We start from the raw sequence: 72,089 nt of genomic DNA, 5'->3' as shown, positions 1-72,089 counted from the left end.
GAGGGATCAAAGCTGTCCTTATCACCTTGTTAATCTGTCCCCGTATCTCAGCTCTGCTTACTCACCCAAGGCTCCATTTTCAAGAAAAGCTCATGTCCCAGTGCAACCCAAGCAGCTCCAGCTTACATTGCCTCAGGTTCAAGTTGGAAGGACAGCCTACTTTGAGGTCTCTCCTCCCAGCAGAATCTCATTGCATCTCACTGAGCCTGTCAGGGCCACATGCCCACTCCTGAACCGAGCTCTGTAGCCAGGAAAGTGATGTGCTGATTGCCTTAGGCCTAGGCCACAGGCTTCACCCCTGAGCCTGTGGGTGGAGCATCACTCAAAGAACCCAGAATAAGGTGAGGCCACCAGCTCATCAAAGGACATGGCGAGGGTGCTGAAGACACAAAGAACACAGCCTACCAAGCAGCTTAACAGAGGCTGGGTGGGAGCCAGGCCAGATCTCAAAAAGAAACCCTCAGGACCAAGAAAAGAGTGATACAGCAAATAAACAGATCAACACTAGAAAGTAAATAGATCAACATCGGCAAATAAAACACTGACTTTTCCCAATAATCTTGTAACTGAGTTTGTTATTGAGCCTTGAAATATTTTAAACTGAATTATAAGTTAAGAGGGGAAATTTGTTGAGATGAAAATTCATACCTTATGTAGCTTAAGCTTCAAAACCCAGAACCCAGGACTCTGTAAAAAGGTTGTTTATCCTAGAGAAATGCTTTCTTATTAAATAATGTACAGGTGTGCCTCGCTTTACACTGTGCCTGTATTCCTAAAACACTGTGCGTAAATTGAATTTGCGATTCTTTTTTCAAATCTGGGGCACTGAAAGGGGCATTGCAAAATGCATTTCCGATATGTGGAAAATCTCCCTATTTTCTCTATATGTTTGAGTTGTAGCTTACTGGTTTTTTGTAAAGTGGATCCTCTTGGTATCCTTACACACACACACACACACACACACACAGAGAGAGAGAGAGAGAGAGATCCATGACCCACTGGATATGGACAAGCAGTACCTGCAGAAGAAGCTTAAAAAGTTTTTTTCCTCAATGGTCTTTTTCCATATGAGTCTGTCCTTGAGGGAATAAATCTTTAAATTCGCTTCCCCAGATTCTATTCCTCCCCAGACAACAAATTTCATAAACAAATGGCCCTTCGGCAACTTGACAGCAGAAAGACTCCAGGAGCCAATACTCCCCGAGCCAACAAACAAAATTCTGTTTCAATAATGTCTGTTTCCATCAGATCAAAGTTCAGACTTCTGAACATCTCAATGGTACCAATTAGCACAGCAGTCTGGCTAAGTTAAACAGATTTCACCAGCAGAATCTAATCCAGAGAGGTGGTGTCACAAGGACAGATGCCAAACTAGGCGTATATTGTGGACTGTGCTGATTTGTTGATTTGGAAATTCTGTTTAAACTGTTGATAAAAGCTGATATTCAATCAGTGCAAACTAAAGTTGTGCTGATTAGGAATTTTCTCTCAAATAGCCTGGGAACTCAGAGGTTTCCTTCGGCCAAGGGAATGCATGACAATTTTTTTAAAAACAGACTTTTCCAGCAACAAAGCTCTAGAATATATGAATATGATAATGATATAAAATTCTAAAAGCAAAATGGCAAAAAGACATATTTTTGGCTCCTGTATCATAAGTCTTTTTTCAAGAGAAAAAGGAGAGAGAGCAGATTGTAAAGGACTTACAAGTGCTTGTCAGACCTTATTTCATCATCGCCTGCAACCTCCTTCAGGAAGGAAGCAGAGAGGGTTTTTCCTAGAAGGAGCAGGTAACTATCTATTTAATGTGGTTTCCAGGGGCACTGGAGCCTCAAACCCAGGGAGCACCTCCCCAAACTGCTGTCCTAATGCCAAGGCTCCTTCCATGGGGGTCACTCTGCTAAAGGCAGCTGTTCTTGGGAAATGCTGGCTTAAAGCTACTAACATGTAAAGCAGTGATGTCAGAACCTCTCGTGAGAGGCAAAATTGATGATATCAGGCATTCATTATGGGAACTATCTCATTTAATCCTCCAAGCAACTTTATAGAAATGCGTGTTTTATTACTATCTTTTTACAGATGAAGAAATGGACAAACACACAAAGATAAAAAGCTCCCTTGGGCTACACAGTTTCAGTTTAAGGCTACATAGGGTTTGAAGAGGCAACAGGGTTGGGAAGCCACAGAGAGCAATGAGCACAGGTAAGTTTTACCTGCTTCACCATTGCCCCTGGGGCTAAGCCCCAGACAAGTCACAAGCACAGCTCTCCCTGTTTTCCCAGTAAGAGAAAGGGGACCCAACAGGGATGGGGTAGGGCGGGGGTGGAGAGCTCCCAGCAAGTAACCTGCAAGGCGGGCACTGGTGGAGTAAGCAAATTGGCTGACAACTTCCCATGCCAAGTCCCAAGGTGAAAAAGAAAGCAACCCCCTGATTCTCGCCTCTTACCTCATGTCATCTGTGGACGGCTCCCATCCTGTGGACCTTTTTCACTTAAGGCCCAAAGGTTGAGAGAAGCAACAAACAGGAAAGGGATTCCCCATGGGCCTTGCACAGAATCAGACGTTGGCAATCAGAATCAAGTCCAGAACTAAGAATTACAGTACCTGATACTCTCCCCGGGCCTCCTCTCACGCCTATACACCTTAAAAACTGCCCATATGTAACATATTTAGGAACACGAACCATTCTCAGTGTCCTCACTGCCAGGAATTTTCTCTCAGCATCTACACTTTGCTTTGTAACCCTAAGCCAGTTCCACCATGGAAAGCTGCTGGGCACCCTGGATGGGACAGACCAGGAAATTGCTGATTTCACCCTGAGCTCCCTCAGGCTGCTGACCCACCTGTGAAGATCTGATACATTGGACCAGAAAGCACTACAACATCCCAGAAATCCAAATGCTCTCCATTAAGGTAGTTCAAGTTCGTGCTGTTAAGTTAATTTGTCCAATTACAAGGAAAACATTTGACTCTGATAGCTCTCTTTGCAATGTCCCATACTTCGAGGGATTAAAATTCCCTCAAATATACCAGAGAGTGTGTGCAGTTTGGCTTCCACTCAATGGGTTTCAGAATTCATTGGCTCAGTCATTTAGCAAACCTTTATTGAGCAACTACTATGTGCCTGGCCCAGGGACCACTGCTGGGCCCTTAGCACTCCCCACAGGAGACAGACAAATCATGACAATAGCAAGTGGCCATTTTTCAAAACGAACAGGCATACCTGGCACCACGGGAGCAGAGTGTGGGGTTCAAGGCAGTACACTCTGCTCCACATCGGGGCTGAATTTCTGATGACCCAGAGTCTACTCAGGTTTTATCAGCACTCTGGGGTCCATTTTATACTCAGACTCAAAGTGCATCAGGATGCTTCCCGATAACATGAGCCCATGCCACCCATCACACATCATCACATCTAGGGTAGTCCCCTCAGTGATGGAGGCAGTTGCTTCGGGGACCCTGAGCATGTGCAGTCTGGCTGGGTGGGAAGAGCCATCCCCTCTGCAGTCCTCCCCATGCTGAGACCCAGAGACCTTGAAGGTCATGAAGGGGCCAGAGGAGAGTGAATGCAAGCCAGCTTGCCGGATGCACTAGTCATTCAAGCAGTCACACTTTAATGCAATAAATATTTCTGCTGTGCCTAGTGTGTGTCAGACATTGCTCTGGAGTTCGGGGCTGAAATAGGACAAATATTATTTCCCCACAGAGCTTACATCCCAACGCAGCAAGTCAGACAACAAATAAGAATAGCAAATGCTATTACTGTGTGCCTGCTCTGCCTGCTTCACATATTTCACCTTCACCACCAGTCTGTGAGGTAGGTGCTATTACTAACCCTCTTTACTGACAAGGAAACTGGGGCACAGAGAAGCTAGGTAATTTCCTCAAGGGAGCTAGCTAGGAAGTGAAGGAGCCATGGATTTAACTTCTGTAAGTAATACAGAGCTCAGTTTTCAAACAACTACACTGCCACAAAATAAATCAGTTGCTTATACATTGTACTACACGATGATATATTCCGGAGAAAAAACATAAGGCAGAGAAGCAGGATAAGGAGGCTGGGGTGCGGTGGGGAGAGTGGGGTGTGTATTTTTAATTACAGTGGCTGGGAAAATCCTCAGTATGAAGGATGCACTTGAGCAAAGACTTGAAAGAAGTGAGGGATGTCTTGGGGAAACATCTTGGGGAAGATGTCATGGGGAAGAGCATTCTAGAGTGCTTAGAGAAGAGCACTGCAGGTGTCTTGGGGAAGGGCATTCTAGAGTAGACAGCAAGTGCAAAGGCCCCGAGGGCAGCATGCCTGGAGTGTTGAAGGAGTGAAAGTGGAGGGAGAGGGAAGGTAGAATGAGGTGGGATCAGACAGGTAATGGGGCTGGGGGCGACGGGGCACACCATGCAGGACCCTGGAGGAACCTGAGGAGGATGAAGTGGGCTATCCTTTGAATAAGATGGGAAACTGTGGTTGCTATTATGCTTTTAGTCAAACATTTCCATTCTTCCCCTCTGGCCATACGATAGGATTGCCTGTTTTTGTCCCTTTGAAGCTATATATGGCCATATGACTTGCTCAGCCGACAAAATGAGAGTGGAGGAGATGTGTTCACTTCAGGCAGAAGCTTTAAGAACCATTGTGTGAAATGCGCTGTCAGTGTTGCTGGTTTCAGTGACTTCAGGAGTCTCCTTCAGGCTCAGTTCTTGAGGGACTGTCATGAACAGAGCCCTTCTGCTCTACTTCATGGGACATGTGGTTTGAATGAGAAATAAACTTTGTTTGGTGAAGTCACTGAGATGTTGATGTTGCTTGTCACCTGAGCATAATCTTCTAGCTCAAACTGACTGATGCAGAGACCAAGGGAAGGTTTTGGGAAGAGAAGTTTTAGCAGGGTCAATCTGGCTGGAACTGGTGTTCAGAATAGACTGAAAGGAGACAAAGTTGGATGCAGAGAGAGCAGTTAAGAGAGTATTGCTATAATCCAGGTGAGAGATGAAGATGATGGTCTATTGGATCATAGTAACATGGGAGGCAATGAGAGGTAATCATGTTCTAGACATTCTAGTGGAACCACTAGGATTTGCAAATGAATCAGATATTAGGTGGAAAAAGAAAAATCAAAGATAACCTCAAGATTTTCAGTGTGGACAACGAGAAGGATAAAAATGCTCTTGAGCGTCCAAACCACCTGCTACACACACACACACACACACGCACAGACACACAACCTTAAAAAGCAAACCCCAAACCCTGTTCCTTATTTGGCAAGCAAAGGAGTTATTCCTCTTGAATAAGCATTGCCCTTTACAGGCAGTTTATGTCAAAATGAACAGACTTATGATGGAGGTTGCCTTATTGTGGATCAATTTATTTTAGCAAATTTCAATTCAAAGAAACTCTTGAAATCATATAGTCCAAGCCACTCATTTTATCTGAAGAAACTGGGGTCCAGGGAGATAAATGATCTTTCCCAGCTTCAAGTAGAAAATGAGTCGAGTTGACATGAAAATGGGTCGAGTTGATATCCAAAGATTCCTGACTGCTAGTGCAGTGCTTTACCTCCCGCCTCATGTCCAGCCTGGACAGGGGATGCTCCTAGGTGTGCATAGGCCTTGGAGGGGATGCAGGGAGGAGAGGAGAGACATTTAAAAGGAGTGTTACCTCCTTCACTGTTTTGTATAGACCCATCCTGAGCAGGCCTTAGCAAATATCTTCCCTTAAGGTTGCAATTACTTCCATCACACTAACCTTGACTTCACTGGTCCTGATCCAAATACCAAACCTGAGAAGAAAAAGTATTAAAAGAAACTAAAAAAATACATCCTGCTCTTGTGTGTGTGTGTGTGTGTGTGTGTATGTGTGTGTGTGTTTGACACCTACAAAGCATGGAACACATTCAGGTCCCTTCTTCACCTTGTCTTGTTTGGTGTCTTCTTGCCCTGCCAGCTTTGTGCCATTCTTCTTGCAAAGCATTCTTTGAGCTGCTCCGCATGGGTTGGGCACAGCTAAAAACAGACAGTGCCAACACATCTCTTCGTATCCTAGCACAATGTATCTTAGCACACTAACTAGAATCATTTGTATTATGCACTTCTATGACATACTTTAAATTTGCAAGATGCCTGACTATAATTTTTATTATGTTTTTATTATTAGTTTTACCTTTTAAAACAGCTATTTGAAACCATTAACATTGGAACCCTTCTCTGGCTTTTTGCAAACCTTGGATAATGCCCATTTTTAGTGACTATTGTTGTAGACCTGCTCTGAGGTCTAGGGAAGCCAAACCACCTTTTTATAGTTAGTGATTGGAGATTTCCCAGGGGTGGCAGAGTGGCGAGAGGCAACAAGGAGTTTAGACCTGAATCTCTTCTTCTAAGAAGAAGGCAAAGAATAACCTGAAGAGGAAAATGCTACAAAAGAGGTCACAGTGTTAGAGGCCAAATAGCAATCCTCAGAGCCGTCAGCAGCTGGAGGGACAGCTTATAATGTTTACCAGGCCCTAGTATTGGAAAAATGTGTAGAATAAACTGAAATTGTGTTAACTTTTCTTTCTGAAGTTTAAACGAATATCTGCATTACATAAAAGTGCCAAAAAGTATATCAGAGCCTATAAAAATGTTAACTAAGACAGGGTGTTTCCAATGAATTTGTTTTCATTGGAAAAGAAATGTCCCCATAAAAAGGCATGCTCTGTGCCTCATTTCTCTATTGAGAGATCTGCAAATACTGCACTTGATGTGCAGGGTAAACCTCGCTTTCTTCCAATGCAAACCAATTTTGTCTTTCCCTCCATATGTGCAAGGAGTGTGGTGGAAAGATCACTAAAGCTGCAGTTGGAACAGTGTGACATTGTGTGCTGTTCCTGGACACGCGACCTGTTTCATATATTAACTGCATTCTAAATTCCATTAATGACAATGCCATATGCGCTTTCTTTAGTTTTACCTCCATATATACCTTTATTCCACCTTAACAGATCCCAGCTGTTATTAAAGAATGTGGTTTAAGTCCCATCACAACAAATATTTCTCTACAACGAATGATCCCAAACAATAGCCCATTTCTTGGAATAATTTTACTCAATTCAATTTAATGACTATATTTGAAGACAAATTCTTCCAAGTACTATACTGAATTCAGCTCTGCTGATCAGAGACAAAAAAGAAAGGCTGAATACTCTATGCCGAAGGGCTCAGTATTTGAAATGACAAAATTCCAACGTAACAAAGGAACTGTGGTTATCCCTTGAACTAATACAGGATTCCAAGTGGGAATGGTGGTTTTATCCTATAGATGCTTTAGATTTTATTATTTTCCTTCTTCCATTTCTGCAGCTTTTTGTCAGGGGCCTATAGTTTCTAGGTTCCATTTCCAGGATAGGAGTTCTTCACCTCCAGTTGCTCCTCTGCCATAACATAGACTTACTTATTTCCAAGGGAGACTGAGGAGGCCTCCTTGTCACTTTAATCAAGTCAATCAGGTCTGACAGTGTGATATTAGCATCGATACCATACAACTGAGTTGGGATTTATCTGCACCAAAGTACACATCAGATGCAGAGTTCAAATCAAGCCTTTGCCCCACCCTGTGGCATTGGTGGCAAAGCAGCCATTTATTTCATCTCTGTCCAGTGGAACTACATCACACATAAGAGCTTTTCTCCTCGGGCCTCTTGTGCAAGCATTTTTTCCCTCACCACAAAATGTTTTTCTTTTTTAAAAAATGAACTTGTTGCTCCAACCAGCTTGGTTTCTGGCTCTGGGTCCAGAACTTGAGGGTAAATGGTGAGGTTGAAATGTGTTTCTAGATTCTGCAGCTCCTAAGTGGTTACCCTTTCCAAACCAGGGTGGGCCCTCTGCAAAACTGTCAAGTTGGCGAAGTCTGCTTCTCCCCCTCATTGCCCCTAGCTTGGTCTGAGCAGAAGGAAATGTGTCTGGGGAATCAAAGGACCCCCTGACTGAGCACTCACCATATGCCAAGAAACATTCCAAAGTCCCTTACCTGCACTGTCACGGTTAAAGCTCTCCATCCGCATCCTTAGCAGGGTTCTTCCACCTCTGAGGAATCCGGTGCTCAGAGAGGTTAAGTAACTTGCCCAAGGTCATAAAGGTAGGAAGCAGCTGAGGCAGGCTGGACTCACATGTAAGATAAAGAAACCTCAACGGCCACAGGCCCAACTCTGTCCCTTTAAAGCCTTCTATCAAACTCCAGCTACATTCTTTAGGCTATGTGGTACAAGGACATGCTATTTTTTAAAAAGACAATGAAGAAAAATTTTTGGCAAAATATATAATTCCGCTTCATAGTCAATATATATATACATATAATTCAAGTTATTCACAGTCGTCCTGTGACAGCAGAAAACCCCAGGTCTCACTTGCTCCCTGGGACTTGAGTTCATTGCTGGAGATGTTGCCATTGTAGGCAGTACAGGGCATACGCTTGCTTGGTGGGGCCAGAGAAGCCTGTCTGTCAGGAAAATGCCTTCCCCTAATGCACTTCCTTCTTAATTAAAATAACATTTTGAAAGTAAAATTATACAGTGTGTAGAATAAACAGTACAACAATAGCTGTGATTAATCTGTCAGAGATTGTATAATGTGATGCTAATAGGAAGAAATAAACTCCTGCTAAAGATCAAAGTCATCTCTGCACATGGGGAAATTTTAAAATTAGAATGCAGATAAATGAATCTCCAAACTGAAAAAAAAAGAGCTCTGCACTCTGCAGGCTCAAAAAATGAAGGAGAAAAGACAGCCTAAGGACTTCCCACAGCCCAGAGGAGCTGGGAGCCTGAAGAAGGAGTTCTGGTCTGAATCCTCGCCTTCTGTTTTTCCCAAGCATCTGGCAGCCTCTCTTTCTTTAACCTTGTGACAATCACTCAAGCGTCCCTTAGTCTGCCCAAATACCGCTATAATCCCATCAGGCTCAGCCCATGAAAAGGCACGTGTGCCTGTGTATGTGTGCTGGGGGGCTGTATGGGTAGAGCATGTGTGCTGGAGCTGTGGTGGAAAAGGAGAGACACCCAAGTCTGTGCTGTGTACTCCCTACACAGCACTCCCTACACCCTCTCATGTGCCTTACACGCAGGTGTCATTTTCATTTACAAGCATTGGACTCAATGAGCAAAGGGGCTGGAATTAGGAACTCAAATCTTGTGGTTCTAAAGCCTAGGCTTTTTTTGTTTTGTTTTGTTTTTCTTCTCTTGGGGAAAGGTGTGTCCTAAGAAAGTATGATTATCCACAGAAAGGCAAATGAATCTAAGAGTGTGCATGTAAGCATATTGTTAGGCAGCAATTAAGAATGGAATACCTACTGCATGCAGTCATGGTGTTACGTGCTGGGGATGCCACGGCCCCTGCCACCCCAGAGAGTAGCTTGTAAAGGAGGTGGGGAGGAGAAGGGGGTCAAACGAGCAGATAGGCCTTTATAATACAGTGTGTAGACTGCAGAGTGTTGTGGAGACCCAGTCAGAGGGGATGATGGGGTCACAGAGGAGGACACCTAACCCAGACTTGGGCAGTAAGAAAGTCACATTTGCACTGAGGTCTCAGAAATGAGGTGGAGTTGGCTTAGTGAAGGAAACACAGAGCAGAGAAAGCGTCCCAGGAAGAGGAAGGAGCATGTTGCAAAGGCCCAGAAATGAGATAGAGCATTATTCATGGAAGTCAATACAGTCTGTCTGTGAGCAATCTTAAAACCTAAGCAAAATGATTTCAGGGCCTGCCCATTGACCTTGTATTCTCCCAATTATCTTCTTCACTCAATTTACAAACTATCTCCTCCATCTTTTGAGTTACCTCTGCTGCCCACTGAAATGCAAATACTCCTGTAAGAACCAGTGGACTCCAGTGGTTTCATCTCAAGGCCAGCGAGTATTCTAGGCCATTTACTGAGGGTAGGATTGAGACCTGAGGATGACCTAAGGTCCCCTAGAGCAAGGCAATTTTTGCCAGACTCAGAATTTGGCAGAAGTTGAAGTCCTGCTCGAAGCAAGCCTCTTGTCAAATAAGGGGTGATGCATGTTTCCCATTGGCTCTGTAGCAGCTCAGCCTGTAATTCCACACAACGGAGGCACATCTCCGTACCTGAAGGGGATGCGGGAACCCCCCACTTGTCCAAAACTGCTGCTTACATAACAGTAGTACAGCTTTGGACTGAGCATGGCTGAAGGGGCACAGCTAAAGGTCATGGTGGAGTTAAATCAGCCAGCACATCTGAGTGACAAAGAGAGTCTTCTTAACTTCTACCATGCTGACAAAAATTGATTTGGTTCTTTAAGAATTTTCCCAATTATTAGTCTGTAAGGTATAGTACTGAGGGCATGAGCTTTGCAGACTGTCTTAGACCATTTGTATTGCTATAAAGGAATATCCAAGGCTGGGCAATTTATAAATAAAAGACATTTATTCAGCTTAGGATTTTGAAAGCTGCACAGGTTGCACGGCACTAGGATTTGCTTCTGGTGAGGACCTCAGGAAGCTTCCACTCGTGGAAGGTGAAGGGGGACTGGCATCACATGGGGATAGGAAAAATGCAAGAGAGAGGGGAGGGTGGTACCAGACTCTTTCAAATAATCAGAGCTCATGGAAACTAATAGTGAGGCTTCACTCATTACCATGAGGACAGCACAGGGCCAGCCATGAAGAATCTGTCCCCTTGACTCAAACACCTCCCATCAAGCCCCATCTCCAACATTGGGGATCAAATTTCAACATGAGATTTTGAGGGGACAAATATCCAATCTGTGACATAGATACAGACTAGGTTAGCTATTTGCTAGTTTTGTTCAAGATGATTATTCAAACCCTCTGAGCTTAATTTATTCATCCATATGAAATGCATTTGTTGAAAACCTATTATATTTCAGGTATTATGATGGAGTTTAAGGTTCCTGAAAATTTTATAGTTTAGTGGGGATAGCAGATTGTTATTTATTGTACAAATGTGATAAGGAATGCATAGGTATTCTCTTTCACATTTCCCAGTTGTGTGATCCCCCCTGATTCCGCCAGGGGCATATGATTTTCACAGGGTACCCTTGGGACTGTTGCAGCTGGAATGCAAAGGGAAAATGTCCATATACATCTTCAGCAAGACATTTCATAGCGAGACAGTGGTTTTGAAAGTCAGTCATTCTTGTGAAAGAAAAAAAGGGGAAGGGATTCTGAATTTCTTAAACTCTCACAGATTATAAAGAGCCAGGCTTGGAGAGCTTGATCATAGAGTTTTATGGGAAAGGCAAGGTGGTCATCCGCTAGGGTACCCAGTTGCTCTCACACTTTGGGCTGCACCTCAAGGTGGAGAGTGAGTATTATAGAAATAAACAGGAAGGAGGGAACCAGGTAACACTGGAGCGAGTGATCTGTTTCCCTGGGTTCTAGCCTCTGGGAGATGCCCCATAGTTGGTATGGTGCCAACATGGTGGACAGTGAGAGTGTGGCTTGATGGGGAGGTAAGTTCTCAGTGGAGACTCTGAGATGATGCTACTGGTTGCCTTCAGCCTGTGTGCAGTGTGCAGAGACAGCTAGCCTCGACATCCTTCCTGATCTCCAAATTCCATATGTTGCACATATGTCCTTGAGTATTCCATGGGCCCAGCAAAATCCTAAATTGAAGACCCCTGCTTCCAAGGCCACTACATAGGCCCCACCTCTGGATGCTCCATCTCCATAGCCAGCACCATCATTTACCTGCTCAGGCAAATCAGGAATCCAAAGGGCACCCAGGAGACCCTTTTCTCACCCTACCCCTGCATCCAGCCATTCCCCACTTCCTGATGAATTTACATGCTAAGTTTTGTTTGAATGTCTCCTCTGCATGCTTAGCTCCCCATGCATGGATCAGGCTGCTGCCATCATCGTTCACCCTGACTATAACTACCGGCCCTAGGTGGTCTCTCTGCATTTGGTTTCACCCTTCATTATCCATGCCTTCCTCGACCTTCCCAGTGACTGATCCAGCAGTATCTCCTACCACGTCATGCCCCACCAGTTCTGAATCAGCTGCAGTTTCCCGTACGCAACATACCATCTCACACTTGCACACCTTGGTTAAAAGTGTTCCTTCTGTCTCAAATGATGTCCTTCCCAGCATTCTTCTCCTGGCTCCTACGCATGCTTCAAAGCTTATCTCGGGCAATATCTCATTTTAAATGATTTATTGAGCATGTGTTTTGTGCAATATGGAGGGCTGCAGAAGCACCTAGAAAGGGCACTCAGTCTTGACTTGGAGGATCAGGGAAATCACCTGACTAGAAATGTCATTGAAGATTCTCAGAGCTGAGTTTCAAAGGAAGAAGAAATGGACAGGTGAAGGAGTAGGGGGAAGGCTAAAAGTTTTTGAAGCACTGGAAACACCATATAGGACCTGTGGGGCTGGCGCTGCTTGTGAAATGAACTGAAGTAAATTCACCACGGCACAGGCTAGAGCAAAGAAAAGAAAGTAGCAAGAAAGGAAGATGAAGGGGCTGGAGGAGCCAGATGACATAGAGCCTCGTAAGTCTCTTCAAAGAATATGGAATTTATGCAAAATGCAATGGGATGACAACAAAGGCAAAGCTCTAAGTTGGTTGAATTTCCCATCTCTCCAGCTTCTAGATCCTCCCTTACAGATTTCTTATCAGTTTATGTGTCTGATGCCCCATTGGATAGTAGGTTCCTATATAGCAATAATCATTTCTTCTTGATCTTTGTTTCCTTTTACCTAACACAGATTCTACCCCAGGATAGGATTTTAATAAATGCAGTGAGCTCAGTGTCACCACTGAGGGGACAGAGATCTACCCAGGATGTGGCAGAGCCCATCTATCTCAGACTCCTGCATAGGAGCATCACAAATGAAAGTGTGGGGTTCTTGCCTGCCTCAGCACCACAAAACCTTAATTGTCAACATGATACCATGTGACAGGAAGGAGCAGCTGTGATGCTATGCAGGCAAACTTGATCACTGGGGAATCCTGCCCCAGAGGTATCTCTTGGGTGGCCCCAATAGGAATGTACCAACTCCAGGGCCAGGGAGGGTTGTATAGTGAGGACCCAGATGGAGGCACACTTGAATTGGCTGTAGGCTCATGAGGGACACTGAGGGTTTGCCTCAGTGGGAGAGGAGTGAGAGAGCCTCAGGGGACTCTGAAGAAAGCACCAGTGAAAGCCACAGGGTCACCAGGGGTTCTTGTGGAGACCAGTTCCTGTGGAGACTGGAGTCAGACCAGTCTGAAAAGGTGGAGGCCCACAGCTGTTTGAATCGGGACAGCAGAGGAGAGGATCCAGTCCCCAGAGGGCTCACCTGACTCTCCTTGCACCTAAGGAGATCATTGACTTGGTTGGCACTGACTGTGTCTGCATCTGTCTCACTCACCTGCCCTGCAACTCACCAAAATCACAACTGACTTTTATGGGCCTGGCATATAATATACATTAAATAATGCACATTTATTAAATAGGTGAAGCAAATTAATATAATTTAAATTCCATGTATCTACTGGGGACTACTAGAGTGGGGAAGAAGGAAGTGGGGCAAGGGTTGAAAAACTAACTGTTGGGACTATGCTCACTATCTAGGTGATGAGATCAATCATATCCCAAGTCTCAGCATCAGGCAATATACCCCTGTAACAAACCTGTACATGTGCCCCCTGAATCTAAAGTAAAAGTTGAAATTATAAAAAAATTTAAAAATAAAAAATTCTATGTGTTTATAGGCTGTTTTGTTCATTTGCTGAATCCCCAGCACCTAGAATGGGACTGGCACGTAGCAGGTGCTTGAAAATTGTTTAACATATTCACTCCATATAATGAAAAGTAATTATTATTATTACGGCTCAAGGAGGGTCAATCTTTCTCCTAAGGACACACCACTTAAGAGGACAGATGGGCTAAATCTTGCCAGTTCCAAACTGGTGACTTTCCTGGGCTGCAGGAAAAGAGCTGAACTGTCCTGGGCCCACGTGGATTTCCTGACCTTTCAAGAATGGGATCTGTGGGGCAGCTGCCTGGCTGAGTTAAGAGCAAGGGCTTTGGATGGAGGGGCTGAGAGTCAGAGGAGAGGCAGAAACACAGTCCTTGCCAGGGCCTGTGCAGATTCGCTGAAACAAGAACCTAGGTAGTGCTTCGCACATAACACTCAAAGTGTTGGTGATTAAAGGAGAGGCCAGAGTTGAAACCATGCTTGGAATTATAAAATTAGTAGAAAAAACACCTGGAAGAACAAGAGTGGAGGAGAATGTAAAGCCCCAGGACTGAGTTGTGGGAGGCCCATGAGTGCAGAGGGCAGATGAAATCAGAGAGGTGGCTAGTAAGCCAGGATAGTATGGTCACAGGAGTTCTGAAAGGAAAGTTGTAGACAAAGGAGGTCATGAATAGAGTGGACTAGGACTGTCAAAGTCAGCTGAGCTTGGCTGAAAGGAGGAGGAGGCATGGCATTTGACAGCAAGGGATTGGGTTCAATTCTCTACTCAGCCGTTTGGCTAGTTATGAGACCTGGGAAGTGACTTACCTCTCAGAGTTTCATCTTATCTACAAATCAATAGGACCAATTAATAAGGCTAGGAAAAATGCCTTGCCCAGTACTTGAAATAAGGCAAGCACTAGATAAATGCTGCTGAGATTGTGTTGGTGTTGGTGGTGTTCTTGCAACTAACGACCTTTAAAAAAAATTATCAGTTCAGTAGGGAGAAAGGAAAGGTAGGGGAGGAAGATGGGAACTTGGTTGCAGAAAGTTTCGGGGAGGGGGTGCCAAGGAAATGATGGGTATACATTACTTTGCTGAAGAATTTGGTAGTGAATGGAAGCTAAGAAATCCAGAGTTTGGGCTAGCAGTTTCTTTAAGAGAGAAAAGGCAAGTGAATGTTCACAAGCAAAAGCGAGGGAACTAGTAGAGATGGAGGAACTGGAGATCTCAGCGAGAAACAGCAAAAGCCAGGAGCAGGCCACAGGAGTAGGCAGGGATAGCCCAGAGGAGAAGGGGGCACCCCTGGCCCTCTCTGCACTCTTGCCTACTTTAGCTCCTTTACCAGCTTTTCCCTGTAGTCTGAATTGGTCAGTTTTTCTCCCAGCCTCTTTCAGGGAGTGTAGTAAAAAGAAGGCTTGCTTAGAAGTCAAAAAGCCGGACACTGGCCACGTGTATTTGGCTGAGCCTTTGTCCTTCCTGAGCCCTTGTTTCTTCATCCATAAATAAGGTGGCTGGATTGATCATTTCTGTGATTCTGTGAACATGTCATCTCACTAAGCATTATGAAACATTTCCTCTTCTGAAGTTCTTCTTCACTCTGATTAGAAGGAAGAGGGAAAAAAAGTCTTTAAACGGAAGCTATCACTTCCTCCAGCAATTGGGACAATATTTCTGTGTTTCACATGAAGAACTAGCAGATCCAGTGATTCCATCCTTGCTGGCAGATCTCTGCTGAGCCTGCTGGTGTTTTAAATAGCACATGCACTTTGTCCTGGCCTCCTGGAATGAAGCAAGGGAGAAGCCAGGGGTTTGTGCTAGCTGACTGTTGCTGTTGATGAGGCACTCAATGGCTGCAGCCTTCTAGATCTTCAGAAATAACAACAATTACTGTACACGCCACAATCTCTCCTCCAAGTCAGCAAATGCATCAGCTGCTGGTTATTTTGATACCCTGGATAAAAGGCTCTTTCGAGAAAATCTAGAACAGAAAAACATTCTTATCCTCTGCTTGTCTGCACCATTCCTCTGGCCGCTGCCCTCTCAGCTGTTTTTCATTCCTATGAATGTAGCTGGTCCAGGCCCAGAAGTCCTTCTCTCAATGACCCAAGAGAAGGACATTTCTGTTTGAACCTTCTTGAAAGTGGAAGAGGCAGGGGAAAAGGCACCTGGCTGTGGTCTCTGTGCCAAAGGCAGGCTGATCTGGAACCTGCTGGAAACCAATCCAGTGTTGGTGGGTTGTCTGACAGTCACAAATGACTCTGACCGTTGTTGGATTCAACAAGTATTAACTGAGCACCTACTATTGGCCAGGTCCTATGGTAGGACCTAGGGAAACTGTGATAAACATGGCCAGGGACTAATAATCAAGCCCCCACTAGAACATAAGCTCTCTGAGAGCCGGTACCACTGCCAGCACACAGTGCCTGGCATATGGTAGGCTCTCAATCAATAATCTTTGGAGTATTTTTGTGTTTGTTGTTTACATGTTCTTATTTACTCAAGATCCTTGAAGTCCAGGGACAGAAATAGAGGTAGTTAGGGGCAGAAAGGAGCTCTTATTAAATCAACATGTGCAATAAGAATATGACCAACAATTTAGGGGGTGAGGATGGAGCATATAAGCAAACTTATAATCTGCTTACATCACTTAAAGTTTCCCCCTTACATACCACATGGAAAAGAACCACAAGTGTCCCAAATCCTTTTGTCCTTCTGAATGATGCCACAAGAACACATACAAACGCTCTGCATTCAACAACCAAATTCTCTGTTATTCTAAAAGTTTAATTTCATACCCAAATTCTCAGGCAGCTATTATGTAAGGCTTGGGGCTAGTGCTTTCCAAACAAGTTTATACATGACATGATTGATGGATGAATTCATCCTGTTATCTGGAAATTCTTTTGTTTAATTGACGATGATAAATTTCCTAATGGATCACCCCGACTATGATACTACTTTTGTAGAAAGGGCCATTCACGGTGTTCCCTGGCCTCTTGCCCTCACTTCCAAAGTGTGTTCATACACCAGCCTGTATCTGAACAAGTCAGAAGTGGACAAGCCTAAGGCTGGGAAACAACAAGGTCACACCAAAGCTAAGGCTGACTTCCAATTCCAGGGCTTTTTGCCTATTTCATCCTTCTCAGAGCACGTGTAAATGGAATGAACTTTCTTATGGGAGCAAACGTGAAAATAGAAAGAAGTAAGACCTCAAGACTAATCTGAATCAAGGGAGTTGGAAATGCCTAGTCAGGGCTTCATCTTGCTCAAGTGCCATCCATTAAGGATAAAGGACCACCCCCAGACTTAGGACAGGAATCATCTGCTTCACTAAATCCCAGTTCCCTGGAGGGTGCCCTTCTGCTAAGTTGCACTGGCTGGTGTTACCAGCAATAGGGAGATTCTGTGCCCCACCTTCCCTCCCTGTTACTCTCCTCACACCCACTTCTCCTCTGTGGCATCCATACAGGGTAGGGGTCCAACCCACCTTTGCTATAGGAAGAAGCGAAGGCACAGACAAGCTCAACGCAGGAGGGAGTGGGGCTGTAAATTTCCAAAGAGCTATGAATCCCCTGGAATGCTACAAGTAATGATGCACATTTGGTGACAAATTTGACTTCAGGGGTATTTCTCCCTTGCTCATTTTATGCTGGGGTGGGAACAGCCCTGGCAGAGGGGCATGGGAAAGTCAGGCAAGCTCTCCTGTCAGGCTGAATCGAGGGAACTCAAGAAATTTTGAAGTGTCAGGAAGAATTTGTGTGGGGCCTGGAGTGTGGAGAGGGGGGCATGGGGGCCTAGGCAGAAGGTTTGCTGGCCATATCAGTCTGGGGTCACAGACCCCTTGCAAAACTGATGAAAGCTGCGGACCTTCAGCTCAGAAAAGAATATTAGCATTGCACACAGTCGCGCAAATCAGCCTACAGTTTCAGAGGGGCCAAGGACTCCGGGAAGTTCCTGCAACCCAGGGCCTTAAGTTAAGGTCCCGGGTCTAGCTCCTGACTCCTGAAGTCCTCTGCCCCTTGTCCCCATGCTGGACTCGCCGGGCCTGGGGGCCTTCTAGCTGGTTCTGCAGCCGCCTTCCCTTGTCAGAGGAGCTTGGGCACCTGCCCCTCGCGGAGCTCCCCCTGGGTGCTCACCTATCCTGGGATAAGGAAAGGCGCCCCGAAGAAAAGGAGCAGCCGATGCCTGGGGCACCGAGGGCGACGCCGGGCAGACCAGGGAGGCACTGGCGAAGGGCAACGCGCGGGGGCAGGGCGGAGAGGTGAGGGAAGCTGCGAGCAACTCCGCCCAGCCCCAGCCAGTCGGCCCAACGACCCCTGCCGGTGCCCCAGAAACTCCCCCTCCCGGCTTTGCGCGCGCGGCCCCTCAGACCCCAGTGGGTTTCCCTTTGACCTCTGAAGGTTTAAAGTCCTTCTCTGGCTGGGTCTGGCCAGCCCTCCAGGAGCGATCCGTCTGTAGTCCCCAGGACCCCCTCCAGCCGGGCACCACCGCCCAGCCACAGCAGGTGCGGGGCTGGTGGTGGGGAGGGGAGGGATGGGGGCCAGGATTTGGAGCGTGTGACTCAGGAGTACGGGAGGAGGGGCTAAGAATTCAAGAAGCCTGTGTGAGAGCAGCTCGGCGCTCCGGCACAGCAGAGAGCGCTGGGAGCCGGAGGGGAGCGCAGCGGTGAGTCAGGCTGCCCCGAGCCGATCCCGAGAGGGGCGCAGCGCGGGCGCGGGCAGGGGTGGCTGGGCTTCGCGGGAGAGTTTGCAAGGATACCGGTCTGGCGAGCTCTCTGGTTACCCCCGAGGCTCCCGCAGGCCGAAGAGCAGCCCTGAGAAATGTCCCGAGTGGGTGTGGGGGCGCGGGACCCTCGCGGGAGGACGAGTCGGACCGATGGAACAGCGTTAGTTCTGGTCGTGGAGTCCCTAGTCCCAGGATGGCCTGCAGTCCAGGGAGCAGCCCTGGCGCCTGCAGAAGCCCACGGCCATGCCAGGGTCTAGCTCGAGGGCTAGAAGTGGATAACGCGCAAGTGAGGGAGAGCGAATGGGCGCGGAGAGGGATGCGCCGGCAGCTGGCGCGCCGGGGCGGGAGGAGTGGCGGCCAGCACCGCGGGAGGAGTGCAGAGCGCGCTGGCTGAGGTGAGCGCCGAGTAGGGAAAGTGCTGCGCGGCCCCCAGGTAGGGGGAGGAGCGGAACGGGGCGCGCTAGACCTGGGGCAGTTCCCTCAGCGCGTCTCGGAAGGGCTGGGAGTCGTGACTGAGGGCCCCGGGGGTTAACGCAGGAAGTCTGCGAGCCAACGCCGGGGTCCGTCCGGCGTACCGGGGCCCTCCACGGAGCCGCGTTGGACAACCTCAGGTAGAGGTCGCCAAGGTTCAGCCCTGCCACTTGGGTCACACGCTTCATCTCCAGCTGTCTGCTGCCAGGTGTGGGAGAAGCGGGCGTGGAAGGTTAGGGCGGGGAGCGCCTTGAGTTCAGGCGAGGAGGATCTAGGGGAGGGAGAGAGGACTCAGGGGTCAGGGAGCTGCAACTTTGAGCCAGCAGAAACAAGCAGCTTAGCTCCCTCTAATTACAAACCTCCTTCTAAAACAAAAACAAAAACAAAAACAAAACAAAAAAAACTTCGAGATTCTTAAGGAAGGTGTTTCGTGCTTGAACTTTGTCTTCTCTTGTGATTTGAGAGATTTAAAAAGAGCCTGCTTGCTAGGCTGGTTTTTCCAAGTTGTTCCAGGTTGGAAGTTGTAACATTTCGAAGGATAATTTATGAGTGTTTCATGCATTAAAGTGTATTACAGCAAAGCCTTTTGGGTGCTGTGGGTATTAAGGAAAACTTAGTGCACGTTCCCAGCTGGAAACCAAAATAGTGCTCTCCTGGGTGCCTCTGCCCCATCTGTCATCCAAGGCCAATGGAAATCCTGTAGAAAAGTCACTTGATTAATTGTTCTGGCTCCATCCTCTGGGCACACCCACTGCCAGTGCCAGTCCCCTCCTCCCCAATCCATGCACAGCCAGCTGCACTCTGCAAATGCAGAAATGACAGTGGAGACCCCATCAGTAACTTCTCTCCAGGGTCCTCAAACTCTTGAAGCCGTCAGTTAAGTCTGCTGGAAGGGAATCTTTCCTCTTCTCGAGGCAGTGCAGAAGGGCAGCAGCCATTGGCCCCTGCCAGCCCTTCTTATCCTGTGTTTACAGTTTCCTCCTGAATGTCTGAAACTTTCTGCCTCTGCAGAGTCACAGAAGAAAGGCTGTATCAAACCTGATGGGTATCTTTTGTTGAATAAGTTATACGTCAACCTGAGCAACCCAAATGTCAATTCATGATGGGCAGTGTTTCCAGAGGGTCAGAGGAGACAGGCGGGTCTGGGGGCTGAGACTGGCCTAGCTGGAATTGACTCACACAGAAAGTGAACATTCCTCTTGTTGAAGGGAGATAGGGTTAATGCCACATGTTGCCAAACTCCTAGCCCACTCTTTCCCCAACATCTTTGTGCAGGTGAAGGGAAAAAGGAAGCACCAAAAATGGGAAGCCAAGATCACTGGGGCATGAGAACACTAATTTGACAGAAGTATAGGAGCACCTCAGAGGATTTTAGAACCAGCTGCTGGCACCACTGCATTTCCAACAGCAGCCCAGGCCCACCAGAGAAATGAACTGGGCCCACTCAGGGCAGTCATCCCGGTATTGGTGACTCTTTCCCTACTTTTAACCTGTACCAAGGAATGAGGTTCTTGCCTTCTCCTATTGCCCACCTCACAACTCTCCTGCCCCAAGGGCCAGTGGGAGCAAGGAATGAGGCTTCACACTCTCATTCTCTTTCAGGGAGAAATCTGTGCCTTGGACAAGAAGGGGGCCCTGGTTGCCGACATCAGCAGGGAGAGTAGGGTAGGGCAGGGCAGGGCTGGAGCCCGAGGGAAGTTTCTCATCATTACCGAGATTAAACTGATGAAAAAAATCACACAACTTTACTTTTTAAAGAGTGCTGAGCACTCCTGCTGCTAATTGATGGAGTGCTTTACTGCAGTACCCTGCATCAGAGCAGCAGGGAAACTACACAGAGATTCAGCCACTGCTTTTCTCTACTGGGCATGGAGTAGGGCCAAGGCCCAGATCCCCAAGCAGATGTCAGTGCCAGACCTGGGAGCAGAGGCCCAGCCATTTACCTTTTCCAAGTAAGAACTTTCACTGACTTCAGAGTCTAGAGCAAGCCTTAGAGACCTTTGCTGGCAGCAAATTCTCTGCTCTCAGGAAGCAGTGGAAGGTTTGCTGACGGCTTGCATAAAATCTCTGGATATCTGTGTGCAAACAACCCATGCTCCCAGAAAACACCTTTCTGTGACACAGAAAGAGTTCCTGTGTGTTTCTTTCACTAGCTGATCTCACAAACCATCAGCTCTCAGGCTTAGCCAGTTCTGAGAAATCACTTCTGTGGTGGACCATTTTGAGAAAACAGTGTACACTGGCATTGGGTAAATAAATGAGGATGAAAGACCCTTCCCCAATCCATTCCCATGAGACATCGCTTGATAACAGTGGGAAAATAGTTAAGATCCTAACTCCAAATAGCAGTAAGGCCAGGATGATCCTGAGGCTGATATGTGAATGGAGAAACTGAGGCTTTGGGGTCCTCGGTCTTTTATTAGGCTGTGCAGAAGCATAGAAACGTCACTATTTGAGCGGAGGAGAATAAACCTTCAGCCACAAAGTTTAGTGAAGACCAGAAGAATGAAAACATGCAATGGAGAAGACTTTCTGGTGGTTCGTGATGTTTTCATTGCTCCTCTCTGGGCTACTTTACATGCTTTTGAGGCCTCAGACTAGGACACAGCAGGAATCAGATTAAAATGTTAGGATGATCCCTTGATATTCTTCTCCTATATTTTGGGTAAACTTCCTGTTATAGTTTCCTCACTTGTGAGAAAGGAAGGGAAGTAGCTTTGTGACCTTGAGCAAGTCGCTAAACTTCTCAGGCCTCACTTTCCCAACTCATTAGGCAAGTATATTGGATTTATATTGTTTCTGAATGGAGCTGTCAGCATTTTGGGACAATTCTTGGTTAAGTGTGACCAATCTGCACAGTGCAGATAGTTTAGTATTCCTGCCTCACCTCCTAAATGTCAGAAGTCATAGTGACAACCTCAAATGCCCCTCATAAAGGGCTAAGTGTATTCAAAGATAATGCTGCTCCCAGTTGAGAAGTCTTTTGGAAATTACCAATAAGGGCCCTATTGTTGGGGTTTCTGTGGTTAATCATCAAACTGGGGCTCCAGAAGTCAATTCCTGGGCTTCATCCTCCAAGAGCCAGCAAATCAGACTCTAGGCCACCATCGGCAGGGACCTCAGTGCCGTAGTCCCACCAGGTGTCATCCTTTGCCTTTTGTGAGTGAAGTGGACTACAAATGACCCATGGGAAAAGAAAATCAGAAAGAGTAAGGTGAAGGGACAGGTGCTATTAGAGCATGGCAGCTTCCTACTCTGTCATATGTTATTAAAAACACAGGCAGACTGCATGCCTGTGGAGTCTGCAGCACTGGGAGGAAATCCTTCCCTCCTTTGCTAAGTGGATCACACTCTGGCATCAGGAGGTTCCTTCCCTGAAGCAGATGCCCCCAACACTGACCGCACTTAATACAACATGAGTGCACATTGACATCGAATTAATACAACTGTGCCCAAGCTGTGAAAATAAATGAGAATTGATAACGTGACATTTCCTTGAAAAAAAGTAGGCTAGCAACACTACACTCGAGGGATGGTGCTTGTGGCACTGGGTTTATTCTCAAGTAAAATAGCTCATTATTCTCACCTCTGCCTCAAGGTCTCATTGGGGGACAGAAAATAGAACTATTTGTTTATTTATAGTACATAGGGTTAAAATGAATAATGTCTTCAGAGGGTAGGAGGGTATTATAGGAACACATGCTTTCTACTCATGCCCAATTCATTACAAGTAGGAGTGAAAAGGAACTGCAGAGCTTGGCGCTGATTTCAAATGAGGGAAAAAAAAGAAAGAAAAGAAAAGAAAGAGAGAGAGAAGAGAGAAAGAAAGAAAAAGAGAGAGAAAGAAAGAAAGAAAAGAAAGGAAGGAAGGAAGAAAGAGAGAGAGGGGGGAGGGAGGAAGGAAGGAAGGAAGGAAGGAAGGAAGGAAGGAAGGAAGGAAGGAAGAAAGAAAGAAAGAAAAAGAGAAAGAAAGAAAGAAAGTCTTAAGGAGCTCCCTCCCCAAATGAGGTTGATCTGATGATGAAATCTGTCAGGTGGAACTAGCAACAATGCTTTTGAATTGCCTAAGACTGTAGCCAGCGCATTCACGTGCGGGAAGTCTTTTCTTTTTTTTTTTTTTTTTTTTAGTAGTACTATTAGTCAGAGTCAGACAGTCAGGATTTCCCTGAAAATCCACCACTAGGCTAAGCAGATTGAGATGTTTTGGCACTTTTGGCACCGCCTGTGGTGGCTTCTGCAGGTGGAGAGCCCTGCGAATGAAAGAAGCTGGCTATGAAGTCAGTGGGAATGAACCACCCAAGTTTCACACAGAAGCCATTCCACATTGGGCAATTTCAATCCACTACTACAGGAACAGTTTCCCAATAACCACGAAGTATTTGTTGTCAGTACAGATGGGCTGATTTTCCCATTTCCTTTGGCTGCTCCTTCAGTAGTCAGAGTTGGTGGTATAGGTCACCTCCCCTCTGTGTGCAGTTGCTAAGTGAGCCCAGGGAGGATGGTCTCAAGAGCTCAGCCCTTGCCCAGGTTAGGGGGTGGGGGAGACTGTCCTGACTTCAGTTCTTCATCATTACAGATGGATTACAACCCTCATTAGTAATAGAGTGACTTGCATGTCTCACTTGCTCAGTCTAGTGAAATGCCAACCCATTTTTGGATCTGAGCAGACCTGCCTGAGAGGTCAACGATTGAGGTACTGCCTCATCACTATGGATATGTATTAAACCCCCATTGTGTATAAGTGATGCCAAGTGGGACAGGCTCCCTTTGGATTATGGAGAACACTTTCAGAAAAAGAAGTCACACTGTTTCTAGCTGCCTGAGAGGTGCTGGACTAGATAAGCAGGGGGAAGGACGGAGTACTCCAGGAAAGTGGAGACATAGGAGGGCCTCTCCTGTCCCTAAGTTTTCTCATCTGTAAAACAAAGATATTAGTAGTAGCTATGCTGTCATCTGGCTGTTGTGCACATTAAGTGGGAAGGCATAGGCAGAACAGCAGCACAGGCCTGTCATGAGGTGGGCACCAACGAACATGAGCTTCCTCCCCTCACGTTCTCCCTTGGAAGGGCTGATCTGAGGGGAGCCCCCACTTCATAGTTGTTTTTTTTAATTTCAGGTAGGATAACATCTTTTCTGTATGTTTTTAATGTATCTGTGCATATATAGCTTTTCTGTATTGGGAGGAGAAATCTTTTTGGTTGCATTGAAGACTTCTCTAGGAATTTACTCACTGATATTTTGACCTTCTGTAGTTAACATTCTCATTTTGATAGAATTTTAACCAAACATTTCATCTTGCGAATTATCTTCGCCTCGTAATGTCTGGGTAAGAGAAGACTCACGGAGGTTCTCCTGTAATTTTCTTTCAGAGGCAAACTTCTCCTCAGACTCTTATTTCAGAAATGTTATGCAATGCTCTCTAAATAAGGCATTTCTTGAGAATGACCATGTTTGCTGGCAGCTTTAAGAATGTTTTGCTTCCTTACTCCACGTAACAACTCCTCTGTGTCTTTAGGATTTTAAATGTCTTAGGAATTCTTCAAGTTTACAAGAAAAGAAAGAGAAAGTGAATTTTGCTATGGCAGTGGGGCATTTCTGCTCTCCCAGACCAAGAGCCAAGGGTTAAGCAGCTGTTGCTGAATTACATAGAACCTGTGGTTAAAGGGGAAGATAGTCCTCGCCCCACAGGGAAGGGGGCCCACCACGTATGAGGCTACTGGATAGATTTTCTTCTCTCAATTAGCATCCTTATTAATATGCTACCTGGGACACTGGGCACTGTGGGGACTCAGAATAAATATAAATCATGATCCTGCCCCAAGGAGCTTGCTCAGGAGTCATAACTAAAAGGCTTAGTGGCTCATGAGAGAATATAAATGAGCTGAGGCCAGAGATTGCTGGGGCTGTGAAAAACTAGAGAGGCTATGCCTCATTGTTAAGGGACAGGCCAACCATTGCTGTAAAGGATTATAGGTCCAATACAGATCTCTTCAAGAACTTTTCAAGAAAAGCCAAAACTTTGAGACTGAAAAGCCAAAACTCTGAAATTTCTTCACTTTCCACACATGGGTACAGACCAAACAAAATTTGTCTGCAGGCTTTTTAATCTTCTTATGTGAATTAACACATGGAGCAATTGCAAGCAGTATCAAAACTGGAACTAGTGGAAGTACTAATTCTGTGAATATATGACCTCCAAGAGAGACAGGTCTGGATGTCAAGAAGGCTTTCAGGGAGGCTCCTCGGAGGGCAGTGAGGGGCTGTCCCATAGGCAGGTAGGATTTTACAGGAGTCCTGGCACACAGATAGAACTGGATTTAGGTCCAAGTTCACTTCTCGTTAGCTCTGTGAGCACATCACTTAACCCCTGTAAGCCTCAGTTTCTTCATCTGTAAAAGGGAATCATGATGCCAACTGATTTTTGAGGGCAATTGTGAAGGGGAAAGGAGAGAGTGCTGGAAAGTTCTTACCTCAGAGTCTGGAATATAGCCAATGCCCAGTAAGCTGAGGCCCCCTTCCCGATGTGGACCCCCTCATTGACATTGCAGACAATTGCTTTTCAAGGATTTTGAATTGCTTTTTCTGCCCCAGGAAAAGCACAGGAGGTCTGGGTTATTTTTCTCCTCTGCTGCCCTCTTCTTGCTTCTCCCCGAGGCCTGTGGCTGCTTGCCCAGTTGCCCTTTGTCAGAATCCCACCCTTTACAAGCCTGACCTGGGCCACAGCAGAAAAACACAACCCTACTCAGTAAGGAGAAGTACTCCAGGAGGCTGTATAGACACGCACGGCAAATATTTAAGGAATTCTTAGGAATAAAAAAAATTCGTAAATCTGGATTTTTGCATGAGGCCATCGCAGGAACATGTTTTCTCAATTAGCGTGCACATTGCTTGGAGTGAAGTCACCGAGTCCACAGCCCATCAGGGCTGACTCGAGCTGAGCCACCTGATCAGACTTCACTTTCCATGACCTAAATGTGATTCAACCAACCCTGCCACTGCCCCTAGCTGCTGAAACAAAATCATCCCTGAAATCCCAAACCAGGGTGGAGATGTACATGCTCCTCTGAAAAGCAATCTAATTTCAGATCCTGGTTGTATTCACCCCAAATTGAGAAAGACAGCACTACTCTGGAGGGTGTATTGATAGAGTCACCACAACACCTTGCATGTTTCTTTTCTTTTACCATTTATTGTTAGATGGCGACTGTGTGTAGCCTTTCAGAACAGATGACTTCTTTAGGTTCTGAAAACAGAGAAAATAGTTTCTTTTGCTAAAGCATACATCAATTGCCTAAAATATTAGCAGTCAGTGCCTGAGATGAGTGATTATATATTCTGGATGGTTTCCTGGACTGACTCTTTTCCAAGCAAATGGCTTTGTCAGATATTTGTAATTTCTGAAATATTTTATTAATGATGTCCTCTTGCCAGAGGGATGGTCCAGAGTACACAATTAGCTGCATGCCTCAGAAGCGAGATGCTGCCCAGCATCCACTAAGATCAAGCAGGAGTTCAAGGACACTTCTAATCAACTGCCATAGAGCAGAGAACAGAAAATGTTTTTACAAGTTGAAGGCCGGGTGTGTGGCCCATGCCTGTAATCCCAGCACTTAGGGGGCTGAGGCGGGAGGATCACTTGAGGACAGGAGTTTAAGGCCATCCTGAGCAACAAAGTGAGACCCCATCTGTACAAAAATAAAAATAAAAAAATTAGCCAGGCGTGGTGACATACACCTGTAAGTCCTATCTACTAAGCAGATTAAGATGGGAGAATCACTTGAGCCCAGAAGGTTGAGGCTGCAGTGAGCCATGATCATGCCACTGCACTCTAGCCTGGGCAACATAAGTGAGACCCTGCGTCCAAAAAAAAAAAAAAAAAAGAAAGAAAGAAAGAAAAAAGAAAACAAAATACAGGTTGTGAAATCAACTTAGTGTGCAACTCTCATTAGGGAAAAAAATGAAAGAGCATAGAGTAACATTTTCAAAAATTAATATGCATTGGATATAGCAAGGGAAAATTTTTATGAAACTTTTGTTTTAGTTGTACTGTATGTATGTACATATACATATATATGCAAACTGGCTCATGATGGAAAATGCATTTTTTTTACTATAAGTCATAGTCAAAAAAAGTGTGAAAGCCACTGGCATAGACAACAGCATGATTTCGAACAGCGGATGGCTCTGAAGCCAGGCAAGCTTGGGGTTAAGTCCCAACTCTGTGATTTGCAGTTGTGTGATCTTGGGTAACTTTTGTTCTCTAAGCAACAATGTCCTCATCTGTAAGGTGAGCCTAGTTTCTCTCTTGTATAGCTGTTGTGTAGATTAAGTGACAAAGTGTATGAAGTACATCTGTGAAGTACATACATAGATGTATGAAGTACATACTATGAAGTTCTGTGCCTGCCACCAAGGACACCCTCAGTAAGTGAGAGCTGCTGTCATCATCTGCCTTCCCCTTGCCCATTCCTCCTCCTTCTCTTCTTCTTCCTCCTCCTCTTCTTTTCCCTTCCCCCTTCCTCTTTCTACTTCCTTCTCCTCTTCTTTTCCTCTTCTACCTCTTCCTCTTCCCTCTTTCTTATCTTCATTGTAACTACTCAACCTCATCAGAACTATTGACAATGTTTTTATCCCTAAGGTTTGCTTTTTCTCTGGCAAACACAGCAAAGAAGCAACAATAATCGTATCCTGTCTTTGGCCCCACCTTCTGCACTGTCTTTCTCCCATTTCATGCTGGCAAAGCCATCTTTCTGTGATTCTCTTCCCCAAGCATGACCATAACAGTAATTGTCCAAGGGGCACAAGACGTCCTCCTCCCTGTCACTGGGCACTGACATTGGGTAGCATGGCCTTTCATGGCCTGGCCACTGGGGTAAACGCTTTGGTCCTAGTGTGGGTTCAGTGACTTTGGCAGGAGCTTCTGATCCCACAAAATCATATCCTTCCCCTTCAGTATATTTTTATAAGAACAACAGGGCTAGGATACCATTAAAATGTTGATATTGTCAAAATTCTAAAGAAGTTTCTGCCCAGAGCAGAGAGTCTAACATTTTCTCCTGAGCGAGGCTCCAGGCTGCCACAGTGCGGAGGGTTTCAATTTCTCCCCTGGTATAAACAGTTTAAAGGCTCTTAATGTGAATGCTGGAGCTGACACCTTCAGGTAAACCCTGATCCTAACGCCAGCCCTCAACCCAATGGGCAATCTATCACTGACCTCAGACCTTTGGTTCCCAGTGGAGGGCACATGAAAGAGTGACCCACACCAAGATTCTACCTTAGGGCCACAAAGGTGACATGTCCCAATTTTCTTGAGAGCCTGGCTAATGTAGCCTCTGAGGACAGATCAGTGATGACAAACTGCCTACCTCTTAGTTCTCATGGAAGCTTAGCCTGCCCCCATTCTGTATTCACCCTTGTTCCCCCAGGGCTCATTCCAACTCTCTCCTAGTAAAATGCCCTCCCACTGGGCCCCATTTTCACCGCTAGTACTCAGAGAGGATTATTAGTGACATCTCCTCTCAAATGCTGAATTCCTGTCCAGACCAAAGATTTAATGTTGCTTTTTAGGCAGCTAACATATCTCTATTTGAGGTTGCAAGGTAGTGGGACAGAAGGCGAGAAAAGAGACCTGCTTCTAGGGATAATGTTCATCTTTTTAAGTGTATCCTCTTCTCTCCACTGCTTATTCCACTATTGCCTGTAAAATTAATGTCGCCAAGCCAGTTGTCCATTTCAAATAATATTTATAGCAGAAGAGAGACATTTGTCACATCATGCCCTGCCCCCACCTCCCAAGCAGGTGAATGATATTGAGCCAAGCACCAGGGAGCTGGAGTGGACTGCAAACAAGCCAGCAGAGAGATGTTTAAATTCATTGCTGTTGCACCTGTTTTTAAAGGAAAAAGCAAATGCTGACTTACTTTTTTTGTGCTGAAAAGGTGGCGGGGAGAGTGTATTTCCACCCTTTCTGAAAATTGCAATGACAAATGGAATCAATTGCCCCTGAAATGACACACCACTAAGAATGTTTCTTACGCATGAAACGAATTACCTTTCTTTTCACCTGGGTTCAAGAGTGTTGTGTTTGTGTTTTCACAGGGAAAGTGTGAACACTAGAAATGTTTTCATTTTCTGTTTTGAAGAGGTCAGACTCCAAAGCTTGACTTCAGATTTCATGCCCATGTGTCAGCATCTCTGTGTCTTGGAAATGAAAGAAAATATTTGGGGGGTGGGGTTTTCAAGTGCTGTTTTTGAACTTTTCCAAAAAAGAGCAGGAGATGTCAGAAAGCAGAAGGTAAGATGGGAAAACCTGGACCAGGAGTGTGAAACTCCAGGTGCTCGTGCTGGTTCTGGCCTTAGTTGCATGAGGGATCTTGACAGTCACTTGCCCTGGTATTGAGCAGTTCTGGCTCCTCCTGGTCCATTCCAAACGCAGTAGCAGATGTAGATGCACTCACATAAACTTGAGCAGAGATGAGGTATTCCTGCCATGGTCGGAATGGAGGTCTGTGCCAGGCATTGAGTGGAACCTTGTGAGGCAGAGGCCAAGAACACCACAGAAAAAGCATGAATGTGGAAACAGGCTTTCCAAGGTTCCAGTCCCATGAGTCGTGCTTAAAGTGCATGTGATGGAAAGCGAGTTGCTATAGTGCTCTGATTTTCAGTTTCTTCAGCTATAAAGTGGTATCAGTAGCACTTATTTCTTAAAGATTAACCAAGGTGGCTTTTGCTCAATCATTTGGTTGTCTAAAACTTGGATATAGTACCTTATAGTAGTTCAGTACCATTGCTGCCACCATTGAACACAAATGAATGCCTGAGGAGCTCCCCAACTGCTCAGTCTAAGGCAGATGTAACAACAGTGCCAGGACCCCTCAGGAATACACATGTCCCTGTCTCTTCTCCTAATGTCCCTTCTCCCTCATTAGTCCTCCTCCCTGGCCTCGTTTGCTGGCTTCTCCTTATTCTCTGAACCTCTAAATATGGTGTGCCCTAGAGCTCAGCTTTCCTTTCTAGATCACCCTCTTCCTGGATGATCTCATCCTCCCCAGGCATGAGCTACGATCTACAACTTCCGGATGTTCATTTCCAGCCTGGATCTCTCCCCTGGGCCCCAGACTCTTATATTCTACTGGCATGTCTACTTGGATGTCTAAAGGACATCTCAAATTTAGAATTTTTTTAACCCCCAAACTACTTTTCTCCTAGTCTTCTCTACTTTAGATAATGACATAATTATTCCCACAGAGTAATCTAGCAACCATACTTGATTCTGCCTTCCCTCTCACCTTTTATATCCGATTCACCAGCAAGTTTGTTGGCTTCACCCTCAAAATGTAGTCAGAATCCAATCACTTCTTACAGTCCACTGCTCCCTCTTTTATCTGGGCCAGGGTCACCTCTCACCTAGACCTCTTCCTGCATCTCCTGCCTCTGCTGTTGTTTTTCTTTTAGGCCAACAGCAGCCAGAGTGCCCTTTAAAAATGTAAATTGCAATGGTTTTTCCCAGCTCTGAGCCTCCCATGGATTTCCATTATATGTAGAATGAAATTATCTTGCCATGGCTTTTGTTCAGTGGTTCTTAAATGAAGGTGATTTTTCTCCTAGGGGACATTTGGCAATATCTGTGACCACCTCATTTCTGTGGTCATAAAGGGGGTGGTGGAGGCTTCAGGGGTGTTACTGGCAGCCAGTGGGTAGAGGCCAGGGGTGCAGCAAAACAACATGCACAGGACAAGCACCTGCAACAAAAAAATCATCTGACCCAAAATGTTGATAGTTCTGGGGTGGAAGAAATCTGCCTTATACGACCTGGACCCTGACCGTCTCCAGCATCTTAATCGCTCCTCCCGTTGTGGTTGTGTGGTGACCACACTGACCTTTTTGCAATGTCTTCAACATGCCAACCTTGTTACTGTCCTGGGGCCTTTGCACTCACTGTTTGCTCTATTTGGGACACTCCTACCCACAGATCTTCACATGGTTAGCTTCTGATCGACATTTTTAGGTCTGCTATCACCTCTTGATCATCCTAATCTAAATATCTATCCTACCCCCACCAAGTCCTGCCACTCTATTCCCCCATCCTGCCTTACTTATTTTTTAATACTTAATTTTATTATTTGTTTTCTTATTTTATTATCTGTCTCCTCCACAAGAACATATGAATGAGGGCAGGAACTTTGCTGTGTTTATTGACGGACCCATTCATCATGTAGTAGGAGCTCTATAAGTCTTTGTCAAATGAGTAATTCAACAAATAATTGACAAGGATAGCACAGACATGGCCTATGACAGAATGTTAGGAGAAGAGATCAGCGGGATCTAGCATTTCAGGGAATGCTTTCTGGCGTAGACCAGCCATGGGCTGCCCTGTGAGTTTCCGGAGTACCCCACCCCTCCAGACGAGCTAGCCCTAAAATGGAGAAGGGCTTCCTCTCAAGCATATATGCACCCACTGTAGCCTTCTTTTTTTTTTTTTTTGAGACGGAGTCTCGCTCTGTCGCCCAGGCTGGAGTGCAGTGACGCGATCTCGGCTCACTGCAAGCTCCGCCTCCCGGGTTCACGCCATTCTCCTGCCTCAGCCTCCCGAGTAGCTGGGACTACAGGCGCCCGCTACCACGCCCGGCTAATTTTTTGTATTTTTAGTAGAGACGGGGTTTCACCGTGTTAGCCAGGATGGTCTCGATCTCCTGACCTCGTGATCCGCCCGCCTCGGCCTCCCAAAGTGCTGGGATTACAGGCGTGAGCCACCGCGCCCGGCCCACTGTAGCCTTCTTGTAGAGACAGCTGTGGATTTTAATCTGTGATAGGACAGAGACCCAAGCTGTAGGGCTCAGGGGTCCAGGCTCTGATGGAAGAGAGGAATCAGGAAAGAAAGTGAGTAGGAGAGAAGCAGGGCCAGGAAAGAGAAGCCGAAGCTCAGGTTGGCTCAGGTCAGGAATGGAGCCCAGTATAGAGGGAAGGGAGGGGCCAGGGAAGGACAACTCCAGAAGAAAATCTCTAGGTTGGCTCATCCTGGGGTGAAGAGCCAATTGAGGAAGCTATGAACTGGAAGGCAGATAAGGGACAAAATCAAACCTTTCATGTAGCCTGGCAGAGACTGAGTCCTGTTTAGACATAGTGACCCATATAGAGCTGGTACCACATGAGAAACATGACATTATGACACACACAGTTAGTTCCAGGACAGTCTTGATTCCAAATGCTCTGACCCGTCATCAAACATTGATCTTGTCCTTCAGTTTTAGAAAATCATGACAGTAACACCACATGTAACAGTGCTTAGCAATGCCAGGTGATGAGTGGGTGTTCACCTCCATCCAGGTGAGCCCCTTGTACCATCTCAAAATAATGATGTTGATGTCCAGTTCTTAAGGGAGATGAAGTGAGCAGGGCAGGTCATAGATCATATTTCCAAGGTCCCAGGATTCCAGGTTATACAAATTCTGGGGTTTGCAGATCACACAGTCTCTCACAGGAGAGGGATGCCTGGTGGCATGTACACAGCTCTGGCCATCCTGTCACTGTTTCCAAGACAAAGGGTATGGTCAGGGTCTGTGCCCTCAGGGCCACCTCAGGACACTTACTCATAACTCTGGTTCATTTTGCTGCCTGGATCCTTCTGAGGAGATGACTACATGTGATTAGCTGGCCAACACCTCATTTTATTAGTCTGTTTTAAAGTTTTAAAGTAACACACCTAAGATGCAGACAGCTTACTCCAACCGAGCAAAAATGTCATTATGAAAATTTACAAGGTCTACAGAGTGATATAATGGTGATGAAATTCAGATGTGTCAAATTACCCTCATGTTTAATTTAGCCTGACTCAGTCCATAGAAATATGGATTTTCCCACAGATGTAGTCTCATAGCTGCCTGGGCACTGTGTGCTTTGCAGGGCTGAGGCTATGATAAGGTTGCCTGTCCCACAGCCTCAGAAGTCATAAAACAGCCTGTGCTGACCATCCCTTCCTGCTTCCTTAGAGAGCTGCTGACAGGCCACTTTGTCTTTTCATTCACAAAACCCATCTGCCAACTGGTCTTTGGGATCCCCTTCCATCATTAGTTCCTCTTCTTGGTGGACACAGATTTGATACTCTCAAACTTCTGCTCCATTGAAGCATGATCTCTGGATCTTCATTCCTACTAAGAAATACAGGGCTGATGAAGGTTCAGACCCATACTCATCCCAGGGGCAGATTCTAAGCAGCTGTCAAGTTCTCTCAGTTAGAAAGGTAATAAATGCCACTCAGCAACAATGGAACAAGCAAAAGCCTGGCCCCGGTCCTTCCTTCTTGCTAGCAATGTGACTTTCAATAACTTGTACAAACTCCCTCTGATTCTCAGCTTCCTGAACTGTAAAACCAGAATAATAATAATACTCCCTTATAAAGTAGTGATTGTAAAAAGAGAACATATGTAACACTTAGCACTGTGTTTGGCACATAAAAGCTGTTCAACAAATGGTAGCTATCCTCATCATATTATTAAAATCTTGGGAAGTAAGATTTCAGACATCAGTCAATGACTCATGGAAATGTTTTAGAGCTTGAGGTCTTTGCAAAGTGAGAGGGCAGAAGAGTGGATTCCCATGCAAGGGATGCAGAAGGTCGTTGCCATGGCATCATGGTGACTGACCACTCATTTGTGGGCTAAGCCCCATTAAGCCAGCTGCAAAATGGGGGTAATAAAAATGTTGCTATAATTATTAAATATAGCAATGCTTATAAAATGGTTAACATAGTTCCGGGCACACAAGCCTCAAAAAATTTAGAGTTGTTGTTATCACAACCAGTCTTCCCTTGCTAGCTCCTCTGTCATCTCTTTACGCTGGTCAAGCCACTATTTAGACAGGTCCAACCTGGGTTCCTAAGGCACTATTTCACAATTTAGGGGGGGACAGTGCAGCCCCCACCCCAAAGCTCTCTTAGTGTCAGAGGGCATTTATAGCCTCCAAAAATCACTCCCACAGATTTCTGGGGCCCACTCCTTGTAGCCTCCAGGTGGCTTTGTCACATGTAAAGGCAATGTCATGCTATGCACAGAAAGGGAACAGCCCCTTTCCTTTTCTACCACGGGCCTGGAGTTGGTCCCACCTGGCTGTCACCCTTCATTCCTGGGATGGTCATGAAAGCAAGGGATCTGTACCCCCTGAAAGGAATTTATTCAGCACCATCAAAGGGCAAGGCGCCCAGACTTAGCTTTTGCCATGGGCCCTGCCAGAAAGTGCTGGGCAGGGACAGAAAAGAAATTCCAGAGACAAGGTTTCTCTAGTGTCCTTGGACTTGGGGAGAAGTAAATTGTAGGGTTGTCTCATTTATGATCAAAGGTACCAAAACTTTATAAAATGCCGTGAGGATATTTTGTCTGTGTTCCTAAGCAAACAGAAAAATGGAGAAACATTTTGGGTCCACCAAAATTGGTAGTTAGGATGAACTCTTACTGCAAGGGCCACGTCTATCTCAAGCTAATTCTGCAGCAAGTATGACTGCGTCCTCACTGTGTGCATGCACTACTCTGGGCTTTTGGGGGCTGTAAGAACATTTAAGATTTACACCTGCCCATAAGGGGCTTGCCATCTGTTTGGTGCTTCTTATTTCAGTTTTAATTACAAGGAAGACTTTAGGCTTTTGGGAAAAGAATCACTAGGATGAATCTAATACTACAGAGCTGGCTGTCAGGCAGATTCTTTTATGACCCTGTGGCCTTGGACATGAAAAGGAAATGAAAACATTTTATTATAAGGTTTCTTCTCCCCTCCTGCATGCTCTACCATCTGCCCTTGGCTATGACACACACACACACACAGACACACACACACACACACATCCCATACACACATCATGCAAAAGTGGAGCCATTTCTGAGGCAACGGCAAACATTAAAGAACTGCAGTCCTTTCGGACTCAAAAATCCATAGAATCCTAGTGTTGAAAGAATAATGGGAAATAATTCAGTCCTTTTGTTTATAATAAATGCAAAAAAAGAAGGAAAAAAACCCAAAAAGCTGGTGGATGAAGTTCCTTGATTAAAAATCACAGTGCTAGTAACAGCCCACCCAGCCCAGGGCTCAGTTCATTTCTTCCTTCCATTCTTTCATCAACTATTTATGAAGCACCAACATTGTACCAGGAGCTGTGCTAGCCACTGGTGATACAACAGTGACAAAAACCATACATAGTTCTCTCCCTCCTGACGGGGCTTACAGACTAGCCAGGAAGATAATCAGTCAGCACACAAAGAAATGGCCATTTCCACGTGCTAAGTGTCATGAAGGAGAGTTCCACCTGCTGGTCCATACTACATCTTAGTGGGCAGAGCAGGCTTCCTGGAAGAAGGGATGATCCATCTGAGGTCTGAAAAGTGGGCAAGAGAAGGAGAGGAAGGATGCTCCAAAGATAAAGAGAAGTCCTCCAGAAAATGTCTCACGTAGTGGCGGACTGCAGCCAGCTCACTCAGGCTCACCCCTGCTCCACCGTAAGCTTCTCTTCCCAACTCCACTCCCAGTGAGGCCACACTTCTAACCTGGAATTGGCCACACTAGGGATAATCACACAGCAGAAAGTAGCAGATGCTCCAAATTAGGGCTTCCACCTCCTTCTGCTTTGTAGAGCCATTTTTTACCAACACTTCATGGGCTTCATATACAGTGGTCCCCCCCTTAGCTGTGGTTTCACTTTCCAAAGTTTCAGTTACCTGGGATCAGTTGTGGTCCGAAAATATTAAATGGTAAATTTCAGAAATAAAGAGTTTATGTTTTAAATTGTGTGCCATTCTGAATAGTGTGATGATATATTGCTCCATCCCACTTTTTCTGCCCGGAACGTGAATCATCCCTTTGTCTGCTCTCTAGGCTACCTGCCCCTTAGTCACTTAGTAGCCTGCTTGGTTGTCAGATTGACTGTCACTCATTACCCACTTAGTCGCTGGTTTGGTTATCAGATGGACTGTTTCAGTATGGCAGTGCTTGTATTCAAGTAGACCTTACTTTACTTGATAATGGCCCCAAAGCACAAGAGTAGGGATGCTGGCATTTTCTTATAATTGTTCTATTTTATTGTTATTGTTTTTTATCTCTTACTGTGCCTAATGTATAAATTAAATTTTATCATAGGTTATGTAGGTTTGGGGAAAAAAAAATAGTGTATATAGGATTTGGCACTATTTACACTGGGGGTCTTGGAACATATCCCCTGCGGATAAAGAGCAACTATTGTATTCCACCTGTTTTCAGGCTGAGGGTGACACAAACACTGCCCTTTAAGCCACCAAAGGCCTGGTCCTGCTCCTGCAAAAACTCTACCAAATGCCTATTCCCAGAAAGGCACTGTCAACAAGTGACTTGGACCTTGGGGCTGTTTATTTCAGACCCTGGGCCATCTGGCTTCTCCCAGGATCCAGAACATCCCCATGAGTTAATACCAGGCAGCTAAGAAAGAGCCTGTTCTTGTGGTCTTCGCCACCCCCTTGCAATCTAATGATATTTATCAACCACCCACGCCTGCCCAGTGCTGTATAAGACACTTGGCCAGGCAGATCTCAAGTCAGGCTTTGACCCCTCAGGAATTCAGGGCCTGGCTGAGGCTGCTAGGCTGACATTGTTCTTCCTTAATATAAGGAAGAACTCAGGCCACTGGGGGCACAAGAACGAGGGCTGGGTGCCCAGCTGAGGGCATGGTTTAGGAGATGGTACTGCTGCAATTTTTTGTTTGTTTCTAGGCACCAGAAATGCCAGGTGAGTAGGGGTCAGAGTTCATACTATGTATGATTTGGTCAAGTTTTAAAAACAACTGGTGCTACCACCCTTGTACCCCCACTACCATTCCACTTCTCCAAAGAAATTTGCCAAAAGAAAAGGTGACTTTTGAGTTCTACTAAGTCTGTTAGGAAGCAAGGATGAGCAGCCATCCCAGAGGCGAGGGTTTTGCAGTAGCAGTGTCTTTGTTTCCAAACTGTGTGTGTACAGGTGTGTACATGAGTACGTGTGTGTGTGAGTACATGTGCACATGTGTGTGTGCTTGTGTGTGTATAAGCATGTGTTTGTGGGTGTGTGTCTGCAGTGCATACAGAATGTGGAGAGCAACAGTGTCTGTGCAGTGGTGCAGGGTGCGAAGGAAGCAGCCAGACAAGGCTATGAGATGGAGAATCTTGAAGAAGAAGGCCAGTCACCGGGTCTGGTTAAGAGGGGGGAGGGATAGCATTGGGAGATATACCTAATGCTAGATGACGAGTTAATGGGTGCAACGCACCAGCATGGCACATGTATACATATGTAACTAACCTGCACAATGTGCACATGTACCCTAAAACTTAAAGTATAATAAAAAATTAAAAAACAAGAAAAAAAAAAGGAAAAGAAGTCTCTTCTAATGAAAGGGAGAAAAAAGAAGAAATGAAGAGTAGGAAGAAAAAGAAGAAAAGAAGGAGAGATACAAACAGGGAGGGAGGAAGACAATTGAATGGTCATATCAAAAACAAATACCTTCTCATTTTTGTAACTGAGTAATGGCAAGTAAAAAATAGCAATGTAGAAAATATACATTTTGGTGCTTATGTACCTGAGACTAAATAAAGCTTTGTAAATGCTGAAAAAAAAAAAGAAAAGAAAAGAAACCAGGCATCCTGGATGGACAGAATTCCCTTCCCTCTGGTCATCTCTCAGCTCCAGAAGGGAGTGAGTGACTCTCATTCTTGGCCCATGCTGGAGAAGACACTGTGGCACGCAACCATTTACTATGCCGACCTTTAGTCAGACTTAAATGCTGGATAAGACCTGTATGTCTCCCCACCAGGACGCTAGTGAGAGCCAGGCAGGAACGTACAGAGTTTGAATCTGGGGAGTCCCATGAAGCCATTCAACAGCATCTGTCCATAGCCCTGCTGTAAGCTACACTTGGGCCAACAGTGTGTCTCCAGGAAGCTTCCACCCAAAAGCAAGAATGAGAAGTGATTTGGGTGGCATTGCCAGCTATTGATGGCTAGTCTTGAATTCATTCTGATTGTCAGCTACATGTTTGGGAGTGGGGAGCAGGTAGGAGTGGGCTCAGGGGAAATGCTCTCGGAAGGGCTTACTGTTGGGAGAGTAGGGACAAGCAGGTGGGCTGCCAGGGAGGTGGGGATGTGGTGATGCAGAAAGTTGCTATTTGAAGGCTCTACATAGAGTAGAGAAGTAACAACAAAGAAGAGAGGTGGCTGGAGATCACAGAGTATATAGGGGTGGAGGCTGGTGCCGGGTGAGCAGACAGACTGTTGGAAGGTGGGTGGACATGAAGATGGCCCTTGGCTGCTTTGCAGAGAAGTTTTGCCCCCTCCCAGGTCTTGCTTCCTCCTTCGCCCTATGCTGTGGCCTGTCGGCACAGCTCACATGCTACTCCTTTTCCTGACACTGCCTTGGAGCCTGGGGTTATCCATTGACCCCATCCCCACCGCTGGCAAAGTATAATTTGAGGGTCCTGGTCCAGACAGTGAGAGTCAGTGAGAAAGCCTGGAGGGGAAGCACTGTCCAGTTCTCGGTAGAGGGACTGTGGGCAGTCACCATTAAAGCTGTGCAGGTTGTGTCCTGTCTAGGGCATCTAGCTAAGGGGATGAGCAGGGGCTCAGCTCACCAAATCATGCCCCTGGCAAGGAGTGGCCTCTGCCTAAGAAAGGGGCATTTCTTCTAATTCACATGAAGCTTCCTTAGGACTTAGCTTCAGCCCCCATTCTGGGAGCCCCTGCAGGCCATGGAAGGGAGGCCCCAAGAGAGAATGGAAAGGCCAGAAAATGAGAGAGAGCATATACAGTGGGGTCCCACTGGAGGGGGCAGCCTTTGGAACAGGGAAAGGTGAAGACCAATATTAGCCACTTTACAAGTCACTGAGAGCTAGCCCGGGGCTATCATTTTACTACACTGAAATGCTTGTGGTCTGACGATGAAGGAATGTTTTCCTTATTAACATTGAAATAATTAACTTGTTTATATTATTATGCTCATTGTCTAAACATTGTTCAATAAAACATCTTATTGCTGATAATTTTCCAAATGTTACAGTAAACACGGGACTCCTGCCAGCGGCAGGGATGCATTTCAAGTTACACAGTGAGCACGGTGTTTGCTTTGCTGCCAGAGTCACTTGACTCAGGTCTCCTGACTGTAACTCGGCCACAACTTCTTATCAATCCCAGGTGAAGAGCGCTCTGATAAAGAGCAAATTATTCTCTGTGGTCAGATCCCCAAATACGTGGGTGACAAACACAGTGGCATTGTTTCCTTGACTGAATCTTGTTTTCCATGTGTGGGAGGAATTCCAGACTTGAGAATTCTGCATCCAGACTTCATAGATTTCTTTTTTCTAATTGAGACAACACAACTAATGATAAAGAACAATACCAGCCTGGCTTTTAAGCTCCAAAAGGCTCTGGGTCAAAACCTGACCTCCATAGGAATTGGAGAGGGTCCAACAGCAACTACTCTCTTCTGTTGTCAAGCTAGACCGTGGGCTTCTCCAGACTAACTTTCCATTGGCTTCTGGAGCATGGAGACAGAGCAGATGTGCCTGCCTGCTAATGCGCTGTAGGATGGAACTGCTCGCCCAGCTTATTGAAATCAGATGCACAACACTCGAGCTGCCCTGCAAACAGATGGTGGCTCCACGCAAGCACCATCACATTGGAAAATTACAAGGGCCATGACTCCATCCCCTCTCCACCACGCAAAACTGCATTTTTTTTTTTACCAACTGGGTAAGAGAAAGTCCTTCTCTTCTCCATACATCCACTCTGAGGGGCCAGGCGCTTGTGAAATACAGCACTCCTAGATCGCTAAAGTAATATGAAAATTTGAATACCATGGACAATTCTGGAAGGATGTACCCTAAATATTAATATTCATTATCTCTGAGTAGGAGGGAATTGGAATTAAAAAGCAGCATGGCATATCTGGACTTGTACACACTTCTTTGAGAAAATTACACCCAATTCCCAAATAGTATTCAACTTGTCAGAAACAAATTCTGAGATTGTTTGGAAATTCTTTTTTAATATGCAATATCCCTTAACACAATTTTATCTTAAAATTCTAGATAAGCAACTATTTCAATTGGTCTAAATTTTAAGTTTAATCTAAATTATATTGAATTTCTTTGAGAATTTCTAGGTTAAAACTGTAATCTGAGTAAAACATTAAGTTAGAGTAAGTTTGTTGGTTGATTTTGGATATTTACATAAGCAAACATGTATATATAGCTTCAGTTTCCTCCTCTGTGCAAAAATTAAACAGCTCTATTCATAGGGCTATTATGAGCATTAAGTGAGATCATCCATTTAAAGTATTTACCACAATACCTGACTATACAAGATATATAAGAAATTGTAGCTATCATTAGCTATATAATTTTCATTTTTCTTTTAAAGATGACACCAATTTCTGCAAAAAAACAAGTGGACAATCAACAAGGAGATATCAATTGGCTTATTTTCTGAATAGATGTGAGTGTAAAACAAATATCCAGGGCCCCTACTCAAGTCCTCCAGCCCACATTGGCTCTTAGATCTCTTCCCAGCCAGCCCTAGAGGTAATGAATGCTTAATTTGGTGTGGCAGGAGTTTAGGACTAGAAGAGAACTTAGAGATAACCAGTCTGGGTGGTGAGATTGAGCCCAAATGGGTGATGACTTCCCCATGTCACAGAGCAGCAAAGACAAGACTCTAGGGCCCTGACCGCTCCTCTTTTCACTCCGACAGATGGTCTCTCTGGTTGATATATAATGACATTGACTCCCGCTATTGCCTTTTACTACATTGTGATATCACACAGCACATAGCACAGCCCTGGGTGCATAGTAGGTACCTGATGAATGGTTTGCTTAATCCGCTGATGTGCCAAGTGTATGCTTGACAATCTAAGAGACAGGAAGTCAAATAAGACAGAATCTCTTCGGGAGGCTTCAAGAGACTGACAAGGAAAGTCACAGCAGGGGACAAGGGGGTCTTAGAAACAGGAAATTTGTTTAACTTCCTCGACAGTACAATGAGAGTCAGAAGTCGAATCACGTAATGAACCTCAGCGAGCTCGTTCTTCGTACTCCCTATGCCAGACAAGTCCCAATGCTACTACATATTTACCAAATGTACATTTATAGCCCTTGACCTCTCCCCTAACTCTACATGTCTATATCAACTGCCTATTCAAATTTTCCATGTGTATGTCCAATATAAGGTATCTCAAATATAGCTATCTCAGTATATAGGTATCTCAAATTTGACACTTTCAAACCTAAATTCTTGATTCTGCCTTCAATCCTGTTCCTCCTTCAGTGTTCTCCATCTCAGTAAATCTCACCTCCTTTCAGCTGGGTGCCAAAAAGCTTGGCGTCATCCTCGATCCCCCTGTTCCCTCACTCCTGCACATCACAGTCTGCCAGGAAGTCCTTTTGACCCTATTCCTCCAATACATCCCAATTCCATTGTCTTCTCACCTCTGCTACATTGCCATGAGGCCCCAGACCATCACCTCCCGCCTGGATAATTGCAGGAGCTGCCTAACTGATCTTCCGGTTTCTCTTCTTGGTCCCCATTGTGTGTGCTCAGCCACAGTGTTCCTCTTAAAATATATCCAGTCATGTTGCTTTCTGCTAAAAATCTTCTAATGGCTTCCCATCTCCTTAGAAATAAAGTCCAAACTCACCAGGGTCCATAAAGCCCTACAAAAGCTGGTTCCAGTTTCCCCTCAGCTGTCATCTCCTAACACTCTGCCCCAGCCACAGGGGCAGGTTTGCTGTTTTCAGCCAAGCAGGTTCTTGCCTCAGGACCTCACACTGGCCATCCACTCTGCCTGGAATGTCCTTCCCACATTTCTGCATAGCTTTCTCCCACACTTCATTCAGGTCTCTTTGTAAACATTGCCTCATCAGAAAGACCTTTCCTGACCAAACTAGCGCCTCAACTTATAATTCCAAAACACTTACTGTGCTTTATTTCTTCCAGCACTTATCACCAATGGACATTTCCTGTTAATTTGTTATTTGTCTTCTGTCCACCTCCACGAGAATTTAAGCTCCCTGAGAGCAAGAATTTTTCTGTTCTGTTCACGACTATATCCCCAGTATCTAGAATAGTGCTTTGGTGCATAATAGTTGCTCAATATCTAGTTGCTAAACAAGTGAATCAACAATAAACTTTCATTCTGTATTTCAGCTTAGCTGTTTGTGTGCTTATCTATTACCCCTACTAGGCAGGTCTTATTCATCTGTAATTCCTGCAGTTCCAGGCATGGTGCACCTGCACAGAACAGGTGCTCATTAAATGTGTGTTGAATTAAGTTGAGCAATTACCAAGCACTAGCCACAGATTTTGTGACTTAAATCCAGTTCATATCATCTACAAGAAGCATGCCCAAAGGGTTTGTTAATTTTTCTGAGAGATAGTCCCAATGTTTCATTAGAACTTAGGCAGCAACTCTGGGAAGAAGTAGTCACACAAACAGAGCTTTGTGTGATGAGGAAAACAGGGAGGTGCAATCCCAGTCAGAGCTATTAGCAGCAACCCTTTGCCAGGCCTGAGCATGCAAAGCCAAGCTCTGGGGAGAGCAACAGAAGGGTCGATTGGATCCAAGCCAAAAGGTCACAGAGTCTGTCTTGGAGGGGAAGGGTATGCCATGTGTCACAGAACCATGTAGACAAACTACAGCAAGTCAGACACACCAAGATTTTTGCTCCTGTTTATTTCTGCTACACTTCTACAGAATCAAACCACTTGGTTCCTTGACTTTGGAATCATGTCCATTTGTTTAAGGTAATGGACTGGGGTCTTCCACCATGCCACCCTCAGGACCCGCATCCTGAAGTCCTGGTATAGGCTGTGCTATAATGTGGTCTTTTTAATAACTGGCTCTTTTGGAAGGAGTTCAGGTGCAGCCTGAGTTGTACAAATTTCAGGGTTATAAGTGGGGCTAGAACATGACACAATGTACTAGGAATTATTTTACAAATTTATCTTAAAATCAAAGCTACTTGCGAAAATGGATTTAGCTCTGCCCTCAACTGTTTCCTCAGGCTCAAATGTTTAAATAGAAATAATTCACAAAATATGTCACTGTCTGCTTATATTTTATCCTCATGGCAATAGAGTGTTACTCAACTCCCCAGGTCACTATCAATTATTTTTAAACTGCTTTGCCTTTTACTAAAAACTCTTTAGTATCTGGAAGATTTGTTTCAAAAGCTGATCAGAAAACAAACAAACAATTATGCATTTCAAAGATTTATTAAACTAAAAAAGAAAAAGCTTTTAATAAAGAAACTTACTATGATGAGTATTTCGCTTTTACCTTTTTAGTGAGTTGGTGCCCATAAGTGATCCTTGTCATTGCAAACTATGCCAGGAAACCCTCCAAAATTAAAGCAAGTGCAGATTTACATAAAAACAAACAACAGCTGTCCCAGTTCATCTAAGGGTCTGGGCCAGCAGCCTGCTGAGAATTCATCAAGCCCAATTGAGCAGTTCAAGGCAAAAGACATTTAAAAAATAAAAGTACAAGCCCCTTGGGAATATTAAGAAAAGACACATCCAAAGATTTTCAAAGATGTGCATCCAAGGCTCAAACCATTACAACAGACCAAAGCAGTACTCTCTAAACCAGAGGTGCAAAACGGCCACTTATGAAAGCTACTATGTGAAACATCAAAAGTATTCAGGTCTTTCCTTCACACACGACTGGCTTAGAGGGACAGAACTTTCTTTTTCCTCTCTCTATAAAATTCCCAAACCACAGTTTTATGGGCTCTATTATACCAATTTTCAAAGCATTGGTCAACTCAAAATGCCATTTTCTTTCGATGGTTTAGATGATTCTCAATACATTTTTGGTATATTGATTCAAATAAATATTACCAAATCCTCAGTAAAAAATGTTTCCATGGTGAAATAAGTATGATCTCAAACAAATGAAATCTTAGAGATTCCCAATGCATATGGAGAGCTCTGAGTAAAGAAAGCTGTTTCTAATCCAACAGTTCCAAAATATGTTTGACCATGGAATCTTCTTTTTACTAACCCCTTTTGACATTCCAGGGGTGGGAAACACTGATTTAAACATTTCTGTGACTTCAAGGTCAGTATTAAGGTCTATTTTCTATTGAGATCATTCATTCACCTATTAAGTAGACATTTTGTTAGTTGGCTTGTACAGGCCAGGCTCTCTACCTAGATACCAAGGCAAATAAAAAGAAAGTGCTAAGATCCAGCAACTCTGGTATCTGTCAAGGTAAAGCAAAAGACAAAGATGTACATAAATATCAGCATTTTCATGTGATACAGGCTTCTGTGACCCCTTCATTGCTGACAGTATGTACAGCAAAATTTATATCCCAAGTTGTTCACTAAATATTTCCTGTGCCTTTGTCGTGTCTCTTCTGCTATATTGTTTATTACTTAAACACAAAGCTCATGCCTTATACTTGTCTAGTATTCTCTGTGGTACCTAGCATGGGATTGGACACACAGTAGGTCATCCAATGAATACTGGTTGATTGACTGATTAAGGACCAAACTAGATAATCACTTGAGTTCTTTTCAGTTTCGCAGTTCTAAGAGTCTTTTTCAAATATTGGTACAATCTTGTGCCTACAAAATTACGGTGAACCACAAAGTATTGAATAATTCATTAGCTCTAGTTTACCAAGAGATGTCTTAATGCCACAAAAGTCACAAAATTAATGCATGCTGCCCCACCAAATAGACAAGCAACAGCAAACTAAAGCAATTTACTCTCTACTTACAGACACAACTTAAGTGTTAGAACTTAAAATTTAGTGATTTGACCTTGTAATCAGAGAACAGTCAAGTTCTGATTTTACATATGGGAATCCTGGGAATCAAGTGAACATTTAGCTATTCATTGTAGAATTTAATACAGATTAGGGTTAGCCACAATTGGTAACACTTGGGAGTTGTTAATTTCTTGCTGGCAATTTCACTGTAACTTCCCTTCATAAATTTCAGATTTAAACTTAGTGTTGTCATCCAGATCTTATGCACATTTATTTGATTTACATATGCTGAGTGGCTCCTAATTGTATGCTCAGTAAACAGACAGCACCTCTGATGCTTTATGTATTTGAGAATTCTTCAGAGCCACAGAAACTTAATTTCATAAGTAAACAAGGAAGTGAATTTGGTGAGGATAAATTACATTAGGCTTTATTATGATATGGCAGGATTTCTCAGCCTCTGTACTACTGGCATATTGGGCCAGATGATTCTGTGCTGTGGGAGGCAGTCCTGTACATTATAGCAAGTGTGCATCATCCTTAGCCTCTACCCACTGGATGCCAGTAGCACCCCTCCTACCCCCTTACCAAAAATGTCTCTAGACATCGCCAAATGTCCCTTGTGGGAGAAGTGGCAGAAATTAAATTTCTGTGGCTCTGAGGAATTCTCAAATACATAAAGCATCAGAGGTGCTGTCTGTTTACTGAGCATACATTTAAGAGCCACTCAGCGTATGTAAATCAAATAACTGTGCATAAGATCTGGATGACAACTCCAAGTTTAAATCTGAAATTTATGAAGGGAAGAGTGGGAGTGGGAGAAGTCTCTCCTGGTTGAGAGCCACTGATGATAAAAGAACTCCTGCTGACTAAAGGCAGTTTTAAGACTAATGATAAGTGAATTTTCAGTTTTGTGGATTATCAGTTAGTATGTTCCCAGAGAATGAAAATCAATGCTTTTTGTGCTTTGGAACTAGATAAATCTTCTTCTTTCTAGCCTATGTGGCTTGGGACAAGTTATCTAGCCTCTCAGTCTCAACTCCCTTGTTTGCCCAAAATAGAATACCTACTTTGCATGTGGCCTCAAGCGTAAGTGAGCCATACACTGAAAAGCTTCTAGTATAATGCCTGGCAAGTACCAGGCATGTATTAAATATTTGTGGTCCCCTTCCTCCTCCTCCTCCTCCTCCCACTCCGCCTGTTACTCCTCCCATGACCCCTCCCCACACCCCACACCCCTTGCCCCAATGCCTGGGATAAACACAACCAATATATATGCTTGCTGGATTCTTTCCTATTTTTCTTTCCATAACACAGATAATCAAAAGCTGTCATATATACAAATCTTATGTGAGCTTTGGAGAACAGAACAGCCTGAGCCAACAATAAATAAAGGAGAATCTGAGTTCTCAACCCTTAGCATTTCATGCCCAAGAACTTCCAATTACAGGGAATATGTCCACACACATTGGACGAATTTATCAGTTTATTATTCTCTGTCCAACATGGTAGGACTGTAACTTGACCAAACAAAGGGCCTGCTCACAGGTTGACCATGTTTCTTACCCACACCCCCAAGCCATCCAATAGACCTGGTTTCTTTCTCAGCAACACTAACTGGAGCAACACTGATTGCCCCTGAAAAGGCCCAGGCTCAGCACCATGGTGGGAACAGTAACATGAAAATGTATCTGGTATAGTCCTAAACCTGAAGAATTTACAGAAAGGACACATGGAAGGGCTTATGGACCTTATGTTCATTATAAAGGCATTATAACAACATTACCAGCCATTTGGAAATTGGGAAAGAGAGGAAGGAGATCACCCAAAGTTCTAGCACTCAATACAACTGTTTTCATCTTACATATTTACTTCCAGGCCTGGTTCCCACATACATGTGATTTCCCTTGGCTGCAACAATTTCATGCGTATTCTCCTTATTCTCTTTTGCCCCCATACTGCACTAGATCACAGCATTGTCCTTGATTCTTACTGTCTTCACAGTTTTCATATTTAATGACTGCATAGAAATTCTTGCAGAAGATTTTCCACAAAGCAACTAATTAATTATCCCTTTATTGAGAACACTTGGTTTCTGACTTTGCAATTATAAATCATTTAGTAGCAGGAAAAAAAGTCATACACATAACTTTTTCCTTCTCAGGACATTTTCTTAGGATAAAACCTCAAAAGTGAGATTAGTAGGTTAAAAACAATGGGCATTTCTACAGTTTTAAGTATAATATTGTCAAATTATTTTAAAATACATGATTCTGTTTACAAAAGCTATCCATAGTTTGCTGAGAATGATGGTTTTCAGCTTCATCCATGTCCCTGCAAAGGAACATGAACTCATCCTTTTTTATGGCTGCATAGTATTCCATGGTGTATATGTGCCACATTTTCTTTATCTAGTCTATCATTGATGTTCTCACTCATAAGTGGGAGTTGAACAAGGAGGACACATGGACACAGGGAGGGGAACATCACACACCAGGGCCTTTCAGGGAGTTAGGAGCCAGGGGAGGGATAGCATTAGGAGAAATACCTAATGTAGGTGACAGGTTGATGGGTGCAGCAAACCACCATGGCACGTGTATACCTATGTAACAAAACTGCCATTCTGCACATGTACCCCAGAACTTAAAGTATAATAATAATTTTAAAAGCTATTCATAGTTTATTTCAAAATATTTATAAAATATAGAATGGTATAAAGAATAAAACAAAAAACACCCATAATCTCCTAATTCAACTACTGCTAATACATATTATATTTCCTTCTAGTCTTTATTCCCCTGTGTCTGTATTTAATATATGCATCTATTTAAAATTAGTTTTATTATCATATTACCAAGTCCTGGCTTGCTAAATAAGCAGGTACTAGGCTGCCCTAAGGCAGTCAGATGAGTAATTCTAACCAGCATAACAAAGGGGTCTTATTAGAGTGCAAAGAATGGCTCAAAGGCTACCTTATTGCTTCAGGTATCCCAGCAGCCTTCTCCACGTCATTCTGCTAAAGATCACCTATCTTCCCTCCTTGCCAATAGGACTGTCTAGCATTCCTGTTAAATGGAGCCTAACTGATCACATACTGGGGCTGCATTCTAAAATCAATGTCTGAAAGGCCTTTGAACTATGACCAAATTTACCTTTGAAAATCCCTGAGGAGGGACCCGTGTTGGAGAACCATTAGTGCCTCTCAATAAATCCAACCAGCTAGTTATTCCTCCAGTGGGAACTAGTAGCTCTTTCTTGGGTTGAGCACAAGACGAAGTAGTTGGCTTACAAGGGGCCATATTGTTTTAAAAACACAAATCTTTAACACCAATATCATGCAGAATGAAAGTTGAATGGGAACCAACTCTGACTGAAGAATGGTATATTCAAGTCTCAGCCTCACATACTCATTTGTGGAATGACACTAAGAATCACCCTTACTATTTAAGTGGTTCTTCATTTTCACTCTTTCTTTCTCTCACTTTCTGTCTTTTTTCCTCCATTCTTTCCTTTCTTCTTTACCTCTTTCATTGCTTCCTTTTTCTCTCTTTTTATTTTTTTCTGATTACATATAATTGAATCTACACAAGTTTAATCCTCTTATAACAAAAGGCCATGACAGTCATTCATACTGAATTGAACACTGCTCATGACAGAGAATTCCACCACAACAGGCAGCCCATTTTTTTTAGTTGAATATCATTAGAAACCTCATGTTGAAGTAGCACTTTCCTCTCTTCCAGTTCTGCCCATTGTGTTTCCTGTAATGATGCAGAGCAGCTCTTCTCAGACTCCCTGTGAAAGCCTTCCTGAAGTTCTAACATCCCTACTTCATCCAACCCATTTTTGTTATGGTGTGGTTTTTCAGGTGCCTCACCTTCCTGGTTTGCCTTTAACACCTGCCACTCTGGGAAGAGAATGACTGTGGGTCTTGGGCAGAGCCTATAGCCTTCATCAGCCTGTTCACTGACCAACTGCACAGCAGTGACAGGGGCGTGGCAGTGGCACAGAGGAATAGTGGAAGCACATCCCTGAGACAGCCTCTCTGCAGCCCCAGCTCCAGCAGCCTGCATCCCAGATTTATGGATGGCACCTGGTAAAGCAATGATGCAAACTCAATGTGAAATCCAAGTACATCATCATCTATCTCTGTATTTGGTTTGGGGTTTTATTAATGACAGAGAATGTGATTAAACAAAGTTTATACTGTAACTAACTCCAGCTGGATCCAAGCATCAATGGGAAACCCCAATTCCCCTAATGTTGTCCTTGTGTCCTTTCTACTCACAATTTCTTTTCCAAGGCATTTTCTCTGAATCTGATAATGGTGAGGTCATACAATCTCATTTATTTTAAGAGACAGTCTGGCACACCCAGCCCAGTGGACCTGCAATGAAGGACTTTTGTGTTGGAGATGTTGTGAGCCCTTGGAAATGGCCTTATCCTAACCTATGAGATGAAATCACTGTATCATTCTGCCAAGGCAATGTTATCACTGGGTTTGAGCTTATATTTGAAATGTTTCCAGCAGAAATCATATTCTAATAGACTAAATTGAAACATCAGCATGAATAATCTTGTAAGACTACCAGAAGCCAGTTCAGTGAAATCTGGGTTCTTTTGGTAGAGTTGTTGCTTATTATAAAATGGCTATGATTACCTATTCCTTGGACTTTTACTCTAGGGAAATTCAGGAATCACATCTCACCAGCACGAGCTGAGTACTGTAAGTCTGCTTGTGATTTGTGCAGTGATTTCTTCCTCCTCACCAGAGCTGAGGTTGAGATTATCTTCAAAGTCTTTTCTCAGTCTCTGTCTCTTTCTCTGGTCTTTCTCTCAGCTTCACTCTCTCTTGCTGACATTGCTCCTTTGCCCTCTGGATCTCCCTCCACACCCTCCTTTGCTTTCTCCACTCCCCTCTGTTGTTTTCCTGCTTCCCCCACTTCTCATTTACTCTTTGCTCTCATTCTCTTACTCCCCTCCTCTCTCAATTGCATCCCACTATAGCTCCAATGTTCTCTTCCTACTATTTCAGTTTTCCTCTACAATAGCATCAGGTTTCCTAAGGGTAAGACAAATCCCAGCTCACTTAATTTGTTCCAGTGCCTATAGGTTTTGGGATGGTCTCATTCCATCTGTTCAGGACTCATCCATTCATGCCACCACACTCAACAAGCTCCAAGCTGATGGAAAATGACACAACCATTTCTCCCTCTGTCCCTGACCTGGGCTTAGCCCCAGGATGGCTCCTAACGGGAATCAGCAGATCCAGCATCAGGGCCAGGGCCATCAATCATCGGTACCAATATTGTCAGATACCCCATAGTGCCCAGTGGTGATAGGGCCAAACTGCATAATTAATGGCCATGGTGTGCCCTTCTGATGTGTCTGCAAAATGTCACTGTTACCCTGTAGGTGACAGCCAATGTTCACTGATGAAGAGCCTTCCTCTAATTTGCACCATCATACTCACTATTCTTGAGAAGCTAAAAGAAGATGGTGGCTTTATCTCTTTTAAAGAGAGTTTCTAGAGGCAATGGGCTGGTGGGCTAGAGCAACTTCCAGAGTTGCACCCAGTGCTTGCAATGAAAACCACCTATTTGCTGTATACATAGCAACACAATTCCTAATATTAATCTATCTACTCAACTCACTATGGCAAATCAGAAGATGGTTCTTTCTCTTCTGGCTATGTTTTTTGTACTGTGAGATTTTTATTATTCTAGAAAAAGACCATTTTACCTGCTAAAAATGAAAGCAAATGTCTTGCCTAAAACAAACAAATAAACAACATACCACTGATGGTAACTCAACCTCCTCTTTTTTGCCTTGTGATTTACTTCTGTTATATGAAGCACTCACTGCAGAGCATGAAGCCTGGACAATTGAATCCTGATTGAGCAACTCACATGAATTCTGGGAAATAAAGTCAACAATTCACAAATTGAATCCACTTCTGAATGTTCATCCACCAAGGACTCTTGACATTCAATCTCTTTGCATTTCTGCTCAATGTTTATTGCTTTCCACTCGTCCCTCAAACCAAAGTCTTTGCTTGGTAATTTCTTGTTTTAGAAAGTGACAAACAGACCAAGCAGAGAAAACACTGTATGTTTTGGACTAAAAATGAAATCATTAGGGTAAGTTTCTATTCTTGTCGACTGGAATTTTACTCTGGTTTTGTTTAAGCTCAACAAAGATATTATATTTGATGCTTTCCTGTAAATGTATGAGATGGTTTGCTATTGCATGTCCATGAATGGAAATATTAACAGTTTCCATTTGGCTCCATCGGCCTCTGGCTTGGTATTCACACCCAAAAAACCAATCAACAGAGAATCACATCCTCAGCCCAGAGTGAATAGTTTCTGTCTTGCCTGCAGTTTTTCTTCACAGCCTCAGAATTAAGAGTAAGTCTTACCCAAAATGCATAAAATTAAATAGAATAGCCACATTCTATTTCTATAAATTTCTCAGTAAGGAACAACTTCACATTTCTAAGCATCTATCTTTCATGGCTACATTTCTATCAGATTAGTGGGTCCTTCCAAAATCTCTTCCTTGGTGGTTAGATTACTTCATGAGGAGGGAGCTCCCTCAAGGGTATAAACAAAGAGAATGTCATGACAGATAAGTAGAGAAGCCAAGATATTTTACAAACTCAAAAGGGTGTGCTGATTTTTTAAAAGCAATCAGGTATATTCAAGCATAGAAGATGCACAGAATCCCACCTATACATTATCCATATCATGGAAGCGGAAATCGACACTCAGAACAAAACCCAGAGGGTGGAACTGTTGCTCCCTTGAATTGATCAGTTTTTTGAGCAGTGCAGAGTAGGGTTAAAAAGGAGTGAATTGCAGAGCAAGGGACCTGGGCTGTTGTCCATCATGCCACCCACTCAACAGTGTGACCTTCTACTTCCCCACAGCACTACTGAGGTAAAATTTCCTTATCTGTCAAATGAAGAGGATACCAACCTCAAAAGATTTTTAATGAGTATTTTAAAAGGAAACAAATATATACAAAGTGCTTAGTATAGTGTCTGGTACATAATACATAATACATGTTATTGAGTATTAGTGGTAGTAGTTGTATTCTTTTCTAACCCACAGTTTATGCTAATTGAGTAATTAACATATTTTAACACACAATATTATATTACATTTAATTTCATACATAAAGTATAGGTCATTCTATCCTTATTAATACTTCTATTACAGCCTAAGGTGGAGGCCGAAGAGGACTCTTGGGGATTTCTATCCTATCCCTGCCTTTTCTTCCCACAAACCCAAACTCAAACTCACAATTTTGGCATACTCACCCTAGTGACCCAGCAGTCACTAGGAGCTCCCCACCCAGTCTGAACCAGTGGCTGAGGAAAAAAGAAGCTGTCTAGGCCTCCTCCTCAGACAGCTGTCCTGCCACTTCTCCCGCTGGGGTGGAAGGGCCAGGAGACAGCCATGCTCAGGGCCTGGCCTTTAACTCCCAGAACTCCTCTCTTACAAGTGGGAGTCGTTGCTGCCATGGAATTGGACTAGCCAGAGGAGTGCCTCCTTCTGGAGGCTGAGAGGAGAGGTCAGAAAGGGTGTTCCGTTCTTTTGGAGGCCTAAGCACAAAGTCCACTTGTCTTCAGATGTGAAGAAACTGAAAAACTCAACATGGTCTGAAAAAATTGTGCACCTACCTTTAATAGATTGCATCAGGCAAATGGAAGAGCCTGCCTCATTTTGGAGGACGAAGGTACATAATTCCTTACCTGGTTTTAAAAATATGGCCAGGCGCGGTGGCTCACGCCTGTAATCCCATCAATTTGGGAGGCCGAGGTGGGCGGATCACCTGAGGTCAGCAATTCGAGACCAGCCTGGCCAACATGGTGAAACCTCATCTCTACTAAAAATACAAAAAAAAAATGAGCCAAGCATGGTGGTGCGCTCCTGTAATCCCAGCTACTCAGGAGGCTGAGGCAGGAGAATTGCTTGAACCCAGGAGGTGAAGGTTGCAGTGAACTGAGATCATGCCACTGCACTACAGCCTGGGCAAAAACTACATCTCAAAAAAAAAATACTTGTGTGTGTATGTGCACCTATCTATATATAAATGTTCTTGTGACCATTAGAGGTATTGCTCTTTTGAGATAATTCTAAGATTTATCAAGGTCTAAACTGAAAAATTTTATAACCAACATTATTGGAAACACAAAGCTGACAAAAGAAAAGAAAAATCTCAGGAGAAAGAAAGGAAAAAAACAGCCCCAGAATGAGTGCTAGAAAATAGTATAATGAAATATATGGAGAATCAGGAATATTGATTTCTAGACCCCACTCTATTCACCACTCAGTTGGAGGTTATATGGACCTACACAATTCATTTAACTACTCCATAAGAGACTAAATGACCTCAAGGCTCAGCTATCTTCTGCCTCTGGTGATTCTACTGATGGCCTATGAGGAGGTCTTGGAGAACATTGGTCAAACTCCCATGACTCCAAAGTTCTTTAACCCTTTGGAAGTGATGGGGATGATGATGATGGTGATGATGGCGGTGATTATGATGATGATGTTAGTAATAGTAATGGCAGTGTTGATGGTGGGGATGGTAATCATGGCAATATGTTGGAAGTGGTAATGCTGGTGGTGGTGATAGGATGTTGGTGGTGAGGAAGTGTTGGGGAGGATGGTGGTGATGATGATGATGGAGGAGGTGGTAGTGGTGATGGTGATGGAGAAAGTAGTGGTGATGATGGTGATGGAGAAAGTAGTGGTGATGATGGTGATGGAGAAAGTAGTGGTGATGATGGTGTTGGAGGAGGTGATGGTAGTGATGGTAATGGAAGAAGTGGAGGCAGTGGTGGCGGTAGGGGTGGTGGTGGTTGTTGAAGATAATGCTGCCATGCTCTATGGATCTAAATTCTATACTTGACCTATCTAAACGCTGTGATAGATTTCAGAAGTGAGCAGAGAGGGAGAGCACTTAGGTCCTGGGACTTAATGAATACAGGTGCACAGAGAGCATTGGTACTGGTCTCTGCCCATAAACATCACATGTGCCTTTTGAAGTGATTCTTCTGTTTGGGACAGTGCAGGCAAAACATACATGCTCAGGCAGATACACAGTGTTCTACTGGTTGTGAAATTTTTGGTGTTTGTTTGTTGGGGTTTTTTATTTCTTAAATTTTTATTTATTTTTGTTTTTTATTCCTCCAAAGTTTGAATCCTTATTTTGAGAATACAGGAATCAGGTCTGTGGAAAGAAGGAAAAGTTGAAATAGCTAAAAAGAAAGCAGGGCTGAAAGTGGTGGACACAGATGAGGGGACACAATACAGGGAGATGACAAAGGGGAAAAGCATCCTCACACACACGAGACCAAACTGTGGTTTAGGCAGAGCTTAAAAGTAACTGCCTATGCGCAACCACATAGGATAGGTACGTGGCCCTGGGACAAAAGGTGAGAGCTGGAGCCAGGCCTGGTGGCTGCAGCGCAGAGGGAGCTGGGGCAGTCAGTCCAGTGCCCACCTTCCCGGGGACAAAAGGCAACACTCTCTAAACCAGACAAGGCAGAAAGAGTCCCTGGAGGGCCTTTGAGGTGCAGCTTCCTTTACAGACAGAGGCCTGCTGCCAGAAACTCGGCTGATTCACAAAGAAAGAAGTGAAATGCTAACAAATGGTTTTCATTATCATCGTGCAGTCTCCACCCTCATTCTGTATGTGTGCTGTGTTTTTTTCTTTCTTTTTTTCATCTTTTCATGGGTTGTAACTAAACAATGAGGTGATTGCCATCCCAGTGGATTGCACAACATAACCAGCGGCTGGGTTGGAGCATAGCCTTCTCCAAGGAAATTCTGGACAAAAAAAATGAACAAGCTGGAAGTAAGGAGGATGTCTGTTTTGCACAACACCTATGTACACTTTTAGTGTTCATAAAGAAGGTGGAACGAGGGTCTTAGATTCTTAGTTCCGCTGTGGTGCACCTGTCAGCCCACCAATGTGGCACTCTCCTTCTTAAATAAAACACTACATTGCCAAAGTGAAAGGGAGGCTCACCCAGTTATCCAAGAAGGTGAATTGGGACCACTTGTTATTTCCCAGTATAACATGAAATAATGATTTACTTGGGTTGAATAAACTGGCGCAGCTGTGGGAAGAGTCTTCAATTCCTTTCAATAAACATTCATTAAGTGCCTACACTGGGACAGCCCCACGGATAGAAATACTCCTAAGACCTCAAGAAGTTAATCCAGCAGATGCCTAAACTTGTCCCAAATCCCTGGATAACCAAGTATAAATTTGATCATGAGGATACCATCCATGTTGTATTCTCCTTGTGATTCACTTTTTCTGCAAGGCAGCAATTACTTAAGCAAAGATGCTATTAACTTTACAGTGCCTGGCAAGTTTTCGTGATAGCTAAACATTGCAGCACCCTGATGAACACAGCCATAGCTGGAGCAGCTTCCTCCCTCTGACTGCGACATGGCTGAAGAAAATGGATATTTCAAAAACAAACGTTTCAGTTTGTTACTCAGCATCTTTGTTGGCAAATGATTGCAGATAATCGCCCCACAGCTGCAGGCTGAGCATTCTACAATTGCTCGGTTCCACTGAGCATGTGCATGGCCAGCCATTCCAATCACGACTGGGACACAAAGCGGCGATTTCTTCCTGCCAGAGAGGGCCAGATGGGGGCATGGGATGAACAGGAGGCATCACTTTCTCTTCTGCACCCAGATCTGCCAGTAACTAGCTGCCTGATTCTGGCCAAATGTCTTTAATGATATTAATAAGAATAGCTGATATTTATGTAGCACCAACTAGATGCCAGGCACTGTGCTAAATGCTCATTCAATTTAACCCTCTCAATAATCCAATATGGAGGGTATAACTGTTCTGATTTTTGAAAGAAGATGTTGAGGGGCAGAGAGGTTAAGTCTCTTGCTAAAGATTGAGAAGTGTGGTGATTGTGTGGTGATTGAGAAGGAAAAATGTCTGCCCTCATCTCTGGAATTTCTAATTACTCACAATGTTCTGGGTCTCTAGAGACAGATGTTCTCTGTGGGTCTCTCATTAGCTCCAGAGTAAATTTCCCCAATGCAGACTTTTTATTTTGTTCATGTTGTCATTATCAAATAAACCTTAAAAGAAGAAACACTAAAAGACTGGGAATATTCTGAAATATAATTATATGAGAACCAAGTGACTTTAGAAAGGACAGCAGGTTTTCATCTCTCCTGACCTTTCCTCTTGAGATAATGAAAGAGCTAGATGAAACTCCTTAACATAAGCTCGAAAATCCCTGCCAAATAGCCCTTCATTAGAGTTAACCACCCTGATGGCATTCCAGCATTCCCCATAAGTCATATGTGTTACTGCATAATAGGAGCCCATGTGGGACTAAGATAGTTAAAGCCATGCACAGGAAGTAGCTAAAACAGCACAAAGCCCCCTGACAAACACACTCATGGAAGTAAATTCTTCATTTCCAGCTCTTCGCCTCAGGTTACCTAGGATTTGCATGTGCTGCATGCCTGGGCAAAGCTGGGCTGAGTTATCTCTTTCATGCCTTGAGTCAGATTTTCTGGGTGTGAAGTCAGCAGACAAGCCAGGAAATGTCACTGCAGAAGAGCAAGGGAGCTCAAGACGCGATGGCAGCTGTCACTCCAGAGTGATGTGGAGTGGGACGGTATCTGATGTGTCCTCAGATTCGGTTTCCCTTGGGATGTGTTTGGTGCTGACTGCTTGTGATCCATGTTTTCTTGGATGCAGGTTGGTAGAGGTGCAGCGATTTTTGCAGTGAAACTGAAGTCCAGCTGCTCAAACAGAAATGGCCTCATCTAATGGACACTTTAATGAGTAAGGGGGGCATTTTACTCGAATCCTTACATTCAAGTCCCATGACTCATCCCTTATCCCTTCTTAATTGAAGGATGGACTGCCTGCCTTTTTTAAAGCACTAGAATCCCATGTATCAGTTAAGCCAGTATATTTCCTGGTCTTTTTCAGGGCTATGAATCCTTACCTTGTCTTAATTTCTGAAGTTACATCTGAATCGCATTATAGACTTATATGTTGTAACATTTCTTGACCTATTGCTTAGAAAACATACCACACACTGAGAGGAAAAGGCTAGCTCAAGAAGAGCCGAGGACATTCAATCCTATAAAGCAAATAGAATAAAGGGCTTGGATCTGAGTGTTAACATTCACTGGCACCGTTTTGTTTTCTTTCACGTGTTCAACCCTAGGTGGTCATTCAAGGTCTGCAGTAGCCTGGAGACTCCATAGGTGCTGTTATGATTACATGCGAACCTTGACTCCATAGGTGCTGTTATGATTATATGAGAACCTGAGAGTCGTTGTTCCCAGTACCGCTGTCTGCTATTAGTCCTAAGTATGGGAACAACGGATCAGCGAAAGGCCAAAAGCATCACTGAAATAGATTTTTGTGTGTGTGGTTTAAGGATTAGCCAGTTGGAACCAAGGAGACATTTTCTTAGGGTCTCAGAAAAGTTTGAAAAATTATTGGATTGTTTTTGGCACTCAAATGTAGATTATAGATGTATTACTAGTATTACTAAGCTGAGGGGCTATACTACAAGGACTATTATTTAGCCCTACATTCTTGCAAAAATATTCTGCCCTCAACTCTGTAACAGAAGGCTACTGTGTGTTTAGATGTCTTATCTTCCACCACATTAATGTTGTTGTAATTACCCACACTTTGAAAACCTCCCTGGGGTGTGGGCCGTCATACAGCTCATGAATTCCTCCAGTCAGGTAAACATGCGGATTGTGTTTCGCCACATACAATAGAAGGCCACTCTCATTCATAGCAAGTGCCCTTTGATTCTGAAGCTGAGGTCAGCCAACCACAACAACTTCTTCCTACCTACAGCTGTCTGACTCTCTGGGGAAGTGCTAGAAAGGGTTTTGTGGGAAATTTACCCACAAATTTCCCAAAGAGCCATAGGACCATTTCTTTTTTAAGAAAATTGCCAGGGCACTTTAGAATTGTCAGCATTGAAACTTTTCATCAAAAAGAATAGCAATTTCACTGAACCTTAATGTCTTCCTAAGTCCTTGGTACCAGATGTATTATTTTCCTATTGGATGTGCCAAAACCACTAGATAGTTAAACACATCAAATCATCTTGAAATGGCCAAAGTTGATTTTTCCCTCAAAAAAGGGCTCCTTCTCAGCAAACCTCATATTATATTTCATACTAGAAAAGATTTCAAATTCCTTTTCCTGTTGTGCACAGACTCAGGGTAAGGACTAACAGAGAAATGGGAGAATTGAGGGGAATGGCTACAGCCAGGAAGATCACAGTAGTCACACCAACAACTATTCTTATTTCCTCAACAACACATCCTTAATCTAAGACATTCCTAGTGAGTTTCCCTACTCACAGAGCTCTCCTGGGTGGAAACTAGGAGAAAAGGGGCTGTGGCCGCCCTGGCATCTTCAATGTAGTGATCGATTTGGCTATTACCAAATAGTGGGTTGGCCTATCATTAAGTCCAAGGACCATGTGCTGAAATTTTTAATACCAAAGATTTAGGGACACTTGGCCAAAAAGACCTCTGGGACCAGTCCTCCCATGTGCTCCAAAGCAATGGCTAGTCCCAAGAGCAGCTTGCACTACATCAAAGATACCAGGGCAGCCGCAGCCCCCTTTCTCCTAGTTTCTGCCCAGGAGAGCTCTGTGAGTAGCGAAACTCACTAGGAATGCCTTGGATTAAGGACATGTTGTTGAGGGTATAAGAATGATTGTTGGTGTGATTGCTATGATCTTCCTGGCTGTAACTATTCCCCTGAATCCCCTCTCTCTGTTAGTCCTTACTCAGAGTCTGTCCACAATGGGAAAAGGAATTTGAAATCTTTTCTAGTATGGAATGCAACCATGAAGTTTGCTGACTAAGAGTTCTTTTGGGGGGAGAAAATCAACTTTGGCCATTTTGAGATGATTTGATGTGCTTGGTAATGGCCTTAATAATGGTCAATAATGGGCATTGCCAGAGAACATTTTAAGTGGCATGCAAGGAGTAAAACAAACAAAAACCTTCCAATTCACAAATGTCAATTATATCTAGACAATTGGGCGTGGGTCAGGCAGGAGAGACAGGGACAACATTCCCCAGAGGGTTTGTCAGCTATATTTTCAGACCTTCTTGTGGCTTATAATGTGACCACACCTGAACTTTATGTTTTCTGAGATATATTAATTTATTGATAATCTCTCTTAATTACTAGCTTATCAAAAACAATTCCAAGCTTCCCATTCACCCTGTGCACCTAGGGCTCCCAGCCCTGGCTTTATATTGGGATCACCTAGGGAGCTTTACAAATTCCTGATGCCCAGGCAGCACTCCAGGTCAATGAAATCAGAATCTCTGAAGGTGAGACACAGGCAGCAGGAGTGTGGAAATCTTCCCAGAAGATTCCAAGCTACAACCAAAGTTGAGAACCACTGCTACAGAGGATTCAGGGACAGTAGAAAGGGGGAGCCAGTGAGGTAGACAGAATGTCCCACAAAGTCTGAGTGTGGAGGGATTAGGGGGATGGTGATTGACAGAATTATCAGGTTTCAATAGCTGTGGCTAAGGCCCATTAGTCCTTGACAAACAATCAGCAGAGGCACAGTTTCCTTAAACTATGCATTGATTGAATTTTGAACAGTTCGCCATTAATCAAGTTTCATGGCTGAAATTGATCAAAATATTATTGATTAACCTCAGGGGTCTTAAAAAGAACCCTCTCTCCTCTAGCTCTACCAGGCTCGGGGTTGGTTGGACATGGGTTCTGAGATGATAAGTCCTAGGAGTATGGTCCAGAAGAGGGAAGAAGCCCACAACATAACTTTGGCTGTTATATGGAAAGTTACATTCAAGCAGGTGGTCTACAGCAGTGGACTGGCTCTGGGTTGGCGCTTTGTCTTTGCACTGGATACTTCACCCCATGAGGAGGAACAAGGTGGAAGCCCTAAAGCAATGGTTCTTAAACTTATGTGACTATCAGAATCACCTGCAGAGCTGGTTAAACCGCAGATTGTTGTGTTTCATTCCCAGTTTCTGATTCAGTAGGTTTGTGGTGAAACCCAAGAATTTGCATTTCTAACATGTTCTAAGATATTACTAGAATACTACTATGGAACCACACTTTGAGAACCACTGCTTTAAAGCATGAAACCCAGGACAGGACAAGCTCTAGAAGAAGTACATCAGACTTTATTAGGATTCCTTTGTGCCCTGTAAGAAAGAATAGAACATGATCCTGAAATGAGCTGGGATTTATTTCCATGCATTTATCAAAAGTGTGAGAGCTGATTTCTGTTTAAGTGATTACTCTATGAAAACACACAGGGTTTTAAAAATAGATATGCATTTGGGTTGTTTGTCCCAATGCCTTTGCATTAGAAATTTGTAATATTTAAATTGGATTTAATTTTAGAGCCTCAACCTTCATCAGCATGAGACTAAAAACAATGACAACAATATCTATAAAAATCACTTAGAGTTTCATTATTGTGGACAGAGAATTTCTCTCTGCAGTAGTAAACTGCTTATATCAACACAGAATAAGACAAGGCCAAAGGCATAGGAAATGCTGGACACAGTTTCAAATATAGCAATCAGACATCCAGATGAGATTGGCAGGAGACCCTGGCCCTGGCATGCACCAAGGTGACTTGGTCCAGAAATTGCAGATACAGAGCCAGGGAATCTATTGTGGTTGGCTTATAGTAGACACCCTAAGAATGCAGATCTTCCTAGGAATTGTGGAATTTTTTATTTAAACCAAACTTCCCTCTTCTTCTAGTCATCCAAATTGGAGGCCATCCTAGCTTGTAGTGGAATATCCAGAATATTTCCAGAGAAAGTCACTATTACTTCTCTGGTTGCTCCACTGATTAAAAGCGGAGGCTTTTTGTGTCCTATAGGAAGACGTTCAGTGGGCAGGCCCCAGAAGTGGGTACTGCAAGTCTATTAGCACCTCCTGATGTGTAAGGCCCATTCTATACTCCTCTCCCCTCCCCTACTCCTCTTGCAATGCCATGGTGGACCTCCACCCAGTTCTTGAACTCTGGGGCCTTTCCTTCCCTTCTTCCCTAATGAGCTCCTATTCATCCTTAAGAACCCTGCTCAGATGTTACCTCCTCTATGAACATGTCTCTAACTAGTCTGGCCAGATAAAACCAATTTCTCCTTCCACTGTGTTTTCATATCATATCACATATACATCATACTTATCACACTGTACTTTAAATGTTTATTTATATGCGTGCCTTTTCCTATCTCTAGATTACTTGCTCTAGGAAGTTAAGTATTATGTCTTATTCTCCTTTGTGTCCCTAGCACCTAACACCTAAAACAGTGGCCAGCACAGGACCTGCAAGTTTAAGTGTTTAATTAATGAAATAAATGAATCCCAATTTTGGGATGAGAGAAAGCACTACTTAAGCATCTAGTAGCAATGCAGCCTGGAAAACATTCAAAGTCATGGAATCTCAGATGATCAGAGCCAAAGGGGACCTTAGCTGTCATCTGTGCCAGCTTCTTATCCTATAGAGGAGAAAGCTCAAAGAAGAACTGAATCTCCTTCTATACAGGAGAAAGCTCAGAGTGAACTGAATCAGAATGCAGGTGTGTGGGTTCCAGCCTGCAACCTTTCAGGTTTAGCCAAACACCCAGATGAAGGGTTTATGGACTAGATGAAACCATCTTCCCATGAGTAATGGGACCAGATAATGCCCACCTCTTACACTGGGGACATGCCATTCTCCCTCTCCCATGCTAACTCCAACCCTGGGAGAGCATGAAAATGTTCTTTGTCACAGAATGTAACCTTTTAAATAGTGTCTGAGTATGCATTTTCATCACTAACCTTCAACCCCAATTGAGTATTGAAAGGTTTTTCTGGTACTTTCTGGAGCAAGAAGACTATTTTGAGCAGGATGGGAAAGGAAGAAGAATGGAGACATCCCAGGGCTTAATTTCATGATTTCTAGTAACTTGAAGATCACTTCAGAGGCCCTTGCTACCTCCCCATTCTCCAACTCCTCTTCATGGTTGGAATTTGGGGAGCGATGGTGGCTTCTCTGACATTTGCTTTCATAGCACAAGCTGAGAGGGAGTTGGATGAAGATATGTGGTGGGGATCCACGCTGGAAAAAGATATCACAGGGAGAAGATTTTTTTGAAGTTGAAAAGAGAATACGGACAGGAAAGTTAAGATGTCATTCTAGAACTTTATTGTGAGGGCATCTCCACCCTACAACAAATTCTGTGATAGACATAATCATTCATTCATTTATCCATAAATATCACCCTCTTGTTCAAAGCCCTCCACTGCCTTCCTAATATACTGAGGATAAAACCATAGCTCCTTGCTGTGTCTCTGTAGACCTGGCTCTTCCTGGCTCTCCAGCTCATTTTCTACGTCTCGTTACTTCATGCTCAGAACCTTTGTCTTGTTTCTAGCTCAGGGCCTTTGCACTTGTTCTTGCTGCCTAGAATGTTCTCTCCCTCATTCCTTCTCATCCTCCAGATCTCAACTTGAAGGCCATCTCCTCAGAGAACTCCTCGCTGAGCGTCCTGTCTACAGTGGCCCCTCGATACATCCTGCAGTTGCTCTCTATCATCAGACCCTGTAATTGCCTTCATGGCATATAAAGAATCTGGAGATATCTTGCTTATTTACACAAGACTGTAAGCCCCATGAGAGCAGAAGCCTTGTTTGTCTTGTTTACTGCTGCTCAGCACCAAAAACAGCGGTTGGCACATAGTCGGTGCCCAGAAAATATTGTGAATGAATGAAGTGCCTACATAGATTACATTATAGAAGTGAGAGAATAGAAAACTTCCATTGTTTCTAGAAACTAAAGCCTAAAATTGATTTTTTAAAATTGTATCAGCTCCATAGCTTCCAATCCTAAAATCTGCCTTTCAGTGTGGTACTCTGAGATTCCTGTTTGATTCTGTGAGAGCTCCACGTTCTCTCTCAAATGGTCAGTCTGTCTTATTTGTCACCATTACTCATCTGCATTTTTATCAAAGCACCAACTTGCTCTGAATTGTCAGGGATTTTGCGTCTGTATAAGGTATTTTAGGCTGGTTCAGAGTTGGATTTGCTATGTCTGTATGTGTAATGTACTGAACAATTTCCATTTTGATGCCAGATTAGGGATCTGCTGGGGCAAGACTTTGGCATGTGTCTAGAAACACCTGCACTAGGTGCAAGATCAGCCATGGACTGTGTCCAGGCTGAAACCAAAAGGTATGGCGCAAGAGTGAGAGGCAGGTGCCACCACAGGACCATGAGAGGCCAAGCTCCGGTAAATTTTGGTAGCCAAATTCTAGCTCCTTCCTGGGCCTTGATGCTGGTAAAATCCCAGAACTCAAGGAAATGGAATTTGTCCTATTGGCACATGCCTCCCCACTGTGTGGGGCACAGGGAATGTGGTGAGGTACCAGTCTAATGCCAGCTCTCCCCCTCCACAGAGTTTTGGCCAGTGGTCGTGCAGTCCAAGGGGCTGGATGGCATGCTGGACCCAAGCTCAGCTCAGCGTCCGGACCCAATAACAGTTTTACCAAGGGAGCAGCTTTCTATCCTGGCCACACTGAGGTAAGTGCCTAAGGGACCTTGGCCTTGCCAAGGTCCTCCCTCTGCAGCTGCCAGAAGCAGGAGTCCCAAGTGACAGGACCTGAGAGGGCAAGTCAGAACAAACTGCTGAGCAGCAGGGGCCTGGAGAAGCTTTCAGTGGTGCAGCAAATGCAGCTCCCCTAGCCCACTCAGGAAAGGAAATCTTTTGTGCATTCAGGTTGGCCCCATGGCCCCCAGGGACATATCAGGAGTCTGAGCTGCATCAAGGGTCTAAAGTTGCCGAACACAGGACCTCGAATAGACAGCGTCAGTCAGACCCTCCACACAACTCTCTGGTCCAACTGAGCAGGGAACTTGCAAAATGGAAGGTTCACAGCCACTCTTTGTGCCCTTCACCAGTGGAGTAGAGGGGTAGGGAAGAGTTCCAGATCTGCACACAGGAGGTGTGGCTCCGAGTTCCACTTCTGTTTGGTGTGTACCTGTGATGCAATTACTTAATCTTACTACATCTCTGGTTTCTCATTGTTAAAATAGGAATAATATGGCCAACCTCCCAGGTTTGTATAGTGGTTAATTAGAAAATTATACCCAATAAATAATAATTACTATTATCTCAGCTCATTCATGTCAAGGTATGTCTCTTAGAATTCAGATCAGTAGATTTGGTTCCCATTAATGTATCTAGCACAGCTGCCCTCTGAGAGCCCAGTGACCCCACAGGCGCTGGTACCTGCTAGTGTTTTCTGGTTGCATATTTCTATCACGGGCATTTCAAGTGCTTTTAGATCAAGTCTACACGGTGCCCAGAAACCTAACAAAGCAGATATGAAAACAATTCAATATCTAAATATTCCCTAATATCTGGATTTGTGGCATCAGGAAGGTAAAACTTACAATCTGTTGAATGGAATTTTCATTTCGATGTTGGGGGATGAGTATACTCACCCCACCACCTATCAGTTACAGTGTGCATACGGCTTCAGGCCTCTCTCCTCTAAAAGATAGCAAGGCTGAGCTCAAGTCAGGTGTCCACAGACTGGCTCTGCCACTCACTGGCTGCAAAAGCCCAAGTCACTTAGCCTATCCAAGGCTCATTTTTGTCTTCTACAAAGTTAAAGAATTAGGCTAGACTCGTGGCTCTCAAAATGTGGTCCCCAGACCAACAGCATCAGCATCATCTGGAAACTTACTAGAAATGTAGATTCTTAGTGTCCTCCTACCAGACCTACAGAATCGAGCATTCTGGAGATGGGGCCCAGCAGTCTATAGTGTAACAAACTCTCCAGGTGATTATGATGTCCTGAAGTTTGAGAGCCTCTGGACTTGAATCTCTGATGTACCTTCCAGGCCATGCCTCCTCCCAGTAAATCCTGTCCTAACAGAGGCTCTGGATTTCACTCTGTCGATGCCTCTCTCTGTTCAGCCCACCCCAGGACACCTCTGAAGTACCTTGCTGAGGAAATGAGGAGCCACAGAATTCCTCCCACACTCCACACCAGCTCCAACCCCCAAGAGTATTCGAGCCTTTACAACTGAAAACAGCAGCCAGTTAACATTTAGAGTGAAGGCCAAGCGTAAAACAAGAAATGACCCTTGGCCCACTCTCAGAATGTGGCGAATGAGATGGAGGAGGAGGAGGCTGGATTTCCTTGGCCACAAGAATTTCCTCTCTCACCAACTGTTAGTGACCCGGGTTCACATATCCCATCTCTAGCCAAAGAATCACTCGTGGCTCTTGGCATGGCTCTCTCTAAGGCAGGAATTCTCTCACTCCCTTCTACAACACATCTCCCCAGGCACGGTTGCCAAGCCTCCCAGTGCCATCAGCCCTCCTAACCACAAATATTTGGGCCAGTTGCTTAGCTCTGTTCAGCAGCTCCATCACCTATTCAGGTGAGGCCAGAATCTTTGAAGACCATTCACCTAGTGCAAGAAATTTATCCTATTATTGGAGTGTGTGAACCATTGGAAATCCACAGAATGTATCGCTGGTTCAGAAGAGGGCAAGAGGGCAGGGCAGCCCATCAGTGGCTGGTTGTAAAGGCATCCCAATGGGCTGCCCCACTCTTAGTCATGGATCTTCCATTCTAGGTAGGAGTAGGACAATTAAAGAGCATTCTCATATTAAATAGAACATGTTCGTTCATGTGAGCCCCTAACTGCATCCTCCTCAGCTGATCATTCAGCTCGCAGAGCTCTGCTTAATAAAGCCAGACAGAAAGCTGTCATCTGTTCAGGAGAAAGGCTTCAAAGGGTGTTTTAAAAAAATAAATAAATAAAACTTCTCCCCTGGTTCACATCAACCAAAAATAAAAAGAATGTTCTTTTCTAAATGGTGCATTATATCACTAGAATAGAAAATGCACTCAATTTTTCTTTTATCTACTGATCACTTTTAAGAGAGTTTTTTTAAAACTTAAAAGTTTATAGGAACACACTCTCATGAGTAAATTAAATATTTTTTAAAAAAACTTTAAACCTAAAATCTAAATGAGAGATATATTTGAGACATTTTCAAGTCTTAATGAAACATTCTGCCTGTAATACAAATCTCCATTGTGATTAAATGTGATACCATTTGGTATCTTGACTGTGAGTGGAAAAGTAGTGTTAGAGTGTAGGAACTTTGTGAAGTCAGTTCAGTCAAACCAGCAGATGCAAGGCAGGGTAGAAAACTTCATAATTGCCTGAAATGAAAGAATATAATGGTTGGAAGATACCTTTAACATCATCATGCAGATGGAGAATTAAGGAACACTGGAGGCAGGAGACTTGTCTACATACTCACAGTTTCTTAGAGGAGGAGTTACCTAGGAGTTCTAGGTCACCTGGGGGCAACAAAGATGAGTAGGACACTTTGCTGCCTACAGGGAGTTTGTCCTCTAGAAGGCAGGATAAAAGAATACAACAGCCCTAAGAGAATATAAAGGGAAGGCTTTAAGAGATAGAGAAGGGGCAGGGCGTGGTGGCTTACGCCTATAATCCCAACACTTTGGGAGGCCGAGGGGGCGGATCACGAGATCAGAGATCAAGACCATCCTGGCCAACATGGTGAAACCCCGCCTCTGCAAAAAATACAAAAATTAGCCAGGCGTGGCGGCGTGTGCCTGTAGTCCCAGCTACTCAGGAGGCTGAGGCAGGAGACTTGTTTGAACCCAGAAGGCAAAGGCTGCAGTGAGCCGAGATCAAGCCACTGCACTTCAGCCTGGGTGACAGAGCGAGACTCCATCTCAAAAAAAAAAAAAAAAAAAAAACAAGATAGAGAAGGTAGTTTGTCTCAGAATTAGAGAAAGCTCCCCAGGGGAGGCAGCATTGAAGTTGTTGGAGGACAACAGGAAGGATTCCACCACAGAGGTGGAGAGCAGAAAAGGCCCTGAGAGGGTAGGGGAGCATACCTGGAAGGGAAGAGTCTGAAAAAGGGCAGTGGTGGGGAAGCTCAAGCAGGAACTGCCCCCAGGAGTTTTGTGCACTCGGAATGCAAACTATGTGAGGGGAGTAGAAGGAGGCAGGATCCCATTGCCAGGCAGAGCAGTCCCTACTGGCTTACAGACAAGGGACTTGGCACCAGCTCCTTTGAGCAGGGTGATATGATCAGAGCAGGCTTTAAGAAGCTAAATGGGGTGGCCAGGGATAGGAGGAATTGGAAGAAGAGAGATGAGGGTCCAGGACATCAGGTGGGAGACTGTTCCCATGACCTGAACTAGGGGCCCAGAGATGAGAATGGAAGAGAAAATACAGTTTCAAGATAATGCTACCAAACCAGAACCAAAAGGGCTGGATGGAGGTCAGGGAGGAAAAAGCAGAGGGATAAGCAGAGGTATGGAGCTAGTGGATGAATGAATGATGGTTCCAGTAACAGAAAAAGGAAACTGTGAAGAAGCGTGTTTAGGGAGATGAGGAGAGAGGATCAAGAGAGATGGTAGCTGTGAAACTATCATCAAATGGTCCAAAATGGGGCTGTTGCTATTGTATGCAGAGAAGGAAGATGGGGAGAAGATGATCCTAATTATGATTATGAGTATGAAGATTTTTGTTTTGGATGTCTTGCATTTAAAATGCCAGTATATATGGAGAATTGCCCTCAGGAAGTGGGAGGGCAGAACTAGCTTCAAAAGACTAGTTGATTAGAGATCCAGGTATGGGAGTCAATTGCACAGAAATTTCGATGGGCTCCTTAGAAGAGGAGGAGCCCACCAAAGGAGAGACCAAGAATGAAGTGGGAACCTCTGGTAATGGGGAATAGGGAGAGGTATGTCCCTTATGTCCATCGAAACCCTTTTATTTAGTTAATTTCATTTTCCTCTCGAAATTCCAGCAAGTGTTACTAATTTGGATATAAGGGAATGAATTTCAATTTTCTTTCTTCTCCTTTAATCTATCTGATAAGAGATATTATGTACCGAGAAGAACAAAGAAATGAAACATGAAAAGGACCAAAGTAAAAGGTTTAGATTTGCTGCCAACTGAATATTCAGTCCGCTAAGAGTTGACCGGACATTTATCTGCAAGACCATTAGCCAACAGATCTGATAATGGTCAAAACCCCAGATATGCCATTGCCTCCTTTGCATGGTCAGCTAGAGAACTGGAGCAAACAGAAACATTCTTCAAAGAAACCAAAGAGAAAAGAATTTGGTGATTTCCTTCTTGGTATCTCACCAAAGAGCTGTCTATTTCCAGCTGAATAAAAGCACAGTATGGAGGAGAAGAATGTGTTGCCTTAAAACAGATTAGAAAAGCAGTGTGTAGCCATATGCACAAAGGCCAAAAGAAACCACACACTGTGATGGAAAGAAGGCAGATGGCGAGCTTCTCTTGCCACTCTCATTCATTCTTTCTTTCATTCATTCTCCTTAAATTTTCTGAGTACCTACTACATGCCAGACACGGCAACTGGCCCTGGAAATATTGAAATGCAAATTGTGCAGCTTGCAAAGCACTCTCAGGGAGACAGACAAGTTAATGATTATCCACAACCCTAGAAGAGGTGATAGGGTTATGCACAAACTGCTGTGGAATACAAGGGATGGAGTGCCCAGATACACAGGTGGATGAGACACGGCTCCACCCTCGAGTATCTCACAGTCAGGGTGAGACAATAAAAATGGCTTTGAAGGAGGTCTGAGAGAGGTAAAACCAGCAGTAGAAAGCACAAAAGACAAAGTCCTTGACCACAAGGAGACAGAAATAACTCATGATTTACATAAATTTTGTGAGAACCTACTTCATCCTAACAACTACTCTGGGAGATAGTGTTTTTTGCCCACCTCCGATCAATGGGAACGCTAAGGCTCTGGGAAATTAAATGGGTTTCTTCTGCTAACAAGTAGTGGAGTAGGAATCCAAACAAGATTTTCTAACCCCTAGACCCAATGCAGAGTTCTTGTCATTACACTGATTTAGTAGGAGAGAACACACACACTCACACTCACATGAACACACACATATTCACATACAATTATGCTATTCTGAAGTGCAGAATGGCAAAAGATCATTTTTGATTGGAGTGATCTGAGAAGGCTTCGAGGACTAGGTGGTATCTGTGTGGAAACGGAGCAGAATGACCCATAAGAGTGGGAAGGAGAGATGGGAGAAAGGATAGAATTGGAAGTTTGTAGAGCACTCTTACAGGAGATATTTCTAATCCTACCAGGAAGACCTATGGAAGCTTTACAGAGGAGCTGACGTTTGCTACACATCTACAAGTATGCATAGGAGCTCCGCAGAGGCCAGTGAGAGGCCCTCCAGGAGCAGAACTAATTCCACAATTACTTGACCAAGTTGGGGGATTATTTGTGGGGTAACTGCAGTGCAGTATGGAGTCCTCTTGGGGACAGATAGATCCATACCATTTGATCTATAGTCACATAAGAACAAACAATAAAAAGAAAAGACATGCTTAAGAGTGAAAGAGAAAGGGAGGGAGAAAAGAAGGAAGGGTGGATGGAAGGACACTAGCTTAGTAAGGGGTCAACTTTGGATTCTATTTCTGGTTCAGTTTTCATTTGTGACTTCAGTGCTTTAGTGTTAGTTCGTTTTCTGTGAATCAGTTTCCTTATAGGTGAAATAAATATGATAAATCCTAATTGAACTCACAGACTCATGAGAAGATAGAAGTGAACACATTTTAAAAACATCACACAAAGAGGAACTATTATGTGGTCCACATTTATATATGTGGGGTAGCGTCTGAAGAGGTGCCTGGACTAAGATGGTCCCAGAGCCACAAGGTTTTTGCCAAACATGATGCTTTGTGAATTCATAACAAGGGCTCCGAGTCACCAGATCTTAGAGCTGACCCAGTGCACTGTCTGAAAGGGGGTACCCAGTTCTGAGGCTTCAAGACATGTCCCCAGCAGATCTTCCCAGTGCCTTCCCAGAGGATCCAAAACTGTTGAGCAGGACAGCACCATCACATCAAGGCACAAGTGCCAGGGAGAGGTGTTAAACTCTCCCCACCGGCCTCCCTGGTACACACATGGACACTTACCACCTCCCTCAGCCGCCTTAAGCTTCAGAGAACTCAAAGGACTCTGTAAGTGATGTTTCCAAGCTCATATCGAACTACTGGGCAAAATTTCAGGGGCTCTGTCACTTCCTGGAGAAGCTCGGATGGGGTGACCACACATCCATACCGCCTGAGTCAGCCCCGGCTTACGCCTGTTGTCCCGGTGTAACCATTGCTAGCACACCCTTTCCCTCTCAGAAGTGCCCCAGTTTGAATGAAACCTCTTCGTGATCCCCTTGGGAGGTCAACTCTGAGGGACCCAGAAACTGCCTTTTGACTGCATTTAGTACTCCATGAAGTCACCCTCATTTCTTTTTCATTCCAGGTGCATAGCGTAATGTCCATGTTGTTCTACACTCTGATCACAGCTTTTCTGATCGGCACACAGGCGGAACCACACTCAGAGAGCAATGTCCCTGCAGGACACACCATCCCCCAAGCCCACTGGACTAAACTTCAGCATTCCCTTGACACTGCCCTTCGCAGAGCCCGCAGCGCCCCGGCAGCAGCGATAGCTGCACGTGTGGCAGGGCAGACCCACAACATTACTGTGGACCCCAGGCTGTTTAAAAAGCGGCGACTCCGTTCACCCCGTGTGCTGTTTAGCACCCAGCCCCCACCTGAAGCTGCAGACACTCAGGATCTGGACTTCGAGGTCGGTGGTGCTACCCCCTTCAACAGGACTCACAGGAGCAAGCGGTCATCATCCCATCCCATCTTCCACAGGGGCGAATTCTCGGTGTGTGACAGTGTCAGCGTGTGGGTTGGGGATAAGACCACCGCCACAGACATCAAGGGCAAGGAGGTGATGGTGTTGGGAGAGGTGAACATTAACAACAGTGTATTCAAACAGTACTTTTTTGAGACCAAGTGCCGGGACCCAAATCCCGTTGACAGCGGGTGCCGGGGCATTGACTCAAAGCACTGGAACTCATATTGTACCACGACTCACACCTTTGTCAAGGCACTGACCATGGATGGCAAGCAGGCTGCCTGGCGGTTTATCCGGATAGATACGGCCTGTGTGTGTGTGCTCAGCAGGAAGGCTGTGAGAAGAGCCTGACCTGCCGACACGCTCCCTCCCCCTGCCCCTTCTACACTCTCCTGGGCCCCTCCCTACCTCAACCTGTAAATTATTTTAAATTATAAGGACTGCATGGTAATTTATAGTTTATACAGTTTTAAAGAATCATTATTTATTAAATTTTTGGAAGCATCTTGTGTGCTGATGCTGGTTATTTTTCTCAGTAAAATCATCTGCAAGTCTCAGGAAGATGCAGGGGGAATTGTCTGAAGCACCCCCTGGCTCCTTCTAAGGCCCACCTGTAACCCTTACCCCACCCCCAGCCAGTGCTGCAACTTCAGGAAAGGCTAACTGGTTTCAGATATTAGCCTAAGCCAGGCATGATTAGCAAAGGAAGCCTGCTGGATTGCAACTTTGTTCTACATTCCAGAGCCAAAGCTACCTAATCATTGGATTACCTGCCCACGGCCTGGAAGCATGGGCCCTGGTCTCCTCCCTTGGGGAAGTTAGTGGAGCCTCATCAGGAGGCAGATCACCACTGGGCATGGGGCTGCCCTGGCCTCAGAGGCACAGTCTCAGTCCTGGGGGCACTCGATAGATAGGAAGAGGCTTGCACCAAAGATCTGTGAGCTGCTCATTTGTAGAGGGAGATGTGCTGTCTGGAAGAGTTGTAACAGAGTAATCTCACGAGGCCTGTCAAAGTAGATCTGGTTTCATGTTCAGCTGGCCTTAGTACTCGTTTTATCCCTCAGCAGCCTCCTGCAGAAAGACTTCATTACCCCAAGAAAACATTAGTGCCTCCGACACTCTTGCAACCCACTAACAGCCACAGTAGCAACTTCCAGGGGCCCCACCATCAGCCCACAGCCAGGGAAGCCAGAGACGGGAGAGAACTTCTGAAAACGTTTTTATTCTTAATTGGATGATTTCCATAAGTGACCAAAGGTGACTGGGGCCGTGGGACCTGCAGAGAAGAGGGTGGGGCAGAAAGACGAAGTAAATGGAGTGAGAACCAAATAAACCTGGAGATGTGGAGGACAGGTGGGCCGGCAGGGAACAACGGCTTTCTGCTTCTCCCAAACAGGGGAAATGAAACAAGGACGACAAAGAGAAGGCCAGAGGTGGATGTGAAGAAGGGGAGGGGAGGACAGAGCAGGAGGAGGAAGAAGGTGTGATCTCTCATCTTTACCAGCACTCTCCAGCCTCCAGGAAAGTTAGCAACCTGGGTGGTTCTTGTGGGGCTTTTTGGATGTGCTAATAAACACTGACTCCATCCAGAGCATCTTAGACAGGAGTGAAGGTGACAGAGGGACTCCAGGGTTCAGCCTGCAGCAGGGCTCCACCC

At 44.4% G+C, this 72,089-nt stretch overlaps 1 protein-coding gene across 1 annotated transcript; it reads left to right on the top strand.

Annotated features, from left to right (window-relative positions):
* Window positions 1-18,236: 18,236 nt before the first annotated feature.
* NGF (nerve growth factor) lies at window positions 18,237-70,936 on the top strand. The gene is made up of 3 exons (XM_003805631.5): window positions 18,237-18,331; window positions 63,110-63,233; window positions 70,046-70,936. The coding sequence occupies exon 3, from the start codon at window positions 70,058-70,060 to the stop codon at window positions 70,781-70,783; it is 726 nt and encodes a 241-aa protein (XP_003805679.1). The 5' UTR covers window positions 18,237-18,331; window positions 63,110-63,233; window positions 70,046-70,057; the 3' UTR covers window positions 70,784-70,936.
* Window positions 70,937-72,089: the final 1,153 nt, after the last annotated feature.

The sequence above is a fragment of the Pan paniscus genome, chromosome 1 (genome assembly GCF_029289425.2).
Source record: "Pan paniscus chromosome 1, NHGRI_mPanPan1-v2.0_pri, whole genome shotgun sequence".
NCBI classification, from domain to species: Eukaryota; Metazoa; Chordata; class Mammalia; order Primates; family Hominidae; genus Pan; species Pan paniscus.
Note: the sequence above shows the minus strand (reverse complement) of the source record. Positions and strands in the feature narration are given on the sequence as shown.

Coding starts and splice junctions, on each gene's coding strand:
- NGF (XM_003805631.5), top strand. CDS start 70,058: ATGTCCATGTTGTTCTACACTCTGATCACAGCTTTTCTGATCGGCACA.